Below are 72,089 nucleotides of genomic sequence, written 5' to 3'. Positions count from 1 at the left end.
TCCTTTTGTAGACCCCATTGAGTGATCATAACTCAACCAGACCTCACTACATTGTAGTCTATGACCTACAGGTAGTGGACAAAAAAAACAGAAAACTGCATAAATAAGTATGCCAGCAATTTCCTCATGAAAGAGGTGCATTCCTCCAACAGTATTCCAGACCCTTTTCAACCAGTATTCCAGACTATTCAACCGTGCATAATTTATAGACCCTGAAATTCTCCACTTATTTTAGTTTTAGTACCAAGAGGTAAATCATCCCCTACATTGCAATCTCCTTCCAGAAATCACAACGCCTGGATAAGGGTTTACATATTAGCTAACCACATATATCAACCTCATGCCTGACTGTGTACATTCACAGCGTTGCATGCAACCTTAGGTTGCTTCATGCAGCAGGACTGAAAAATAAAATCAGCCTGGAACGGGACCAGTATATTCACACGGTACTTGTCACAATCACCACATCTTGCTAATAACCACTGGTGATCCAGTTTGGGGGTAATCAATAGTCCAAACTGGTTAGATGTTGTCCATGGAGCTGAACCTCCATTTAACTACTAGAAAACACTTATGGGACGGTTTCGGAGACTCATTTATTTGTTTAATATTTATTTTACCTTTATTTAACTAGGCAAGTCAGTTAAGAACAAATTCTGATTTACAATGACAGCCTAGGAACAGTGGGTTAACTGCCTTGTTCAGGAGCAGAATGGCAGATCTTTACCTTGTCACCTCAGGAATTCGATCTAGCTCTAACCACTAGGCTACCTGCCGCCCCCTCATTAAGCCTAGTCCTGGACTAAAAAGCACTCACAATGGAAATTCTCCACGGAAATCACTTATTCCAGGACTAAGCTTTATCTGGGTCTGGAAAACCGGCAATATACACTGAATGTACAAAACATTAAGGGCACCTGCTCTTTCCATGACAGAGTGACCAGGTGAAAGCTATGATCCCTTATTTAATCCGCTTTAAAATCAGTGTAGATGGAGCAGAGAAGACTGGTTAAAGAAGGATGTTTAAGCCTTGAGACATGGATTGTATGTGAGGGTGAATGGGCATGAAAAAGGATTCAAGAGCTTTTTAAAAGGGTATGTGAGTTGGTGCCAGGTGCACCGTTATGTCAAAATGCTGTGTTTTTCACGCTCAACACTTTCCCATGTGTATCAACAACGGTCCACCAGCCAAAGGACATTCAGCCAACCTGACAACCGTGGGACGCATTGGAGTTGACATGGGCCAGCATCCCTGTGAAACGCTTGACACCTTGTAGAGTCCATTCACCGACAAAATTACAATGGAGACCTATTGGGGGGGGGGGACTATGTTAGGACAGTGTTCCTAATGTTTGGTATGTTCAGTGTATGTCCTCTTCTAAACCTAAAAGAAAAACAACCAATAGGCATATCAAATCTTTATTAAATCTTAAAAGTGAAACAATTTCATTTGAATCTGTTACTTATTCCATCTGTGCAATCCATTCCATTTGTGTGTCTTCCTTTACAAATCCATCCCGTCACGATTACGTAGCTCTGGAATAAATTTGTCAAAGTCAAAAAGTTAGATTAAATTACCTGAAATGATACTTCAATACAACTTACAGCCATTAACAATGTGACATCAAAACACTTGCTCCACGTCCTGACTGCCAGACTAAATGGATTTGTAGTCCTGCTGGACATACCAGTTAGCAATTTTTTCCCAAATGAACTGAGAATCCAGATTTTTATTGGTTTACCCCTAAAAGAATACAGCCACACAGACACGGATTAAAATCATATATGATGTACTACATCATTGTCAAGTCAAATGTATTGGAATTTTGTGTTGAGTATTTTGGATGGAGCCAATGCTTTTTCAATGGGAGTCATCTGTTCCCAAATGAATGACAATGGAGATGATTGTCTGGCCAAAAAATGAATAATTGAACACAACTTTCCAATGAACTCATCTGAAAACAGTTGATTTGAACAGTCATTTACAATTTCAGTGTTCATGTGTCTGTACCCTTACCCAACTCCAGTTTTTTTTATAAAAAGCGGACACATTGTGCTTTTCATTTGACAGACAATTATTTTCATTGTTTATTCATCCGGGAACGGATGACTTTCATTTAGGACTGACCCCATTTGGTCGATTGTTCGGTCGATCAAGAGTTCAGTTGAGCAGTGGAAAATATATATTTTACGCCACACAAGATACCTGCCTGATTCACACCTGTCTCAGTAGACTCCTCCATTGTGGCGGCCGCATGGATGACCGTATCACCAGCAGTACATTTACCATATAAATTCTAATCTAAAATGTCTGTTTGGTTAAGGTTATTTCTGTTAATGCATTCAAATCATATGACAATCTTACCATTGTCAATGTAGGAGTGGACATGTTTGCAGAGCGCACAAAATAGGCTACATTTGTGAGAAACAAGTTTTGGTTTATTTCATTCCATTTATGAGTTGTCAATTTATTAAATTGTCTTTTGTTTGGAGTGCTCCCATCAACCTTGACTAAGAACACACCTGATTACACATAGAACTAGGCCTAGGATTAGTTTTACTGGGGGTGGTCGTGTAATGTCATTATGTGCACAAGCACAAAACGTCAGTAATTTGTACATGGCAAGAGTAACAATTCCAGACCGAATAACCAACTCTAAGGTCCTCTGATAATAGTAGTCCCGTGCGAATCGACATCCCAGTGTTTTGAGAGAAATGTCTGTTTGACAGGTGTTGCTGACATTTCAGGCACGAAAACAAGAACTGATTAGATAAATTGAACGAAGTGCTGCGCATAGGCTATATATGAAGGGCCAACATGGATCAACTTCAACAGTGAATACATTTGTTCATATGTTTTGTGTAAATAAATTGAATATTGCCAAATGCATCAGTTAAATATTGCACCCTTGATTGATAGCAAAGCAGAATACAACTGACCTAAACATTTAGAAATGATAAAGTTCACTTTCGCATCTCAAGTGCACTGTTTAGCTCACATCTGAAGGCTGGGGGGAATTCAATTGCGGATCGCTACAATATCATAATGTTTATGATCACACTTCCCCAATTCAAATATTATAGCGACACTGTACCTAAGATGGTTTGGTATTGTTTAGAAACTTGGGAACCAAGCTCGTATTTTCAGTGTAGCCCTGTTTTCGGCTTTTCGCCTGGACTCAAAACCTCCAGGCTTCAGTCATAACTGCCAATTTATAAAAATATTTTTTTTTTTAAATGAATTACAGGAGGCAGTTTGGAAAAACTAATTCCGTCTGAATTTCATAACCAACGTTCAATAGTATTACTACTCCTGTGCAAATAGAGCTTAGTTTAATTGTCTAAGAATATTGACAAGAAACCCAACTTAATTAGGTCTATAAATCAATAACCTGACTTAAATGTATACAGCGCAATCAAAAGTATTCCGACCCCTTCCTTTTTTCCATATTATCTTACGTTACAGCCTTATTCTAAATTGGATTGATTAAAATAAAAATCCTCAATCTACACACAATACCCCATAATGACAAAGTGAAAACAGGTTTATTTTATTTGATAAAAAACAGAAATTAAGGACTGTAAAATCAGGTAGTCTGGGCCAGGTAAAATGGCGGACTGAAGAGGTGCGGATCGCTTCAAGATAAAAAAATAAAAAAAGTCTGACTAAATTTTAGCACTTCAACTCCATATACTCATGGGTAATAACCTTCAATAGGGATAATACCACAAAATAAAATTAGGCTAGAGACATAAACCAATATTACCAAAAACAAAACATCCAAACATGACGGAGTAAACAGAGAACCCAACCCCAAACGAAAACGTGTCTGACGGACACAGACGATTTATGATTTTCACCACCGGGAATGGCAAGGGTGGAAACCAATCTGTTAAAGTCGATAAATGATCATCTTGGCATACTTGAATGAGTCTGTAAAGATATAAAAAAGGAATTGAAGGCAAGCCTCGCGATGAGTGAAGTAAAAGCTGCGACAACTGAGAAACAAACAAGCTAAAACGTGAGTCAATAATATTGAAATGGAGGTTAACTTGAAAAGGAGAAAATGTTTCTGCGCGAAGCCTACTTGACATACAGACTAGATCTATCAGAGAATCTGGTACTTACTGGTAATCAAACAAAATGAGAGCGAAGATCCTGAAATTGTGGTGAAATCATTCTGACAGCGCTACAGATCCCAGGCGATGCTGTCGACAAAATCCAACTCGAACATGTACACCGTTTGGACAGAGGATGAGCGCCCAATTGTTGGCAAATTTGCATTCTTCAAAGATAAAATGGTTAAAAGCCTGGGTGAAAGACTCACTAGCACGAAAATAGGCACAAATGATCCGTACCAGAAGGAAATTGCAGAACAGCGCAAAGAGAATAGATTTTTTTTTTTAAACACAAAAAAAATTTGCAGCTCTCCTATAAACTGATTATTGATAACTAAATGTTCCGAGACACCAAGACTACTCCATAGCTATTCTAAATATGACTAAGTTCCCATAGAGAAGTCAAAAAATGGAACACCCAATAATATCCACGTTAGGGATTGTAATATCAAAATAAAATACAACAATTGAAAAATAAATAAACCACAAGATAGAGAATGCTGTAAAATAATTAGTATTCCACTTTCTATTTATAGTATTTTATAATTAGATAAGACAGCATCAGAAGGGTAACAAAATAATACATCCTAAAATATAAGGAACTGGAACACAAAAGTACTAATTGTAGGGATAAAAAAACACAGCAAACAGAGGACACAGTATGTGGGTATGTGCGGTTGAATTGTGATGAAGGTGGTGTGTGATTTTGTGTTTGGAAAAAATGTGGCTTTGAGTGAAAAAAAAAGTGGATGCAAATCCCAGAGCCCATGTTTGTCTGCGAGCAGGGGTTGTGAGGTCACTTAATTTTGTGCAGATATGGGATATACATTTAACCTCTTGAAACTCTAGGGGCGCTATATCATTTTTGGATAAAAAGATGTACCCGTTTTAAGCGCAATATTTTGTCACAAAAAGATGCTCGACTATGCATATAATTGGTAGCTTTGGAAAGAAAACACTGACGTTTCCAGAACTGCAAAGATATTTTCTGTGCGTGCCCTAGAACGTGAGCTTCAGGCAAAACCCAGATGAGACGGCATCCAGGAAATGAGCAGGATTTGAGGCTCTGTTTTCCATTGTCTCCTTATATGGCTGTGAATGCGAGAGGAGTAAGTCTGCCCTTTCTGTCGTTTCCCCAAGGTGTCTGCAGCATTGTGACGTATTTGTAGGCATATCATTGGAAGATTGACCATAAGAGACCACATTTACCAGGTGTCCGCCCGGTGTCCTGCGCCGAAATTGGTGCGCAAAAGTCAGCTGCAAGTATTTTTCCACGGAATTTAGAGAAGAATGCAGGCTTCCACGAACGATATATCAATGAAGAGATATGTGAAAAAACACCTTGAGGATTGATTCCAAACAACGTTTGCCATGTTTCGGTCGATATTATGGAGTTAATTCGGAAAAAGTTTGACGTTGTAGGTGACTGAATTTTCGGTTAATTTCGGTAGCCAAATGTGATGTACAAAACGGAGCGATTTCTCCTACACACAGACGCTTTCAGGAAAAACTGCGCATTTGGTATGTAACTGAGTCTCCTCATTGAAAACATCCGAAGCTCTTCAAAGGTAAATGATTTTATTTATTTGGTTATCTGGTTTTTGTGAAAATGTTGCGTGCTAAATGCTACTCAAAATGCTAAGCTAGCTTAGCATACTCTTACACAAATTAGTCAATTGCTATGGTTCAAAAGCATATTTTGAAAATCTGAGATGACAGTGTTGTTAAGAAAAGGCTAAGCTTGAGAGCAGGCGCATTATTTTCATTTTATTTGCGATTTTCAGAAATCGTTAACGTTGCGTAATGCTAATGGGCTTTAGTCACGATCCCGGATCCGGGATGGGGAGTTTCAACTACATTAATATAGTTTATTGATTTATTGTCCTATCATGACAAAACAGTCCAACCCTATACCCCCAACTGTTTTATGGGCCTACTGTAAAGATAAATGCGGTCAGAGACCCACTAAAGCATCACCAGCCCCTTGACTGCGCCCTTAAACAGCTTGGAAAATTCCAGAAAATTAAGTCATGGCTTTAGAAGCTTCTGATAGGCTAATTGACATCATTTGAGTCAATTGGAGGTGTACCTGTGGATGTTTTTCAAGGCCTACCTTCAAACTTAGTGCCTCTTTGCTTGACATCGTGGGAAAATCAAAATAAATCAGCCAAGAGCTTAGAAAGTCTGGTTCATCCTTGGGAGCAATTTCCAAAACGCCTGAAGGTACCACGTTCATCTGTACAAACAATAGTACACAAGTATAAACACCATCGGACATCGCAGCCGTCATACCGCTCAGGAAGGAGAGGCATTCTGTCTCCTAGAGATGAACGTACTTTGGTGTAAAAAGTGCAAATCAATCCCAGAACAGCAAAAGGAACTTGTGAAGATGCTGAGGAAACAGGTACAAAAGAATCTACAGCGGGGCAAAAAAGTATTTAGTCAGCCACCAAGTGTGCAAGTTCTCCCACTTAAAAAGATGAGGCCTGTAATTTATCATAGGCACACTTCAACTATGACAGACAAAATGAGAAAAAAAATCCAGAAAATCACATTGTAGGATTTTTTATGAATTTATTTGCAAATTATGGTGGAAAATAAGTATTTGGTCAATAACAAAAGTTTCTCAAAACTTTGTCATATACCCTTTGTTGGCAATGACAGAGGTCAAACGTTTTCTGTAAGTCTTCACAAGGTTTTCCCACACTGTTGCTGGTATTTTGGCACATTCCTCCATGCAGTGATGTTTTGGGGCTGTTGCTGGGCAACACAGACTTTCAACTCCCTCCAAAGATTTTCTATGGGGTAGGCCACTCCAGGACCTTGAAATGCTTCTTACAAAGCCACTCCTTTGCCCGGGCGGTGTGTTTGGGATCATTGTCATGCTGAAAGACCCAGCCACGTTTCATCTTCAATGTCCTTGCTGATGGAAGGAGGTTTCACTCAAAATCTCACGATATATGGGCCCATTCATTCTTTCCTTTACACAGATTAGTCGTCCTGGTCCCTTTGCAGAAAAACAGCCACAAAGCATGATGTTTCCACCCCCATGCTTCACAGTTTATTTATTTTTCTTGGGCCTCTATAACTATATGTATTGTTTTTTTTACGTGTGATTTGGATTAATCCCCTCTACCACACGGAACCCCACTAATCTACCGACGGAACGCACGAGGTGGCTCATAACAGACCTCCATCCTATGCTAGCTTGCTACCGATGGCCTGGCTAGCTGTCTAAATCGCCGTGACCCCAACCAACCTCTCTACTCACTGGACCCTTTTGATCACTCGACTAAGCATGCCTCTTCGTAATGTCAATATGCCTTGTCCATTGCTGTTCTGGTTAGTGTTTATTTCACAGAGCCTCTAGTCCTGCTCACTATACCTTATCCAACCTATTAGTTCCACCACCCACACATGCGATGACAACTCCTGGTTTCAATGATGTTTCTAGAGACAATATCTCTCTCTTCATCACTCAATACCTAGGTTTACCTCCACTGTATTCACATCCTACCATACCTTTGTCTGTACATTATACCTTGAAGCTATGTTATCAACCCCAGAAACCTCCTTTTACTCTCTGTTCCAGACGACCAATTCTTATTGCTTTTAGCCGTACCCTTATCCTACTCCTCCTCTGTTCCTCCGGCGATGTAGAGGTGAATCCAGGCCCTGCAGTGCCTAGCTCCACTCCTATTCCCCAGGCGCTCTCTTTTGATGACTTCTGTAACCGTAATAGCCTTGGTTTCATGCATGTTAGCATTAGAAGCATCCACCCTAAGTTTGTTCTATTCACTGCTTTAGCACACTCTGCCAACCCGGATGTTCTAGCGATGTCTGAATCCTGGCTTAGCAAGACCACCAAAAATTCTGAAATTTTAATCCCAAACTACAACATTTTCAGACAAGATAGAACTGCCAAAGGGGGCGGTGTTGCAATCTACTGCAAAGATAGCCTGCAGAGTTCTGTTCTACTATCCAGGTCTGTACCCAAACAATTTGAACTTCTACTTTTAAAAATCCACCTCTCTTAAAACAAGTCTCTCACCGTTTCCGCCTGCTATAGACCACCCTCTGCCCCCAGCTGTGCTCTGGACGCCATATGTGAACTGATTGCCCCCCATCTTTCTTCAGAGCTCGTGCTGCTAGGCAACCTAAACTGGAACATGCTTAACACCCCAGCCATCCTATAATCTTAGCTTGATGATGCCCTCAATCTCACACAAATCATCAATGAACCTACCAGGTTCCTCGCCAAAGCCTTAAACATGGGCACCCTCATAGATATCATCCTAACCAACTTGCCCTCTAAATACACCTCTGCTGTCTTCAACCAAGATCTCAGCGATCACTGCCTCATTGCCTGCATCCGTAATGGGTCAGCGGTCAAACGACCTCCACTCATCACTGTCAAACGCTCCCTGAAACACTTCAGCGAGCAGGCCTTTCTAATCGACCTGGCCGGGGTATCCTGGAAGGATATTGATCTCATCCCGTCAGTAGAGGATGCCTGGATATTTTTTTTAAATGCCTTCCTAACCATCTTAAATAAACATGCCCCATTCAAGAAATTTAGAACCAGGAACCCTTGGTTCTCCCCAGACCTGACTGCCCTTAACCAACACAAAAACATCCTATGGCGTTCTGCATTAGCATCGAACAGCCCCGTGATATGCAGCTGTTCAGGGAAGCTAGAAACCATTATACACAGGCAGTTTGAAAAGCCAAGGCAAGCTTTTTCAAGCAGAAATTTGCTTCTTGCAACACTAACTCAAAAAAGTTCTGGGACACTGTAAAGTCCATGGAGAATAAGAACACCTCCTCCCAGCTGCCCACTGCACTGAAGATAGGAAACACTGTCACCACTGATAAATCCACCATAATTGAGAATTTCAATAAGCATTTTTCTACGGCTGGCCATGCTTTCCACCTGGCTACTCCTACCCCGGTCAACAGCACTGCACCACCCACAGCAACTCGCCCAAGCCTTCCCCATTTCTCCTTCTCCCAAATCTGTTCAGCTGATGTTCTGAAAGAGCTGCAAAATCTGGACCCCTACAAATCAGCTGGGCAAGACAATCTGGACTCTTTCTTTCTAAAAAATTATCTGCTGAAATTGTTGCCACCCCTATTACTAGCCTGTTCAACCTCTTTCGTGTCGTCTGAGATTCCCAAAGATTGGAAAGCAGCTGCGGTCATCCCCCTCTTCAAAGGGGGGGACACTTGACCCAAACTGCTACAGACCTATATCTATCCTACCATGCCTTTCTAAGGTCTTCGAAAGCCACGTCAACAAACAGATTACCGACCATTTCAAATCTCACCATACCTTCTCTGCTATGCAATCTGGTGTCAGAGCTGGTCATGGGTGCACCTCAGCCACGCTCAAGGTCCTAAACGATATCTTAACCGCCATCGATAAGAAACATTACTGTGCAGCCGTATTCATTGATCTGGCCAAGGCTTTCGAATCTGTCAATCACCACATCCTCATCGGCAGACTCGACAGCCTTGGTTTCTCAAATGATTGCCTCGCCTGGTTCACCAACTACGTCTCTGATAGAGTTCAGTGTGTCAAATCGGAGGGTCTGCTGTCCGGACCTCTGGCAGTCTCTATGGGGGTGCCACAGGGTTCAATTCTTGGACCGACTCTCTTCTCTGTATCCATCAATGAGGTCGCTCTTGCTGCTGGTGAGTCTCTGATCCACCTCTACGCAGACGACACCATTCTGTATACTTCTGGTCCTTCTTTGGACACTGTGTTAACAACCCTGCAGGCAAGCTTCAATGCCATACAACTCTCCTTCCGTGGCCTCCAATTGCTCTTAAATACAAGTAAAACTAAATGCATGCTCTTCAACCGATCGCTACCTGCACCTGCCCGCCCATCCAACATCACTACTCTGGACAGCTCTGACTTAGAATACGTGGAAAACTACAAATACTTAGGTGTCTGGTTAGACTGTAAACTCTCCTTCCAGACCCATATCAAACATCTCCAATCCAAAGATAAATCTAGAATTGGCTTCCTATTTCGCAACAAATCATCCTTCACTCATGCTGCCAAACATACCCTTGTAAAACTGACCATCCTACCAATCCTCGACTTTGGCGATGTCATTTACAAAATAGCCTCCAATACCCTACTCAATAAATTGGATGCAGTCTATCACAGTGCAATCCGTTTTGTCTCCAAAGCCCCATATACTACCCACCATTGCGACCTGTACGCTCTCGTTGGCTGGCCCTCGCTTCATACTCGTCGCCAAACCCACTGGCTCCATGTCATCTACAAGACCCTGCTAGGTAAAGTCCCCCCTTATCTCAGCTCGCTGGTCACCATAGCATCTCCCACCTGTAGCACACACTCCAGCAGGTATATCTCTCTAGTCACCCCCAAAACCAATTCTTTCTTTGGCCGCCTCTCCTTCCAGTTCTCTGCTGCCAATGACTGGAACAAACTACAAAAATCTCTGAAACTGGAAACACTTATCTCCCTCACTAGCTTTAAGCACCAACTGTCAGAGCAGCTCACAGATTACTGTACCTGTACATAGCCCACCTATAATTTAGCCCAAACAACTACCTCTTTCCCTACAGTATTTAATTTATTTATTTATTTATTTTGCTCCTTTGCACCCCATTATTTTTATTTCTACTTTGCACATTCTTCCATTGCAAATCTCCCATTCCAGTGTTTTACTTGCTATATTGTATTTACTTTGCCACCATGGCCTTTTTTTTGCCTTTACCTCCCTTATCTCACCTCATTTGCTCACATCGTATATAGACTTGTTTATACTGTATTATTGACTGTATGTTTGTTTTACTCCATGTGTAACTCTGTGTCGTTGTATGTGTCGAACTGCTTTGCTTTATCTTGGCCAGGTCGCAATTGTAAAATAAACTTGTTCTCAACTTGCCTACCTGGTTAAATAAAGGTGAAATAAAAAAAATAAAAACAGTAGGTATGGTGTTCTTTGGATGCAACTCAGCATTCTTTGTCCTCCAAACACGATGGGTTGAGATTTTCCAAAAAGTTATATTTTTTCCCCAATCTTCTTCTGGATCATCCAAATGCTCTCTAGCAAACTTCAGACGGGCCTGGACATGTGTCCCCTTGCTTAAGCCAGTACGTCTGGCACTGCAGGATTTGAGTCCCTGGTGGCATAGTGTGTTACTGATGGTAGGCTTTGTTACTTTGGTCCCAGCTCTCTGCAGGTCATTCACTCGGTCCCCCCGTATGGTTCTGGGATTTTTGCTCACCGTTCTTGTGATCATTTTGACCCCACGGGGTGAGATCTTGTGTGGAGCCCCAGATCGAGGGAGATAATCAGTGGTCTTATGTCTTCCATTTCCTAATAATTGCTCACACAGTTGATTTCTTCAAACAAGTTGCTTACCTATTGCAGATTCAGTCTTCCCAGCCTGGTGCAGGTCTACAATTTTGTTTCTGGTGTCCTTTGACAGCTCTTTGGTCTTGGCCATAGTAGAGTTTGGAGTGTGACTGTTTGAGGTTGTGGACAGGTGTCTTTTATACTGATAACAAGTTCAAACAGGTGCCATTAATACAGGTAACGAGTGGAGGACAGAGGAGCCTCTTAAAGAAGAAGTTACAGGTCTGTGACAGCCAGAAATCTTGGTTGTTTGTAGGTGACCAAATACTTATTTTCCACCATAATTTTCAAATAAATCTATTAAAAATCTTAAAATGTGATTTTCTGGATTTTTTCCCCCTCATCTTGTCCTGTACCTATGATGAAAATTACAGGCCTCTAATTTTTTTAAGTGGGAGAACTTGCACAATTGGTGGCTGACTAAATACTTTTTTGCCCCACTGTATATACACAGTAAAATGAGCCCTTTGTCGACACAACCTGAAAGGCCACTTAGCAAGGAAGCAAGCAAGCCACTGCGCCAAAACCGCCATAAAAAAGCCAGACTACGGTTTGCAACTGCATATGGGGGCAAAGATGGTACTTTTTGGTCCTAACTGACCTAAGACAGGGAATTTTTACTAGGATGTCAAGAAATGTGAAAAACTGAGTTTAAATATATTTGGCTAAGGTGTATGTAAACTTCTGACTTCAACTGCATACAAAAAAAGATATGGACGATAACGGTGCTGGTGGAAAGCTATGGCTGGCAACAACACCTGACTCCGTACTTCAGGCCGCTGCCACAGATCAAGCAGTACCAGCACTTCTTTGGCCTGAATGCCAAGCTGGAGGTAACCTGGCACCACCACTATGGTGAAGCGTGGTGGTGGCAGCATCATGCAGTGGGGATGGTTTGCAGCAGCAGGGACTGGTAGACTTGTCCAGATCGAGGGAAAGATTAACGGAGCAAAGTACAGAGATCCTTGATGAAAACCTTCTCCAGAGTGCTCAGGACCTCAGACTGGGGAGAAGGTTCACCTTCCAACAAGACAATGATCCTAAGCACACAGCCAAGACAACACAGGAGTGGCTTCGGGACAAGTCTGAATGTCCTTGAGTGGTCCAGCCAGAGCCCAGACATGAACCCGAGCTAACATCTCTGGAGAGACCTGAAAATAGCTGCGCAGCAACGCTCCCCAGCCAACCTGACAGAACTTGAGGATTTGCAGAGAAGAATGGGAGAAACTCCAAATACAGTTGTGCTAAGCTTGTAGAGTCATACCGAAGAAGACTCAAGGCTGTAATCGCTGCCAAAGGTGCTCCAACAAGTATAGAGTAAAAGGGTCTGAATACTTATGTAGATGTGATATTTCATTTTGTATTTAATTTTTTTTTTTGCACAAAAAAAAATCTATAAACCCATTTTGCTTTATCATTATAGGGTACTGTGTATAAATTGATGAATGGAAAAAACAATTTACCCATTTTAGAATAAGGCTGGAACGTAACAAAAAGTCAAGGGGTCTGAACAATTTCTGAATGCACTAGAACAGAATGATCTATTTTGGATGCAATTTGAATGGAGTTGATGAATAGAAAGAAAGACTGCGAGAGAGTGTTTGCGAGTTCACTGATTTAAAACAACAATATTCGAGTGATGGGCTGTTTTAAAACTCTTACCGTGATGAGATACGTAGGTCTAAGTGCATTGTGAACTGCGCTCCATATTGAGATGGGCTGTCTGTCCCTACCTTGAGCGTCAATTCATCACGCAGAGGCCGTAGAGAAGCTATATTTAGACGTCGCATATAATTTAACAGTTCCATTTCACGCCATGCTGTTCATGTAAAGGTATAATTTACCAGTTTCTCGAAGATATTTATCCCGGGAAAAGGGAGTGGTTTTGGGCAGTAAATCTCAGTAAGCAGGGTTCCCGCAATTCAGCCGTAGGCTGTAACCCCCGCCACCATAGAAAAAAACATGACAAATGTTCAATTTGAATAATACCTGCTTGCACTCTCTCATTTTCTTGACGACACATCTCCAGTTCTTGCTGAAGTAGCACAGTTTGCACAACCTGCAAGAAAATCAATAGACAGATTGATCATTCTGTGACGACTTGGCCAGTGGTTACAAAGTGCATTGATGGCTTTTTGGGAATAAACATAGTCTTCCCATCTGTGGCGTAAGGCCGGTAGAGTGACCCTGAGGGACCAGTACCAACAACCAACGTGTTTCACATGGGCTCGGTCTCAAAAAAAGTGCATGGAAAGTGAATATGGAAGGTGCATCACAGTCGCTAAATGTAAACAACAACTGGTGACATGTTGACATGGCAGCATTGCTATTGTAAAGTAAAGCTAGAAGCAAGAGCAGCATCTCCTGCTTCTTCAGAGTGAGCGGTCGGTCTACCAGAAGATGGTTGATGACTGCAAGACCACCTGTCAAGACCTGCAGTTGTCTCTGGGGGACCCTACTGAACCAGCAAGCAAAGACATCAGGATGCATTACAGCTTTGATTTTGCTCAACAAGCAAGCAACATTTCCTCCTTTATACTGATTAAGGGCATAGATGGCTAGATATACAGTTGAAGTTGGAAGTTTACATACACTTAGGTTCGAGTCATTAAAACTCGTTTTTCAACCACTCCACAAAATTCTTGTTAACAAACTATAGTTTTGGCAAGTCGGTTAGGACATCTACTTTGTGCATGACAAGTCATTTTTCCAAAAATTGTTTACAGACAGATTATTTCACTTATAATTTACTGTATCACAATTCCAGTGGGTCAGAAGTTAACATACACTAAGTTGACTGCCTTTAAACAGCTTGGAAAATTCCAGAAAAATATGTCATGGCCTTAGAAGCTTCTGATAGGCTAATTTACATAATTTGAGTCAATTGGAGGTGTCCCTGTGGATGCAGTTCAAGGTCGACCTTCAAACTCAGTGCCTCTTTGCTTGACATCATTGGAAAATCAAAAGAAATCAGCCAAGACCTCAGAAAATAAATTGTAGACCTCCACAAGTCTGGTTCATCCTTGGGAGCAATTTCCAAACGCCTGAAGGTACCACATTAATCTGTACAAACAATAGTACGCAAGTATAAACACCATGGGACCACGCAGCCGCCATACCGCTCAGGAAGGAGACACAGTCGTTTTCCCAGAGATGAACGTACTTTGTGCGAAAAGTGCAAATCAATCCCAGAACAGCAGCAAAAGGACCATGTGAAGATGCTGGAAGAAACAGGTACAAAAGTATCTATACCCACAGTAAAACGAGTCCCATATCAACATAACCTGAAAGGCCGCTCAGCAAGGAAGAAGCCACTGCTCCAAAACTGCCATACAAAGGCCAGACTACTGTTTGCAAGTGCACATGGGGACAAAGATTGTACTTTTTGGAGAAATGTCCTCTGGTCTGATGAAACACAAATATAACTTTTTGGCCATAATGACCATCATCATGTTTGGAGGAAAAGGGGGAAGGCTTGCAAGCCAAAGAACACCATCTCAACCGTGAAGCATGGAGGTAGCAGCATCATGTTGTGGGGGTGTTTTGCTGCAGGAGGAACTGGTGCACTTCACAAAATATGTCATCATGAGAAGGAAAATGATGTGGATATATTGAAGCGACATCAAGACATCAAGTTCTCTCACGTCACCCCGCTCCTCCGCTCTCTCCACTGGCTTCCAGTTGAAGCTCGCATCCGCTACAAGACCATGGTGCTTGCCTACGGAGCTGTGAGGGGAACGGCACCGCAGTACCTCCAGGCTCTGATCAGGCCCTACACCCAAGCAAGGGCACTGCGTTCATCCACCTCTGGCCTGCTCGCCTCCCTACCACTGAGGAAGTACAGTTCCCGCTCAGCCCAGTCAAAACTGTTCGCTGCTCTGGCCCCCCAATGGTGGAACAAACTCCCTCACGACGCCAGGACAGCGGAGTCGATCACCACCTTCCGGAGACACCTGAAACCCCACCTCTTCAAGGAATACCTAGGATAGGATAAGTAATCCTTCTCACCCCCCCCCCCCTCCCCCTTAATGATTTAGATGCACTATTGTAAAGTGGCTGTTCCACTGGATGTCAGAAGGTGAATTCACCAATTTGTAAGTCGCTCTGGATAAGAGCGTCTGCTAAATTACTTAAATGTAAATGTAAATGTAAGACATCAGTCAGGAAGTGAAAGCTTGGTTGCAAATGGGTCTTCCAAATGGACAATGGCCCCAAGCAAACTTCCAAAGTTGTGGCAAAATGGCTTAAGGACAACAAAGTCAAGGTATTGGAGTGGCCATCACAAAGCCTGACAATCTTATAGAACATTTGTGGGCAGAACTGAAAAAGCATGTGCGAGCAAGGAGGCCTACAGACCTGACTGTTACACCAGTTCTGTCAGGAAGAATGGGCGAAAATTCACCCAATTTATTGTGGGAAGCTTGTGGACGGCTACCCAAGTTTGACCCAAGTTAAACAATATAAAAGGCAATGCTACCAAATACAAATTGAGTGCATTTAAACTTCTGACCCACTGGGAATGTGATGAAGAAATAAAATCATTCTCTACTATTATTCTGACATTTGACATTCTTAAAATAAAGTGGCGATCCTAACTGACCCAAGACAGGGAATGTTTACTAGGATTAAATGTCAAGAATTGTGAAAAACTGAGTTTAAATGTATTTGGCTAAGCTGTATGTAAACTTCTGACTTCAACTGTATATAAATAAAGATCTGGATGATATGGTGTTGGTGGAAAGCTATGGCTGGCAATGACACCTGACTCCGTACTTCAGGCCGCTGCCACAGATCAAGCAGTACAAGCACTTCTTTGGCCTGAATGCCAAGCGTCAAACTGGCACCACCACTACGGTGAAGCGTGGTGGTGGCAGCATCATGCAGTGGGGATGGTTTTCAGCAGCAGGGACTGGTAGACAAGTCCGGATCGAGGGAAAAATGAACTGTGCAAAGTACAGAGATCCTTGATGAAAACCTTCTCCCGAGTGCTCAGGACCTCAGACTGAGGAGAAGGTTCACCTTCTAACAAGACAACGACCCTAAGCACACAGCCAAGACAACACAGGAGTGGCTTCGGGACAAGTCTGAATGTCCTTGAGTGGTTCAGCCAGAGCCTGGACTTGAACCCAATCTAACATGTCTGGAGAGACCTGAAAATAGCTGTGCAGCGACGCTCCCCAGCCAACCTGACAGAGCTTGAGAGGATCTGCAGAGAACAATTGGAGAAACTCCCCAAATACAGGTGTGCCAAGCTTGTAGTGTCATACCGAAGACTCAAATCAAAGTTCGTCACGTGCACCGATTACAACAGTGAAATGCTTACTTACAGGCTCTAACCAATTGTGCAAAAAAAAAAGGTATTAGGTGAACAATAAGTAAGTAAAGAAATAAAAACAGTAAAAAGATAACAGCAGCGAGGCTACATACAGACACCGGTTAGTCGGGCTGATTGAGGTATTATGTAGATGTAGATATGGTTACAGTGACTATGCATATATGATGAACAGAGAGTAGCAGAAGCGTAAAAGTGGGGTTTGAGGGGGGGGGTGGACACCAAAGAACTTGAAGCTATCAACCTGCTCGAGGCTGAAATCGCTACCAAAGGTGCTTCAACAAAGTAAAGTAAAAGGCTTGATGGATAGAGAGAAAGACTGCGAGAGAGAGACTGCGAGAGAAAGACTGTGAGAGAGAGAGAGAAAGACTGCGAGAGAGTGTTTGCGAGTTCACTGATTTAAAGCAACAATATTTGAGTGATGGGCTGTTTTAAAACGCTTACCATGATGAGATACGTAGGTCTAAGTGCATTGTGAACTGCGCTCCATATTGAGATGGGCTGTCTGTCCCCACCTTGAGCGTCAATTCATCATGCAGAGGCCGTAGAGAAGCCATATTTAGACGTTGCATATAATTTAGCAGTTCCATTTCACGCCATGCTGTTCATGTAAAGGTATTATAATTGACCAGTTTCTCACAGCTTTTTATCCCGGGAAAAGGGAATTGTTTTGGACGGTAAATCTCAGTAAGCAGGGCTCCCTCCATTCAACTGTAGGCTGTAACCCCCCAAAGAAAAATGATAGAATAGAAATGTTCCATTTGAATAATACCTGCTTGCAGTCTCTCATTTTCTTGACGACACGTCTCCAGTTCTTGCTGAAGTAGCACATAGTTTGCACACCCTGCAAGAAAATCAATAGACAGATTGATCATTCTGTGACTACTTGGCCAGTGGTTACAAAGTGCATTGATGGCTTTTTGGGAATAAACTTAGTCTTCCCATCTGTGGCGTAAGGCCGGTAGAGTTACCCTGAGGGACCAGTACCAACAACCGTGTTTCACATGGGTTCCGTCTCAAAAAAAGTGCATGGAAGGTGAATATGGAAGGTGCGTCACAATTACTAAATGTAAACAACTGGAGACGCCGTGTCATTTTTGGAGACGTGTTATTGACATGGCAGCATTGCTATTGTACAAGAATGCTAAAATATTTGTATCTGGAATTTTTCTTTCAGCATCAGTAGGACACACCTGACTCTCCGCCACCAGTCATATAAAAGAGAACTGTCTAATGCCTCCCATCAAAAAGAGCTGGCCCAATCCAGCACAGGTTACACCTGAAGCATGAGGACTTGCAGCGAGTGGTGAACTTCAACTACGCAGAGGATAATGCAATAGTATTGCCAGGACGCCATCCAGGTGGAATGGGAATTAGAATGTTTGTGCTGTTCTAATAACCAATTTCTGTGTTCATGCAAGTGGCTGACTGTACAAATCAACTATCAGTAGATGCAATTTGGCAGTACGCCCAGACCGTGTTGAAAACAAATGAAGTTGTTTTGAGAACTTAAGATTTCTCAGTTAAGGTCTCAGTTTAGAGAGAAGCCTCGTGAGGTGTTGGTCTGTCACATGTTATGAAACAGTATTGGTTGGTCACATGAAACAAAATGGTAATGATTAATTATGCTAAATCATGCAAATATAACTTGTCTTTATATATGGCTACACACAGACAACTGTTGGGACTGCCGCAGGAGAGCTCCCGATTGAGATGCGTACAATAAAACTGTGAAGGACCTCGGCGTTACTCTGGACCCCGATCTCTCTTTTGACGAACATATCAAGACTGTTTCAAGGACAGCTTTTTCCCCATCTACGTAACATTGCAAAAATCAGAAACTTTGTCCAAAAATGCAGAAAAATTAATCCATGCTTGTGTTACTTCTAGGTTAGACTACTGCAATGCTCTACTCTCCGGCTTCCCGGATAAAGTACTAAATAAACTTCAGTTAGTGCTAAATACGGCTACTAGAATCCTGACGAGAACCAAACAATTTGATCATATTACTCCAGTGCTAGCCTCCCTACACTGGCTTCCTGTTAAGGCAAGGGCTGAATTCAAGGTTTAACTGCTAACCTACAAAGCATTACATGGGCTTGCTCCTACCTCTCTCTGATTTGGTCCTGCCGCACATACCTACACGTACGCTACGGTCACAAGACCCAGGCCTCCTAATTCTCCCTAGAATTTCTAAGCAAACAGCTGGATGCAGGGCTTTCTCCTACAGAGCTCCATTTTTATGGAATGGTCTGCCTACCCATGTGAGAGACGCAAACTCGGTCTCAACCTTTAAGTCTTTACTGAAGACTCATCTCTTCAGTGGGTCATATGATTGAGTGTAGTCTGGCCCAGGAGTTTGAAGGTGAACGGGAAAGGCTCTGGAGCAACGAACCGCCCTTGCCGTCTCTGCCTGGCCGGTTCCCCTCTTTCCACTGGGATTCTCTGACTCTAACCCTATTACAGGGGCTGAGTCACTGGCTTACTGGTGCTCTTTCATGCCGTCCCTAGGAGGGGTGCGTCACTTGAATGGGTTGAGTCACGGAGGTGATCTTCCTGTCTGGGTTGGCGCACCCCCCCTTGGGTTGTGCCGTGGTGGAGATCTTCGTGGGATATACTCGGCCTCGTCTCAGGATGATAAGTTGGTGGTTGAAGATATCCCTCTAGTGGTGGTGGGGGGGGGCTGTGCTTTGGCAAAGTGGGTGGGGTTATGTCCTTCCTGTTTGGCCCTGTCCGGGGGTATCATCGGATGGGGCCACAGTGTCTCCTGACCCCTCCTGTCTCAGCCTCCAGTATTTATGCTGCAGTAGTTTGTGTGTCGGGGGGCTAGGGTCAGTTTGTTATATCTGGAGTACTTGTGTCTTATCCGGTGTCCTGTGTGCATTTAAGTATGCTCCCTCTAATTCTCTCCTTCTCTCTCGGAGGACCTGAGCCCTTGGACCATGCCTCAGGACTACATGGCATGATGACTCCTTGCTGTCCCCAGTCCACCTGGCTGTGCTGCTGCTCAAGTTTCAACTGTTCTGCCTGCGGCTATGGAATCCTGACCTGTTCACTGGACATGCTACCTGTCCCAGATCTATTATTTGACCATGCTGGTCATTTATGAACATTTGAACATCTTGGCCATGTTCTGTTATAATCTCCACCTGGCACAGCCAGTAGAGGACTGACCACCTCTCATAGCCTGGTTCCTCTCTAGGTTTCTTCCTAGGTTTTGGCCTTTCTAGGGAGTTTTTCCTAGCCAACGTGCTTCAACACCTGCATTGCTTGCTGTTTGGGGTTTTAGGCTGGGTTTCTGTACAGCACTTTGAGATATCAGCTGATGTACGAAGGGCTATATAAATACATTTGATTTGTAATATGGTGCATTGAGTTGTTTGGAACCCATCCAGCTCGCTGACGAACAGTGACTCATTTAAGATGGACACTCAGTCTGTGTAAGAACTTTTCCACAACACAGGACAAACACTTTGGTGGCAAGCTGCTGCCATCCCATGTGACAAAAGCAGCAGTGTGGAGTCTCTACAAGGAATCGATGACAACACTTGGTATGTAAACCATTTTAGCTGTTTCACTAACTGTGGGGCAAAACAATTAACTTATTTAACCTCTCTTGGGTAGGGGGCAGTATTTTGAAGTTTGGATGACAAATATGCCCAAAGTAAACTGCCTGTTACTCAGGCCCAGAAGCTAGGATATGTAAATGCATGGTAGTATTTGATAGAACAGTTTCCAAAACTGTTAAAATAATGTCTGCGTATAACAGAACTAAAATGGCAGGTGAAAACATGAGGAAAATCCATCCCGGAAGTGGGATATTTTTGATGTGGGTACTTTTCTATTGAATGCCTATACAGTATGTATTTGGATAGGACCCAAATTGCAGTTCCTATGGCTTCTACTAGATGTCAACAGTCTGTAGACATTGTTTCAGGCTTGTATACTGAAAAACAAGGAAGAATGAGAACATTCTTCCACTGAACTCTAAATCAACCAGAGCTGTTTTGAGCGCGTGACCGATTGCACGCCGTTCATTTTACATGTAGATATAGTTAAAGTGACTATGCATATATGATGAACAGAGAGTAGCAGAAGCGTAAGAGGGGTTGGCGGGTGGTGGGTTGCGGGACACAATGCAGATGGCCCTGTTAGCCAAAGTGCGGGAGCACTGGTTGGTCGGGCCAATTGAGGTAGTATGTACATTAATGTATAATTAAAGTGACTATGCATATATGATAAACAGAGAGTAGCAGCAGCGTAAAAGTGGGGTGGGGGGGGAGTGCCAAGTCATGCGATAGTAGAGTGAACAGTCTATGACTGGGGTGACTGGAGTCTTTGACCATTTTTAGGGCCTTCCTCTGAAACCGCCTGGTGTAGAGGTCTGCATGGCAGGCAGCTTAGCCCCAGTGATGTGCTGGGCCGTGCGCACTACCCTCTGTAGTGTCTTGCGGTCGGAGGCCGAGCTATTGCTGTACCAGGCAGTGATGCAACCAGGCAGTGTTGCAGCTGTAGAACCTTGAGGATCTCAAGACAAATGCCAAATCCTTTTAGTTTCCTGAGGGGGAATAGGCTTTGTCGTGCCCTCTTCACGACTGTCTTGGTGTGTTTGGACCATTCTAGTTTGTTGGTGATGTGGATACCAAAGAACTTGAAGCTATCAACCTGCTCGAGGCTGAAATCGCTACCAAAGGTGCTTCAACAAAGTAGAGTAAAAGGGTTGATGGATAGAGAGAAAGACTGCGAGAGAAAGACTGCGAGAGAGAGAGAGAAAGACTGCGAGTTCACTGATTTAAAGCAACCATATTTGAGTGATGGGCTGTTTTAAAACGCTTACCATGATGAGATAGACAGATTGATCATTCTGTGACTACTTGGCCAGTGGTTACAAAGTGCATTGATGGCTTTTTGGGAATAAACTTAGTCTTCCCATCTGTGGCGTAAGGCCGGTAGAGTGACCCTGAGGGACCAGTACCAACAACCGTGTTTCACATGGGTTCCGTCTCAAAAAAAAGTGCATGGAAAGTGAATATGGAAGGTGCGTCACAATTACTAAATGTTAACAACTGGAGACACCGTGTCATTTTTGGAGACATGTTATTGACATGGCAGCATTGCTATTGTACAAGAATGGATGGATGATATGGTGCTGGTGGAAAGCTATGGCTGGCAATAACACCTGACTCCGTACTTCAGGCCGCTGCCACAGATCAAGCAGTACCAGCACTTCTTTGGCCTGAATGCCAAGCGTCTGCAGTGGGGATGGTTTTCAGCAGCAGGGACTGGTAGACAAGTCCGGATCGAGGAAAAAATGAACGGTGCAAAGTACAGAGATCCTTGATGAAAACCTTCTCCCGAGTGCTCAGGACCTCAGACTGAGGAGAAGGTTCACCTTCCAACAAGACAACGACCCTAAGCACACAGCCAAGACAACACAGGAGTGGCTTCGGGACAAGTCTGAATGTCCTTGAGTGGTTCAGCCAGAGCCTGGACTTGAACCCAATCTAACATGTCTGGAGAGACCTGAAAATAGCTGTGCAGCGACGCTCCCCAGCCAACCTGACAGAGCTTGAGAGGATCTGCAGAGAACAATTGGAGAAACTCCCCAAATACAGGTGTGCCAAGCTTGTAGTGTCATACCGAAGACTCAAATCAAAGTTCGTCACGTGCACCGATTACAACAGTGAAATGCTTACTTACAGGCTCTAACCAATTGTGCAAAAAAAAAAAGGTATTAGGTGAACAATAAGTAAGTAAAGAAATAAAAACAGTAAAAAGATAACAGCAGCGAGGCTACATACAGACACCGGTTAGTCGGGCTGATTGAGGTATTATGTAGATGTAGATATGGTTACAGTGACTATGCATATATGATGAACAGAGAGTAGCAGAAGCGTAAAAGTGGGGTTTGAGGGGGGGGGTGGACACCAAAGAACTTGAAGCTATCAACCTGCTCGAGGCTGAAATCGCTACCAAAGGTGCTTCAACAAAGTAAAGTAAAAGGCTTGATGGATAGAGAGAAAGACTGCGAGAGAGAGACTGCGAGAGAAAGACTGTGAGAGAGAGAGAGAAAGACTGCGAGAGAGTGTTTGCGAGTTCACTGATTTAAAGCAACAATATTTGAGTGATGGGCTGTTTTAAAACGCTTACCATGATGAGATACGTAGGTCTAAGTGCATTGTGAACTGCGCTCCATATTGAGATGGGCTGTCTGTCCCCACCTTGAGCGTCAATTCATCATGCAGAGGCCGTAGAGAAGCCATATTTAGACGTTGCATATAATTTAGCAGTTCCATTTCACGCCATGCTGTTCATGTAAAGGTATTATAATTGACCAGTTTCTCACAGCTTTTTATCCCGGGAAAAGGGAATTGTTTTGGACGGTAAATCTCAGTAAGCAGGGCTCCCTCCATTCAACTGTAGGCTGTAACCCCCCAAAGAAAAATGATAGAATAGAAATGTTCCATTTGAATAATACCTGCTTGCAGTCTCTCATTTTCTTGACGACACGTCTCCAGTTCTTGCTGAAGTAGCACATAGTTTGCACACCCTGCAAGAAAATCAATAGACAGATTGATCATTCTGTGACTACTTGGCCAGTGGTTACAAAGTGCATTGATGGCTTTTTGGGAATAAACTTAGTCTTCCCATCTGTGGCGTAAGGCCGGTAGAGTTACCCTGAGGGACCAGTACCAACAACCGTGTTTCACATGGGTTCCGTCTCAAAAAAAAGTGCATGGAAGGTGAATATGGAAGGTGCGTCACAATTACTAAATGTAAACAACTGGAGACGCCGTGTCATTTTTGGAGACGTGTTATTGACATGGCAGCATTGCTATTGTACAAGAATGCTAAAATATTTGTATCTGGAATTTTTCTTTCAGCATCAGTAGGACACACCTGACTCTCCGCCACCAGTCATATAAAAGAGAACTGTCTAATGCCTCCCATCAAAAAGAGCTGGCCCAATCCAGCACAGGTTACACCTGAAGCATGAGGACTTGCAGCGAGTGGTGAACTTCAACTACGCAGAGGATAATGCAATAGTATTGCCAGGACGCCATCCAGGTGGAATGGGAATTAGAATGTTTGTGCTGTTCTAATAACCAATTTCTGTGTTCATGCAAGTGGCTGACTGTACAAATCAACTATCAGTAGATGCAATTTGGCAGTACGCCCAGACCGTGTTGAAAACAAATGAAGTTGTTTTGAGAACTTAAGATTTCTCAGTTAAGGTCTCAGTTTAGAGAGAAGCCTCGTGAGGTGTTGGTCTGTCACATGTTATGAAACAGTATTGGTTGGTCACATGAAACAAAATGGTAATGATTAATTATGCTAAATCATGCAAATATAACTTGTCTTTATATATGGCTACACACAGACAACTGTTGGGACTGCCGCAGGAGAGCTCCCGATTGAGATGCGTACAATAAAACTGTGAAGGACCTCGGCGTTACTCTGGACCCCGATCTCTCTTTTGACGAACATATCAAGACTGTTTCAAGGACAGCTTTTTTCCCCATCTACGTAACATTGCAAAAATCAGAAACTTTGTCCAAAAATGCAGAAAAATTAATCCATGCTTGTGTTACTTCTAGGTTAGACTACTGCAATGCTCTACTCTCCGGCTTCCCGGATAAAGTACTAAATAAACTTCAGTTAGTGCTAAATACGGCTACTAGAATCCTGACGAGAACCAAACAATTTGATCATATTACTCCAGTGCTAGCCTCCCTACACTGGCTTCCTGTTAAGGCAAGGGCTGAATTCAAGGTTTAACTGCTAACCTACAAAGCATTACATGGGCTTGCTCCTACCTCTCTCTCTGATTTGGTCCTGCCGCACATACCTACACGTACGCTACGGTCACAAGACCCAGGCCTCCTAATTCTCCCTAGAATTTCTAAGCAAACAGCTGGATGCAGGGCTTTCTCCTACAGAGCTCCATTTTTATGGAATGGTCTGCCTACCCATGTGAGAGACGCAAACTCGGTCTCAACCTTTAAGTCTTTACTGAAGACTCATCTCTTCAGTGGGTCATATGATTGAGTGTAGTCTGGCCCAGGAGTTTGAAGGTGAACGGGAAAGGCTCTGGAGCAACGAACCGCCCTTGCCGTCTCTGCCTGGCCGGTTCCCCTCTTTCCACTGGGATTCTCTGACTCTAACCCTATTACAGGGGCTGAGTCACTGGCTTACTGGTGCTCTTTCATGCCGTCCCTAGGAGGGGTGCGTCACTTGAATGGGTTGAGTCACGGAGGTGATCTTCCTGTCTGGGTTGGCGCACCCCCCTTGGGTTGTGCCGTGGTGGAGATCTTCGTGGGATATACTCGGCCTCGTCTCAGGATGATAAGTTGGTGGTTGAAGATATCCCTCTAGTGGTGGTGGGGGGGGCTGTGCTTTGGCAAAGTGGGTGGGGTTATGTCCTTCCTGTTTGGCCCTGTCCGGGGGTATCATCGGATGGGGCCACAGTGTCTCCTGACCCCTCCTGTCTCAGCCTCCAGTATTTATGCTGCAGTAGTTTGTGTGTCGGGGGGCTAGGGTCAGTTTGTTATATCTGGAGTACTTGTGTCTTATCCGGTGTCCTGTGTGCATTTAAGTATGCTCCCTCTAATTCTCTCCTTCTCTCTCGGAGGACCTGAGCCCTTGGACCATGCCTCAGGACTACATGGCATGATGACTCCTTGCTGTCCCCAGTCCACCTGGCTGTGCTGCTGCTCAAGTTTCAACTGTTCTGCCTGCGGCTATGGAATCCTGACCTGTTCACTGGACATGCTACCTGTCCCAGATCTATTATTTGACCATGCTGGTCATTTATGAACATTTGAACATCTTGGCCATGTTCTGTTATAATCTCCACCTGGCACAGCCAGTAGAGGACTGACCACCTCTCATAGCCTGGTTCCTCTCTAGGTTTCTTCCTAGGTTTTGGCCTTTCTAGGGAGTTTTTCCTAGCCAACGTGCTTCAACACCTGCATTGCTTGCTGTTTGGGGTTTTAGGCTGGGTTTCTGTACAGCACTTTGAGATATCAGCTGATGTACGAAGGGCTATATAAATACATTTGATTTGTAATATGGTGCATTGAGTTGTTTGGAACCCATCCAGCTCGCTGACGAACAGTGACTCATTTAAGATGGACACTCAGTCTGTGTAAGAACTTTTCCACAACACAGGACAAACACTTTGGTGGCAAGCTGCTGCCATCCCATGTGACAAAAGCAGCAGTGTGGAGTCTCTACAAGGAATCGATGACAACACTTGGTATGTAAACCATTTTAGCTGTTTCACTAACTGTGGGGCAAAACAATTAACTTATTTAACCTCTCTTGGGTAGGGGGCAGTATTTTGAAGTTTGGATGACAAATATGCCCAAAGTAAACTGCCTGTTACTCAGGCCCAGAAGCTAGGATATGTAAATGCATGGTAGTATTTGATAGAACAGTTTCCAAAACTGTTAAAATAATGTCTGCGTATAACAGAACTAAAATGGCAGGTGAAAACATGAGGAAAATCCATCCCGGAAGTGGGATATTTTTGATGTGGGTACTTTTCTATTGAATGCCTATACAGTATGTATTTGGATAGGACCCAAATTGCAGTTCCTATGGCTTCTACTAGATGTCAACAGTCTGTAGACATTGTTTCAGGCTTGTATACTGAAAAACAAGGAAGAATGAGAACATTCTTCCACTGAACTCTAAATCAACCAGAGCTGTTTTGAGCGCGTGACCGATTGCACGCCGTTCATTTTACATGTAGATATAGTTAAAGTGACTATGCATATATGATGAACAGAGAGTAGCAGAAGCGTAAGAGGGGTTGGCGGGTGGTGGGTTGCGGGACACAATGCAGATGGCCCTGTTAGCCAAAGTGCGGGAGCACTGGTTGGTCGGGCCAATTGAGGTAGTATGTACATTAATGTATAATTAAAGTGACTATGCATATATGATAAACAGAGAGTAGCAGCAGCGTAAAAGTGGGGTGGGGGGGGAGTGCCAAGTCATGCGATAGTAGAGTGAACAGTCTATGACTGGGGTGACTGGAGTCTTTGACCATTTTTAGGGCCTTCCTCTGAAACCGCCTGGTGTAGAGGTCTGCATGGCAGGCAGCTTAGCCCCAGTGATGTGCTGGGCCGTGCGCACTACCCTCTGTAGTGTCTTGCGGTCGGAGGCCGAGCTATTGCTGTACCAGGCAGTGATGCAACCAGGCAGTGTTGCAGCTGTAGAACCTTGAGGATCTCAAGACAAATGCCAAATCCTTTTAGTTTCCTGAGGGGGAATAGGCTTTGTCGTGCCCTCTTCACGACTGTCTTGGTGTGTTTGGACCATTCTAGTTTGTTGGTGATGTGGATACCAAAGAACTTGAAGCTATCAACCTGCTCGAGGCTGAAATCGCTACCAAAGGTGCTTCAACAAAGTAGAGTAAAAGGGTTGATGGATAGAGAGAAAGACTGCGAGAGAAAGACTGCGAGAGAGAGAGAGAAAGACTGCGAGTTCACTGATTTAAAGCAACCATATTTGAGTGATGGGCTGTTTTAAAACGCTTACCATGATGAGATAGACAGATTGATCATTCTGTGACTACTTGGCCAGTGGTTACAAAGTGCATTGATGGCTTTTTGGGAATAAACTTAGTCTTCCCATCTGTGGCGTAAGGCCGGTAGAGTGACCCTGAGGGACCAGTACCAACAACCGTGTTTCACATGGGTTCCGTCTCAAAAAAAGTGCATGGAAAGTGAATATGGAAGGTGCGTCACAATTACTAAATGTTAACAACTGGAGACACCGTGTCATTTTTGGAGACATGTTATTGACATGGCAGCATTGCTATTGTACAAGAATGGATGGATGATATGGTGCTGGTGGAAAGCTATGGCTGGCAATAACACCTGACTCCGTACTTCAGGCCGCTGCCACAGATCAAGCAGTACCAGCACTTCTTTGGCCTGAATGCCAAGCGTCTGCAGTGGGGATGGTTTTCAGCAGCAGGGACTGGTAGACAAGTCCGGATCGAGGAAAAAATGAACGGTGCAAAGTACAGAGATCCTTGATGAAAACCTTCTCCCGAGTGCTCAGGACCTCAGACTGAGGAGAAGGTTCACCTTCCAACAAGACAACGACCCTAAGCACACAGCCAAGACAACACAGGAGTGGCTTCGGGACAAGTCTGAATGTCCTTGAGTGGTTCAGCCAGAGCCTGGACTTGAACCCAATCTAACATGTCTGGAGAGACCTGAAAATAGCTGTGCAGCGACGCTCCCCAGCCAACCTGACAGAGCTTGAGAGGATCTGCAGAGAACAATTGGAGAAACTCCCCAAATACAGGTGTGCCAAGCTTGTAGTGTCATACCGAAGACTCAAATCAAAGTTCGTCACGTGCACCGATTACAACAGTGAAATGCTTACTTACAGGCTCTAACCAATTGTGCAAAAAAAAAAAAAGGTATTAGGTGAACAATAAGTAAGTAAAGAAATAAAAACAGTAAAAAGATAACAGCAGCGAGGCTACATACAGACACCGGTTAGTCGGGCTGATTGAGGTATTATGTAGATGTAGATATGGTTACAGTGACTATGCATATATGATGAACAGAGAGTAGCAGAAGCGTAAAAGTGGGGTTTGAGGGGGGGGGTGGACACCAAAGAACTTGAAGCTATCAACCTGCTCGAGGCTGAAATCGCTACCAAAGGTGCTTCAACAAAGTAAAGTAAAAGGCTTGATGGATAGAGAGAAAGACTGCGAGAGAGAGACTGCGAGAGAAAGACTGTGAGAGAGAGAGAGAAAGACTGCGAGAGAGTGTTTGCGAGTTCACTGATTTAAAGCAACAATATTTGAGTGATGGGCTGTTTTAAAACGCTTACCATGATGAGATACGTAGGTCTAAGTGCATTGTGAACTGCGCTCCATATTGAGATGGGCTGTCTGTCCCCACCTTGAGCGTCAATTCATCATGCAGAGGCCGTAGAGAAGCCATATTTAGACGTTGCATATAATTTAGCAGTTCCATTTCACGCCATGCTGTTCATGTAAAGGTATTATAATTGACCAGTTTCTCACAGCTTTTTATCCCGGGAAAAGGGAATTGTTTTGGACGGTAAATCTCAGTAAGCAGGGCTCCCTCCATTCAACTGTAGGCTGTAACCCCCCCAAAGAAAAAATGATAGAATAGAAATGTTCCATTTGAATAATACCTGCTTGCAGTCTCTCATTTTCTTGACGACACGTCTCCAGTTCTTGCTGAAGTAGCACATAGTTTGCACACCCTGCAAGAAAATCAATAGACAGATTGATCATTCTGTGACTACTTGGCCAGTGGTTACAAAGTGCATTGATGGCTTTTTGGGAATAAACTTAGTCTTCCCATCTGTGGCGTAAGGCCGGTAGAGTTACCCTGAGGGACCAGTACCAACAACCGTGTTTCACATGGGTTCCGTCTCAAAAAAAAGTGCATGGAAGGTGAATATGGAAGGTGCGTCACAATTACTAAATGTAAACAACTGGAGACGCCGTGTCATTTTTGGAGACGTGTTATTGACATGGCAGCATTGCTATTGTACAAGAATGCTAAAATATTTGTATCTGGAATTTTTCTTTCAGCATCAGTAGGACACACCTGACTCTCCGCCACCAGTCATATAAAAGAGAACTGTCTAATGCCTCCCATCAAAAAGAGCTGGCCCAATCCAGCACAGGTTACACCTGAAGCATGAGGACTTGCAGCGAGTGGTGAACTTCAACTACGCAGAGGATAATGCAATAGTATTGCCAGGACGCCATCCAGGTGGAATGGGAATTAGAATGTTTGTGCTGTTCTAATAACCAATTTCTGTGTTCATGCAAGTGGCTGACTGTACAAATCAACTATCAGTAGATGCAATTTGGCAGTACGCCCAGACCGTGTTGAAAACAAATGAAGTTGTTTTGAGAACTTAAGATTTCTCAGTTAAGGTCTCAGTTTAGAGAGAAGCCTCGTGAGGTGTTGGTCTGTCACATGTTATGAAACAGTATTGGTTGGTCACATGAAACAAAATGGTAATGATTAATTATGCTAAATCATGCAAATATAACTTGTCTTTATATATGGCTACACACAGACAACTGTTGGGACTGCCGCAGGAGAGCTCCCGATTGAGATGCGTACAATAAAACTGTGAAGGACCTCGGCGTTACTCTGGACCCCGATCTCTCTTTTGACGAACATATCAAGACTGTTTCAAGGACAGCTTTTTCCCCATCTACGTAACATTGCAAAAATCAGAAACTTTGTCCAAAAATGCAGAAAAATTAATCCATGCTTGTGTTACTTCTAGGTTAGACTACTGCAATGCTCTACTCTCCGGCTTCCCGGATAAAGTACTAAATAAACTTCAGTTAGTGCTAAATACGGCTACTAGAATCCTGACGAGAACCAAACAATTTGATCATATTACTCCAGTGCTAGCCTCCCTACACTGGCTTCCTGTTAAGGCAAGGGCTGAATTCAAGGTTTAACTGCTAACCTACAAAGCATTACATGGGCTTGCTCCTACCTCTCTCTCTGATTTGGTCCTGCCGCACATACCTACACGTACGCTACGGTCACAAGACCCAGGCCTCCTAATTCTCCCTAGAATTTCTAAGCAAACAGCTGGATGCAGGGCTTTCTCCTACAGAGCTCCATTTTTATGGAATGGTCTGCCTACCCATGTGAGAGACGCAAACTCGGTCTCAACCTTTAAGTCTTTACTGAAGACTCATCTCTTCAGTGGGTCATATGATTGAGTGTAGTCTGGCCCAGGAGTTTGAAGGTGAACGGGAAAGGCTCTGGAGCAACGAACCGCCCTTGCCGTCTCTGCCTGGCCGGTTCCCCTCTTTCCACTGGGATTCTCTGACTCTAACCCTATTACAGGGGCTGAGTCACTGGCTTACTGGTGCTCTTTCATGCCGTCCCTAGGAGGGGTGCGTCACTTGAATGGGTTGAGTCACGGAGGTGATCTTCCTGTCTGGGTTGGCGCACCCCCCTTGGGTTGTGCCGTGGTGGAGATCTTCGTGGGATATACTCGGCCTCGTCTCAGGATGATAAGTTGGTGGTTGAAGATATCCCTCTAGTGGTGGTGGGGGGGGGCTGTGCTTTGGCAAAGTGGGTGGGGTTATGTCCTTCCTGTTTGGCCCTGTCCGGGGTATCATCGGATGGGGCCACAGTGTCTCCTGACCCCTCCTGTCTCAGCCTCCAGTATTTATGCTGCAGTAGTTTGTGTGTCGGGGGGCTAGGGTCAGTTTGTTATATCTGGAGTACTTGTGTCTTATCCGGTGTCCTGTGTGCATTTAAGTATGCTCCCTCTAATTCTCTCCTTCTCTCTCGGAGGACCTGAGCCCTTGGACCATGCCTCAGGACTACATGGCATGATGACTCCTTGCTGTCCCCAGTCCACCTGGCTGTGCTGCTGCTCAAGTTTCAACTGTTCTGCCTGCGGCTATGGAATCCTGACCTGTTCACTGGACATGCTACCTGTCCCAGATCTATTATTTGACCATGCTGGTCATTTATGAACATTTGAACATCTTGGCCATGTTCTGTTATAATCTCCACCTGGCACAGCCAGTAGAGGACTGACCACCTCTCATAGCCTGGTTCCTCTCTAGGTTTCTTCCTAGGTTTTGGCCTTTCTAGGGAGTTTTTCCTAGCCAACGTGCTTCAACACCTGCATTGCTTGCTGTTTGGGGTTTTAGGCTGGGTTTCTGTACAGCACTTTGAGATATCAGCTGATGTACGAAGGGCTATATAAATACATTTGATTTGTAATATGGTGCATTGAGTTGTTTGGAACCCATCCAGCTCGCTGACGAACAGTGACTCATTTAAGATGGACACTCAGTCTGTGTAAGAACTTTTCCACAACACAGGACAAACACTTTGGTGGCAAGCTGCTGCCATCCCATGTGACAAAAGCAGCAGTGTGGAGTCTCTACAAGGAATCGATGACAACACTTGGTATGTAAACCATTTTAGCTGTTTCACTAACTGTGGGGCAAAACAATTAACTTATTTAACCTCTCTTGGGTAGGGGGCAGTATTTTGAAGTTTGGATGACAAATATGCCCAAAGTAAACTGCCTGTTACTCAGGCCCAGAAGCTAGGATATGTAAATGCATGGTAGTATTTGATAGAACAGTTTCCAAAACTGTTAAAATAATGTCTGCGTATAACAGAACTAAAATGGCAGGTGAAAACATGAGGAAAATCCATCCCGGAAGTGGGATATTTTTGATGTGGGTACTTTTCTATTGAATGCCTATACAGTATGTATTTGGATAGGACCCAAATTGCAGTTCCTATGGCTTCTACTAGATGTCAACAGTCTGTAGACATTGTTTCAGGCTTGTATACTGAAAAACAAGGAAGAATGAGAACATTCTTCCACTGAACTCTAAATCAACCAGAGCTGTTTTGAGCGCGTGACCGATTGCACGCCGTTCATTTTACATGTAGATATAGTTAAAGTGACTATGCATATATGATGAACAGAGAGTAGCAGAAGCGTAAGAGGGGTTGGCGGGTGGTGGGTTGCGGGACACAATGCAGATGGCCCTGTTAGCCAAAGTGCGGGAGCACTGGTTGGTCGGGCCAATTGAGGTAGTATGTACATTAATGTATAATTAAAGTGACTATGCATATATGATAAACAGAGAGTAGCAGCAGCGTAAAAGTGGGGTGGGGGGGGAGTGCCAAGTCATGCGATAGTAGAGTGAACAGTCTATGACTGGGGTGACTGGAGTCTTTGACCATTTTTAGGGCCTTCCTCTGAAACCGCCTGGTGTAGAGGTCTGCATGGCAGGCAGCTTAGCCCCAGTGATGTGCTGGGCCGTGCGCACTACCCTCTGTAGTGTCTTGCGGTCGGAGGCCGAGCTATTGCTGTACCAGGCAGTGATGCAACCAGGCAGTGTTGCAGCTGTAGAACCTTGAGGATCTCAAGACAAATGCCAAATCCTTTTAGTTTCCTGAGGGGGAATAGGCTTTGTCATGCCCTCTTCACGACTGTCTTGGTGTGTTTGGACCATTCTAGTTTGTTGGTGATGTGGATACCAAAGAACTTGAAGCTATCAACCTGCTCGAGGCTGAAATCGCTACCAAAGGTGCTTCAACAAAGTAGAGTAAAAGGGTTGATGGATAGAGAGAAAGACTGCGAGAGAAAGACTGCGAGAGAGAGAGAGAAAGACTGCGAGTTCACTGATTTAAAGCAACCATATTTGAGTGATGGGCTGTTTTAAAACGCTTACCATGATGAGATAGACAGATTGATCATTCTGTGACTACTTGGCCAGTGGTTACAAAGTGCATTGATGGCTTTTTGGGAATAAACTTAGTCTTCCCATCTGTGGCGTAAGGCCGGTAGAGTGACCCTGAGGGACCAGTACCAACAACCGTGTTTCACATGGGTTCCGTCTCAAAAAAAGTGCATGGAAAGTGAATATGGAAGGTGCGTCACAATTACTAAATGTTAACAACTGGAGACACCGTGTCATTTTTGGAGACATGTTATTGACATGGCAGCATTGCAATTGTACAAGAATGGATGGATGATATGGTGCTGGTGGAAAGCTATGGCTGGCAATAACACCTGACTCCGTACTTCAGGCCGCTGCCACAGATCAAGCAGTACCAGCACTTCTTTGGCCTGAATGCCAAGCGTCTGCAGTGGGGATGGTTTTCAGCAGCAGGGACTGGTAGACAAGTCCGGATCGAGGAAAAAATGAACGGTGCAAAGTACAGAGATCCTTGATGAAAACCTTCTCCCGAGTGCTCAGGACCTCAGACTGAGGAGAAGGTTCACCTTCCAACAAGACAACGACCCTAAGCACACAGCCAAGACAACACAGGAGTGGCTTCGGGACAAGTCTGAATGTCCTTGAGTGGTTCAGCCAGAGCCTGGACTTGAACCCAATCTAACATGTCTGGAGAGACCTGAAAATAGCTGTGCAGCGACGCTCCCCAGCCAACCTGACAGAGCTTGAGAGGATCTGCAGAGAACAATTGGAGAAACTCCCCAAATACAGGTGTGCCAAGCTTGTAGTGTCATACCGAAGACTCAAATCAAAGTTCGTCACGTGCACCGATTACAACAGTGAAATGCTTACTTACAGGCTCTAACCAATTGTGCAAAAAAAAAAAGGTATTAGGTGAACAATAAGTAAGTAAAGAAATAAAAACAGTAAAAAGATAACAGCAGCAAGGCTACATACAGACACTGGTTAGTTGGGCTGATTGAGATATTATGTAGATGTAGATATGGTTACAGTGACTATGCATATATGATGAACAGAGAGTAGCAGAAGCGTAAAAGTGGGGTTTGAGGGGGGGGGGTGGACACCAAAGAACTTGAAGCTATCAACCTGCTCGAGGCTGAAATCGCTACCAAAGGTGCTTCAACAAAGTAAAGTAAAAGGCTTGATGGATAGAGAAAGACTGCGAGAGAGAGAGACTGCGAGAGAAAGACAGAGAGAGAGAGAGAAAGACTGCGAGAGAGTGTTTGCGAGTTCACCGATTTAAAGCAACAATATTTGAGTGATGGGCTGTTTTAAAACGCTTACCATGATGAGATACGTAGGTCTAAGTGCATTGTGAACTGCGCTCCATATTGAGATGGGCTGTCTGTCCCCACCTTGAGCGTCAATTCATCATGCAGAGGCCGTAGAGAAGCCATATTTAGACGTTGCATATAATTTAGCAGTTCCATTTCACGCCATGCTGTTCATGTAAAGGTATTATAATTGACCAGTTTCTCACAGCTTTTTATCCCGGGAAAAGGGAATTGTTTTGGACGGTAAATCTCAGTAAGCAGGGCTCCTCCATTCAACTGTAGGCTGTAACCCCCCCAAAGAAAAAATGATAGAATAGAAATGTTCCATTTGAATAATACCTGCTTGCAGTCTCTCATTTTCTTGACGACACGTCTCCAGTTCTTGCTGAAGTAGCACATAGTTTGCACACCCTGCAAGAAAATCAATAGACAGATTGATCATTCTGTGACTACTTGGCCAGTGGTTACAAAGTGCATTGATGGCTTTTTGGGAATAAACTTAGTCTTCCCATCTGTGGCGTAAGGCCGGTAGAGTTACCCTGAGGGACCAGTACCAACAACCGTGTTTCACATGGGTTCCGTCTCAAAAAAAAAAGTGCATGGAAGGTGAATATGGAAGGTGCGTCACAATTACTAAATGTAAACAACTGGAGACGCCGTGTCATTTTTGGAGACGTGTTATTGACATGGCAGCATTGCTATTGTACAAGAATGCTAAAATATTTGTATCTGGAATTTTTCTTTCAGCATCAGTAGGACACACCTGACTCTCCGCCACCAGTCATATAAAAGAGAACTGTCTAATGCCTCCCATCAAAAAGAGCTGGCCCAATCCAGCACAGGTTACACCTGAAGCATGAGGACTTGCAGCGAGTGGTGAACTTCAACTACGCAGAGGATAATGCAATAGTATTGCCAGGACGCCATCCAGGTGGAATGGGAATTAGAATGCTTGTGCTGTTCTAATAACCAATTTCTGTGTTCATGCAAGTGGCTGACTGTACAAATCAACTATCAGTAGATGCAATTTGGCAGTACGCCCAGACCGTGTTGAAAACAAATGAAGTTGTTTTGAGAACTTAAGATTTCTCAGTTAAGGTCTCAGTTTAGAGAGAAGCCTCGTGAGGTGTTGGTCTGTCACATGTTATGAAACAGTATTGGTTGGTCACATGAAACAAAACGGTAATGATTAATTATGCTAAATCATGCAAATATAACTTGTCTTTATATATGGCTACACACAGACAACTGTTGGGACTGCCGCAGGAGAGCTCCCGATTGAGATGTGTACAATAAAAACTGTGAAGGACCTCGGCGTTACTCTGGACCCCGATCTCTCTTTTGACGAACATATCAAGACTGTTTCAAGGACAGCTTTTTTCCCCATCTACGTAACATTGCAAAAATCAGAAACTTTGTCCAAAAATGCAGAAAAATTAATCCATGCTTGTGTTACTTCTAGGTTAGACTACTGCAATGCTCTACTCTCCGGCTTCCCGGATAAAGTACTAAATAAACTTCAGTTAGTGCTAAATACGGCTACTAGAATCCTGACGAGAACCAAACAATTTGATCATATTACTCCAGTGCTAGCCTCCCTACACTGGCTTCCTGTTAAGGCAAGGGCTGAGTTCAAGGTTTTACTGCTAACCTACAAAGCATTACATGGGCTTGCTCCTACCTCTCTCTCTGATTTGGTCCTGCCGCACATACCTACACGTACGCTACGGTCACAAGACCCAGGCCTCCTAATTCTCCCTAGAATTTCTAAGCAAACAGCTGGATGCAGGGCTTTCTCCTACAGAGCTCCATTTTTATGGAATGGTCTGCCTACCCATGTGAGAGACGCAAACTCGGTCTCAACCTTTAAGTCTTTACTGAAGACTCATCTCTTCAGTGGGTCATATGATTGAGTGCAGTCTGGCCCAGGTGTTTGAAGGTGAACGGGAAAGGCTCTGGAGCAACGAACCGCCCTTGCCGTCTCTGCCTGGCCGGTTCCCCTCTTTCCACTGGGATTCTCTGACTCTAACCCTATTACAGGGGCTGAGTCACTGGCTTACTAGTGCTCTTTCATGCCGTCCCTAGGAGGGGTGCGTCACTTGAATGGGTTGAGTCACGGAGGTGATCATCCTGTCTGGGTTGGCGCACCCCCCTTGGGTTGTGCCGTGGTGGAGATCTTCGTGGGCTATACTCGGCCTCGTCTCAGGATGATAAGTTGGTGGTTGAAGATATCCCTCTAGTGGTGGTGGGGGGGGGGGGGGGGGGCTGTGCTTTGGCAAAGTGGGTGGGGTTATGTCCTTCCTGTTTGGCCCTGTCCGGGGGTATCATCGGATGGGGCCACAGTGTCTCCTGACCCCTCCTGTCTCAGCCTCCAGTATTTATGCTGCAGTAGTTTGTGTGTCGGGGGGCTAGGGTCAGTTTGTTATATCTGGAGTACTTGTGTCTTATCCGGTGTCCTGTGTGAATTTAAGTATGCTCCCTCTAATTCTCTCCTTCTCTCTCGGAGGACCTGGGCCCTTGGACCATGCCTCAGGACTACCTGGCATGATGACTCCTTGCTGTCCCCAGTCCACCTGGCTGTGCTGCTGCTCAAGTTTCAACTGTTCTGCCTGCGGCTATGGAATCCTGACCTGTTCACCGGACATGCTACCTGTCCCAGATCTATTATTTGACCATGCTGGTCATTTATGAACATTTGAACATCTTGGCCATGTTCTGTTATAATCTCTACCTGGCACAGCCAGTAGAGGACTGACCACCTCTCATAGCCTGGTTCCTCTCTAGGTTTCTTCCTAGGTTTTGGCCTTTCTAGGGAGTTTTTCCTAGCCAACGTGCTTCAACACCTGCATTGCTTGCTGTTTGGGGTTTTAGGCTGGGTTTCTGTACAGCACTTTGAGATATCAGCTGATGTACGAAGGGCTATATAAATACATTTGATTTGTAATATGGTGCATTGAGTTGGTTGGAACCCATCCAGCTCGCTGACGAACAGTGACTCATTTAAGATGGACACTCAGTCTGTGTAAGAACTTTTCCACAACACAGGACAAACACTTTGGTGGCAAGCTGCTGCCATCCCATGTGACAAAAGAAGCAGTGTGGAGTCTCTACAAGGAATCGATGACAACACTTGGTATGTAAACCATTTTAGCTGTTTCACTAACTGTGGGGCAAAACAATTAACTTATTTAACCTCTCTTGGGTAGGGGGCAGTATTTTGAAGTTTGGGTGACAAATATGCCCAAAGTAAACTGCCTGTTACTCAGGCCCAGAAGCTAGAATAGAACTTGATAGAACAGTTTCCAAAACTGTTAAAATAATGTCTGCGTATAACAGAACTGATATGGCAGGTGAAAACATGAGGAAAATCCATCCCGGAAGTGGGATATTTTTGATGTGGGTACTTTTCTATTGAATGCCTATACAGTATGTATTTGGATAGGACCCAAATTGCAGTTCCTATGGCTTCCACTAGATGTCAAGTCTTTAGACATGGTTTCAGGCTTGTATTCTGAAAAACAACGACGCTAAATCAACCAGAGCGGTTTTGAGCGCGTGACCGATTGCACGCCGTTCGTTTTTATTTTCTATTGACAATGTTTTGAGAACCCTGAGGCAAGGTGTCTCCAGAAACGTTTACTTTTTGGTGTTCTATGATATATCCAATTTACAAGTATATATTATTATTAAAAAAAAATTTCAAGTCTACCCTCTCCTCGTTTTATTCCCTTCATCTGCACTGGATAAAAACAATATGGTGAAGGATCATAATTAGGCTGGTTTTCAACTGGTCAGTTCTGTCAGATCAGTACTGATGAAGAGGTGAAGAGACAACTGACAAAGAGCCTTACATGAAAAGGTCACACACACACCAAAAAAGGTTTTGATGGCTTTTAAATATAACAATCAAAAAGTATTTTTTTTCTCCACTTATTTGCTCTGCTGTTTTGTTGTTCAGTCGTTTTATTCTCAACCAGGATTTCTATGGACCGCCACTTGGGTCTTTGCATGTCAAAAAAGTTAAGTCAAATAACACTATTTGACGTGTCAAAATAAGCTTGTTGACCAATCAGGACCTGAATATGACTGCATGTCACAGTTTAATGCATTTTTCATGTAGTTATTACACAATCACTCGTATTTTATGTCACAACGACTCATGATGCTGGTAAAGTTGGCTCGCGTACCTACAGTGCTGGTCAAAAAAAAGCTAGCTTGCTCATGAATGCAAAAAATGTTCTTGCCCAAAAACAATCTGTTTCAGTAGCTAGCTAGCTAACTATATGGCTAGGTGTCATCTAAAATAACCCTAATTTGTAAGACAGTTCTTATTTGATTAATGGTGGTCGGACCCATCTATGTGACGCTAGCCACAATAAGAATTAGCCAGCCACAGTAGTGGAACTTTGAGGTTAACCTTCAAAATAAAAAAATATGTCATTGACAGTGATGCAAATTAATACAAATAGTAGAATTATGCCATAACTTAGATCATGCTAAACAAGACTGGAATGTTATGTAAAAGACAAAAGACAATTTGATATGTCTGTTAATCACACAGAATGTATTAGACTTAGAATTGCACACTTATTTCACTGTACAGACTTACCTATCAATGCCATGGAGTATCAGTTTACTCAGTGACACCCAGAGAACAGTAGCTCTTATTGCTGGACTTTGAAACAAACTTAATTGAGAAACATTTGTTGGCAACCTATGTGTATTGAACACTATTCCTGAGAAAAAAAACAATACTGCGTGAATGTTTGAGTCTGATAACTGAGGACATTGGGGAAAAAAAAATATATTGGGTATTGAGTAGACTTACTCAATTTCATTGATCCCCAGTCCGTATGTAAAGCTGTACAGTGCAATATGAATGTCTATACACACACACAATAGGCTGACAGGGGAGGTGAATTCACACAGTCACAATCCCGTGATAAGAGCTACAAATGCCAAAAATGTGCGTAAATTCTTCACAGTTGTGTTGTGAGTGTCACAGTAGACTGATACCCCATTTCATTGCGTCACATTCCAACCTTGTTAAACATTATCTAGTTTAAATATGGAATGATTCCATCAATTCTAACCTTATGCATCACTTTGAAAGAGGCACTTTAATTTTGAAGGCAAACCGCAAATCCTATTGTGCCTAATCCTTATTCTGGCTAGCTTCACAACACACAGCCTGGTCAGGTCTAGCCTCAGCCAGATGAAGCTAGCTGGCTGCTTATAACTTTATAACTTAAACTTGTAACTTTTAACTCTATAACTTATAACTTTAAGGGCAACAGGGTTAAGTAGCTGGCTAGCTATTTATTTTCATGAACTGAAGTTCAATTTCAATAGGCGAACAACAATACTTACTCACAAGGATTCCTAAATCAGTGCTAAGAAAAGTGAAAATGACTGCAGTTTTTACTGGTCATTGTTTTCAGGCTGATTGTATTGGTGCTCCCAAGCTAAAGCTAGCTAGCTAGCCCAGAAGTTACAGTCTAGCAAATAATGCTTTATTACCAAAGTGCTATCGTAAACACATCGTTCGTGGCCGGTGTTTGCATACTGTTTTTGTACAGCTTTGACAGTGCTTCTGATAGTGGTGGCGCTTGGCTTGCATGTGCAAATTCAGAAAACACAACTTTCTATTATAGAACTGTGTTATTTGACGTGCATCTTTTTTGACACGCAAAGACCTAAACGGCGTTCCATAGTATGTTGTAAATAGTAGTAGTAGTAGTAGTAGCTAATAGTAGTGACGCAATTACTATGCAACTCCGGTAGGGCAACATCTGAACAATAGCGCACATGGTAAGGTTAGTGTGTACTGGTGCCCGATCAATCGCGAAAACCATCATCACCCAATACGGAGAACGGTTGATTGTCATGGGAAATGAATTCCATTACCTTGGCTTTAATGGATTTTGCCTGAGTTGTCTCGCGGAAATTCTTACTCTTTCAAATGACTGCTCGATCCACACAGCAGACATTGTGGGCTAAGTTAGGAATGGTGTGTTGCACGTGTTGCGCAAAATTTTTAAGTGGCGTCATTAGGGCATGTACCTACGTTATATAGGTATGCATGTTAACCCCCGACATCGGGCCAATACCGATGTTGGCATTTTTAGCGAATAACCGTCAGATTCCGATATATCGTGCATCCCTACTCCAAAAACCCAGAAAAGGCTACTCCTTGATGTTATCCTCACAAATAATCCTGACAGGTTCTGCTGTTTTCTGTAATGACCAATGTTTTACAGCCGGTGATCGTAATCGCTGCTCAGTGAAACGACCTGTCCTGACTTGTCATAGACGCTTGCTAAAAAAACTAATAAACAAGCCTTCCTTCATGACCTCTGGCCTCTAAATTTGTATAGAATCAGCTTGATCCCCTCAGTCGAAGACACCTTTTTTGTATTTTCTGTGGTATTGTTAAACACGCCCCCATAAAAGAAAATTAGAATTTTAAAAAAACAGGTTCAACCATGATCTGGCAGTTACTCTACATCAAGAATTCCATTTGCCGTAAGGCTCGGCAAACACATACTCAGACTGACTGGCTCTCGTTCAGGCAGTCTCCATACAGTGCATTCTGAAAGAATTCACCCCATTTCAAGATTGTTATGTTAAAAGCCTTATTCTAAAATTGAGTAAAACATATTTTTGTAATCAATCTTCACACAATACCCAAAAATGACAAAGTGAAAACAGGTTTTGAAATTGGCACATTTATTACAAATAATAAAAACGTATTTACGTAAGTATTCAGACCCTTTGCCATGAGACTAGAAATTGAGCTCAGGTGAATCCTGCTTCCATTCATCAACCTTGATGTTTCTACAACTTGATTGGAGATCTGGGAAAGGGAACCAAAAAACTTCTGCAGCAATGAAGGTCCCCAAGAACAGTGGCACATGACAGCCTGCTTGGAGTTTTCCAAAATGCACCTAAAAGGACTCAGACAATGAGAAACAGGATTCTCTGGTCTGTTGAAACCACTATTGAACGCTTTGTCTTGAATGCCAAGCGTCCCATCTGGAGGAAATATGGTGCATAGTGGTGGAAGCATCATGCTGAGGGAATGTTTTTCAGCTGCAGGGATTGGGAGATTAGTTAGGATCGAGGGAAGATGAAACGTTCAAAGTACAGAGAGAACCTGCACCAAAATGCTCAGGACCTCAGACTGGGGCGAAGGTTCCCCTTCCAACAAGACAATGACAATAATCACACAGCACAGCCAATACAGGTGTGCCAAGCTTGTAGCGTCATTCCCAAGAAAACTCGAGGATGTAAACTCTGCTAAAAAAACAAGTGCTTCAACAAAATACTGAGTAAAGGGTCTGAATACTTATGTAAGTGTGATGTACATTAGGAACAATCTCTAAAAAACTGTTTTTGCTTTGTCATTATGGGAGTAATGTGTGTGTGTAGATTGAGGAAAAAAACAAATGAATCAATTTTAGAGTAAGGCTGAGTCATGACGTTGCCCTCTGAGTGCAGCGAGCACCATCCCCACTCTCTGCTTCTACAACCAGACTGCTGTGGTCAGAGGTCGTGAATTCCTGAGAAGACCTCATGGACACAGTTATAGAGAGTAGTTTTTCATGGAGACAAAGGAAATCCTTCCACCTCACAGAACTTAGGAATACCTATGTGAGAATGCTGTTCATCGACTACAGCTCGGCATTTAACACCATAGTACCCTCCAAGCTCGTCATCAAGCTCGAGACCCTGGGTCTCGACCCCGCCCTGTGCAACTGGTACTGGACTTCCTGACGGGCCGCCCCCAGGTGGTGAGGGTAGGCAACAACATCTCCACCCCGCTGATCTTCAACACTGGGGCCCCACAAGGGTGCGTTCTGAGCCCTCTCCTGTACTCCCTGTTCACCCACGACTGCGCGGCAACGGACGCCTCCAACTCAATCATCAAGTTTGCGGACGACAAAACAGTGGTAGGCTTGATTACCAACAACGACGAGACGGACTACAGGGAGGAGGTGAGGGCCCTCGGAGTGTGGTGTCAGGACAATAACCTCCCACTCAACGTCAACAAAACTAAGGAGATGATTGTGGACTTCAGGAAACTGTAGAGGGAACACCACCCTATCCACATCGATGGAACAGTAGTGGAGAGGGTAGTAAGTTTTAAGTTCCTCAGCATACACGTCACAGACAAACTAAATTGGTCCACTCACACAGACAGCATCGTGAAGGCGCAGCAGCGCCTCTTCAACCTCAGGAGGCTGAAGAAATTCGGCTTGTCACCAAAAACACTCAAACTTCTACAGATGCACAATCGAGAGCATCCTGGCGGGATGTATCACCGCCTGGTACGGCAACTGTTCCGCCCACAACCGTAAGGCTCTCCAGAGGGTAGTGAGGTCTGCACAACGTATCACTGGGGGCAAACTACCTGTCCTCCAGGACACCTACACCACCCAATGTTACAGGAAGGCCATAAAGATCATCAAGGACAACACCCACCCGAGCCACTGCCTGTTCACCCCGCTATCATCCAGAAGGCGAGGTCAGTACAGGTGCATCAAAGCTGGGACCGAGAGACAGACTGTTAAACAGCAACCACTAACATTGAGTGGCTGCTGCCAAAACACTGACTCAACTCCAGCCACTTCAATAATGGGAATTGATGGGAAAGGATGTAAAATATATCACTAGCCACTTTAAACATTATATTAGGTAGCATTGTTTACATACCCTACATTCTTCATCTCATATGTATACGTATATACTGTACTCTATCATCTACTGCATCCTTATGTAATACATGTATCACTAGCCACTTTAACTATGCCACTTTGTTTACATACTCATATGTATATACTGTACTCGATACCATCTACTGTATCTTGCCTATGCTGCTCTGCACCATCACTCATTCATATCTTTATGTACATATTCTTTATCCCCTTACTCTGTATAAGATATTAGTTTTGGAATTGTTAGTTAGATTACTTGTTGGTTATTACTGCATTGTCGGAACTGGAAGCACAAGCATTTCGCTACACTCGCATTAACATCTGCTAACCATGTGTATGTGACAAATAAAATTTGATTTGAGGTACGAACAAATTTCATGTTCCAGAGAAAGTGTAAAAGATCAGTGAAGAATCCTGCTACGAACTGGTCCGTTTGGCACAACTTGGGAAGCTCAAGAGAGACGGTGTGGCCACATTACCATAACGCTCGACCCCACTCTGTGCAAATGGATCCTGGACTTCCTGACGGGTCACCTCCAGGTGGTGAGGTCAGGTAACATCTCCACCCCGCTGATCCTCAACACTGGGGCCACACAAGGGTGCGTTCTCAGCCCTCTCCTGTTCACCCATGACTGCGTGGCCATGCACACCTCCAACTCAATCAAGTTTGCAGACGACACTACAGTGGTACGCTTGATTACCAACAACGACGAGATGGCCTACAGGGAGGAGGTGAGGGCCCACTGAGTGTGGTTATTTTCCTGACACCATACCTCATGTCAAAAAAACAAAGGAGATGATCGTGGACTTCAGGAAACAGCAGAGGAGGCAGCCCCCTATCCACATCGACGGGACAGTAGTGGAGAAGGTGGAAAGTTAAGTTCCTCGACGTACACGTCACAGACAAGCTGAAATGGTCCACCCACAAAAGGTGTCATGACGTTGGCCTGGGGGATAGGTTTAAGAGTCATAAATACCTCTTCCCCCCTTTTTCCTATAACCTACTGAGGTTACATTTTTAAAAAACCTTGGTTAACATAGAGATTCTGGGAACATCAGTAGATGGGGAGAAATTAACTATATTCTGGTAATCCGAACAATTGAACATTAGCGGTGGTACTTAATGAATATGATGATCATTGATTCTCATCAATGATGAGATGACAAACTCTACAGTGGAAAGTTACACCGAGTTATTGGATTCACATGGAATTGTTGTTCAATTTAAAAGTTTGAATATGAAATTATTTGTGATGGGATGAAATGTGATTTTAGCTTATAAAATGAGATGTGGTTTTCATAAGATAAGGCTGAGATAATCAGTGGCATGGGCTATAAAACATTTCAAACATGCCCTCTTCTCCCTTCCTATATAAAGCCTTGACGACAACATAACTTCCTGTTCCAAAGACGTGGGGACGACGGTCCTATGTCAGAATGGTTCAGATAACTACAGAACAAAGCCAACCTCAGCGTGAGCTTTGGTGGCAAATGGTATGAATTTTGAACTCTTATTCACTACAGAAGTGATACCACCTAGCCGCTGAGTTAGCAACAGCAGAGGGTTAGGAAGGAATAGATAGAGTATCCCGTCTATCACCCAAAGACATTACTACGTATCCAATTGACAACCAGAGACATTCTTCAAAGGACAAAGGACTCGGTTTGGCAACACTGCCTTCCATCTACCACCAACGTACTGAAGCGCAGCTCTGAGTAAATATTTATTGCATTTTCCTTTTCCAAATGGGCGATAATTAAAAATGCATAAGATACTGTATTTACGATAGCACAGATTTTTCCCTTTCCATTTGTTCCTCAGTCTCCCGCTCTTTCACTCAACCCAGTCCCTTTTCCTTTGTGTCATCTGTTCCGCCCTCTAGGGATGTTTTTCTTTATGACGTAATTTGTAATCAAGTTATGATTAATTGTGTGTATGTGAATTCTGTGTGATTAGTTAGGTATTTAGCAAATAAATAAACCCAATTTTGTATTGCTGATTCAACTTGTTAGCCAGGGTTCTTGCAGAATTTACAACTTTCAGATTATGAGACTGAAGTAAGATGATTGATATTGACTGCTATTGATGTAAAATATTACTAGGTCTTTAGGAACACATTCTTATTTTCAATGACGGCCTAGTTTGTATCTGCTTTTTTGGTCCTCCAATAAAATCAGTATCGGCGTTAAAAAAAAATCATTGGTCGACTTCTACTATAGGCTCTCATCATTGTCGGTGATCAGGCCCACTTGTGTAGTCAGCAAACTTAACGGTGTTGGAGTTGTGCTTGGTCACGCAGTTGTGGGTGAACAGGAAGTACAGGAAGGGAATAAGCATGCACCCCTGAGAGGTCCCAGTGTTGAGGATCAGCGTGGCAGATGTGTTGCCTACCCTTACCACCAGGGGCAGCCTGTCAGGAAGTCCAGGATGCAGTTGCAGAGGAAGATGTTTAGTCCCAGGGTCCTTAGCTTAGTGGGTACTATGGTGTTGAATACTGAGCTCTAGTCAATGAACAGCATTCTCACATAGGTGTTCCTTTTGTCCAGGTGGGGAAGGGCAGTGTGTCGTGTGATTGAGATTGCATCATCTGCAGATCTGTTGGGGTGGTATGTGAATTGTAGTGGGTCTAGGGTTTCCGGCATGATGGTGTTGGTGAGAGCCAAAGCTAGCCTTTCAAAGTACTTCATGGCTACCGATGTGAGTTCTACAGGGCAGTAATCATTTTGGCAGTTTACCTTTGCATTCTTGGGCACAAGGGACTATGGTGGTCTGCTTGAAACATGTTGGTATTACAGACTCGGTCAGGGAGTGGTTGAAAATGTAAGTGAAGAAACTTGCCAATTGGTCCACGCATGTTTGGAATACACGTCCTGGTATTCGTCTGGCCTGCGGCTTTGTGAATGTTGACCTGTTAAAAAAGGTCTTATTCACATCAGCTACGGAGAGCGTGATCAGTCTTCCCGAACAGCTGGTGCTCTCATGCATGCTTCAGTGTTGCTTGCCTCGAAGAGAACATAAAAAAAAGGCATTTAGCTCGTCTGGTAGGCTCACATCACTTGGCAGCTCGTGGCTGGGTTTCCTTTTGTAGTCCGCAATAGTTTAAGCCCTGCCACATCCGGCGAGCAGTCAGATTCAATCTTGGTCCTGTATTGACTCGATGCCTGTTTGATGGTTCGTCTGAAGGCATAGCGGGATATCTTATAAGCGTCTGGATTAGTTACCCGCTCATTGAAACCAGTAGCTTTAGTCTTTAGCTTGGTGCAGATATTGCCTGTGATCCATGGCTTCTGGTTGGGATATCTATGTACGATTACTGTGGGGACAACGTCGATGCACTTATTGATGAAGACGGTGACTGAGGTGGTGTAAACCTCAATGCCATAGGAAGAATCCCGGAACATATTCCAGTGTGTGCTAGGAAAACAGTCCTGTAGCGTAGCATCCATATCATCTGATCACTTCCGTATTGAGTGAGTCACTGGTGCTTCCTGCTTTAGTTTTTGCTTATAAGGAAGAATCAGGATGAAATTATGGTCCGATTTGCCAAATGGAGGTCGAGGGAGTGCTTTGAATGAGTGTGTGGAGTAAAGGTGGTCTAGAGTCTCTCTCCATCTGGTTACACGTGGCTTGCTGGTAGAAATTAGGTAAAACAATTTTAACGTTACCTGCATTAAAGTCACCGGCCACTAGGAGGACCTCTTCTGGATGAGCATTTTCTTGATTGCTTATGGCCTTATACAGCTCGTTGAGTGCGTTCTTAGTGCCAGCATCAGTTTGGTGGTAAATAGGCGGATACAAATAATACAAACGGGAAACCTCTTGATAAATAGGGTGGTCTACAGCTTATCATGAGGTATTCTTCCTCAGAAAAGCAATACCTCAAGACTTCTTTAATATAAGACATCGCACACAAGCAGTTATTGACAAATACACCCACCTTCACCTATTTTTTTCCTCTTTGCTACAGGAAAAGCATCACTGCTGGTTGGCAAGTGCTTCTGGACTTGGTTGGGTGCTTGTAGACTCCTTCCATTTAAACCTGTGATGAAATGGAAAATAATGACCAAAAACAAAGGATTTAAGTCTTCTATTTTCAAATGTTTGACAAAAACATTCTTGTCAGGGATTTGTCTGATAAGGAAACATGGACAACAAATAACTGGGTTAACACTTACAGGTGGAATACTCATAAGTAATTAATGTACTTTTTAGGTTATACAACTCAGACATGCATGACAAAAAAACACAGTACCATTACATTAAAGATCATATGGCAACTTACAGCACATTTGTAAAGTATTCAGACCCCTTGACTTTTTCCACAGCCTTATTCTAAAATGTATGAAATATCCCCCCCCCCTCAAACTACACACAATACCCCATAATGACAAAGCAAAAACAGGTTGACATTTTTACAAATGTATAAAAAACAGAATTAACACATTTACATAAGTATTCAGACCCATTACTCACTACTTTGTTGAACTACTCCAATTTGCAAACCGGCCCAACGGATCCACAAATGAAATATATTGCACACCACACTGCCTTTACCCACCTTCACAAAATTAAAGTCAAAATGCTGTTCATTGACTACAGCTCAGCATTCAACAACATGGTGCCCTCAAAGCTCATCACCAAGCTCAGGACCCTGGCACTGAACACCTTCCACTGTAACTGGATCCTGGATTTCCTGACAGGCCACCCCCCCAGTTGGTGAGGGTAGGCAACATCCGCCACGCTGACAAACACAGGGCCCTTCAGGGGTGTGTTCTTAGTCCCCTCCTATACTGTACAACATACAAAACTGAAATATCAGAAGTATTCAGACCCTTACTCTTTACTCTGTTGAAACACCTTTGGCAGTGATCACAGCCTCGAGTCTTCTTGGATATGATGCTACAAGCTTGGCACACCTGTATTTGGGGGGGGATGAGGAGCTTCGCTGCACAGCTATTTTCAGGTCTCTCCAGAGATGTTAGATCGGGTTCAAGTCCAGGCTCTGGCTGGGCCACTCAAGGACATTGAGACTTGTCCCGAAACCACTCCTGCATTGTCTTGACTGTGTGCTTATGGTCATTGTCCTGTTGGAAGGTGAATCGTCCCCCCAGTCGCAGGTCCTGAGCAGGTTTTCATTCAGGATCTCTGCCCTCTTCATCTTTCCCCCCAGTCCCTGCAGCTGAAAAACATCCAAAGCATTATGCTGCCATCACCATGCTTCACCGTCGGGATGGTGTCAGCTTTCCTCCAGACGTGACGCTTTGCATTCAGGGCAAAGAGTTCAATCTTGTTTCTCATGGAGTGCTGTTAGGTGCCTTTTGGAAAACTCCAAGCGGCCGGTCATGTACCTTTTAATAAAGAGTGGCTTCTGTCTGGCCACTACCATATAGGCCTGATTGGTGGAGTGCTGCAGGGTCAACTGTGGGAAGCTCTATAGACAGGTGTTGCTTTACAAATCATGTCCAATCAATTGAATTTACCACAGGTTGACTCCAATCAAGTTGTAGAAACTTGAAGGATGACCAATGGAAACAGGATGCACCTGAGCTCAATTTGGAGTCATAGCAAAGGGTCTGAATACTTGTAAATAAGGTATGTTTATTCATTATAAATTTTGAAAAATTGATAAACTTGTTTTCGCGTTGTCATTATCTAGTGTTGTGTATAGATTGAGGGAAAAAAATATTTAATTTTAGAACGCAACAAAATCAGGAAAAAGTCGAGGGGTCTGAATATTTTCCAAATGCACTGTACATGAAGCTGTGGGATCAAGCTTGTAAAATTCACATAATGGGCAGTTAGGTTTAATCCCACCACTCTCATACAATGCTGTTCATACCTGAAGAGAGGCTGGGGTTTTCAGTGGAGCGGGTTGCCATAGCTCTTACTGCAGGATGCCTGAGGCTAGCTATGGATCTCTGAATGCCATAGGATTGAGGTTTCCTCAGGCCAGTGCTCATCAGCTTGGATTCTATAAATTCAACAATAAATTAGAGGTGATGACTGAGGGAATCAAAACAAAAAAGTGTCACATGCTTCGTAAACATAGGTGTAGACTGACAGTGAATTGCTTTATTACTGGCCCTTCCTAATAATGCAGAGAAAGAATATAGAATAGAAAAGTAAAACAAGTAATACATACAATGAGTAACAATAACTTGGCAATGCTTTCATAAAGTAGTCAGAACCCTTCCCTTATTTCACATTTTGTTACGTTACAGCCTCATAAAAAAAAACAGAAATACCTCAACAGGTGGACTCCAAGTTATAGAAACATCTCAAAGATGAGTGTCATAACAAGGGTGGCCGGAGAACGCTTACGTTTTACGTGTCCCCAACCGATTGTTTTGAAAAATGTTGTTTTACTTATTTTGTATTGAATATTGCCGCTGCCATCTCTTATGACTGAAAATAACTTCAGGACATCAGGACTGCGATTACTCACCATGGAGTGACAGAATCCTTTTTTTCCTTTAACGAGTCCAAAGCAAATGATATACTGCTTTCTCGGGAACAGGCCCAGATTCCCGTGATTTGCGTGAAGAGGCGGAAGCGAAAATGGGCCAGAGAGGCAGGCTGCTTTCCGAGAATTCGTATGCAATCGAATAAACCCCCACTTCCTTCCATTCTGCTAGTTAAAGTGCAATCTTCGGAGAATAAAATCTATGACCTACACAGAAGATTAAACTACCAACAGGGACATTCAAAACTGTAATATCTTATGCTTCATGGAGTCATGGCTGAACGACGACACATTCAAAATACAGCTGGTGGTTTATACGCTGTACAAGCAGAACAGTGGCATCTGGTAAGACAAGGGGCGGCAGCCTATGTACATTTTTGTAAATAACAGCTGGTGCACGATATCTAAGGAAGACTCGAGCTATTGCTCACCTGAGGTAGAGTATCTCATGATAAACAGTAGACCACACTATCTACCTAGATAATTCATCTGTATTTTCAGAGCTGTCTACATACCACCACAGACTGAGGCTGGCACTAAAACAGCATTGAAGCTGTATTCCGCCATAAGAAAACACTAACCCAGAGGTGGAGCTCCAAGTAGCCGGGGACTTTAAGTTAATGCAGGGAAACTTAAATCTGTTTTACCAAATTTCTATCAGCATGTTAAATTTGCAACCAGAGGGAAAAAACAAAAAACAAACTCTAGACCACCTATACACCACACAGAGACGCATACAAAGCTCTCACTTTGCCCTCCATTTGTCAAATCTGACCATAACTCTATCCTCCTGATTCCTGCTTACAAGCAAAAAGTAAAGCAGGAAGCACCAGTGACCCGGTCAATAAAAAAGTAGTTAGATGAAGCAGATGCTAGATGCTTCTTCCTATGGCATTGAGGAGTACAACATGTCAGTCATTGGCTACATCAATAAGTGCATCGATGACGTCATCCCCACAGTGACTGTACATACATACCCCAACCGGAAGAAATTAATTACATGCAACATCCGCACTGAGCTAAAGGCTAGAGCTGCCGCTTTTAATGAGCGGGACTCACCCGGAAGCTTATAAGAAACACGCTACGCTCTCTGATGGACCATAAAACAGGCAAAGCGTCAATACAGGACTAAGGTCGAATCATACTACACCGGTTTCGAGCTTACCAGACGAGCTAAACTACCGCTAAGCTTGTGTCGAGGAAAATAACACCGAAACATGCATGAGATCACTAGCTGTTCCGGGAAGACTGATCACGTTCTCCGCAGCCGATGTGAATAAGACCTTTACACATGTCAATATTCACAATGCTGCGGGGCCAGACGGCATGCGCTGACCAACTATAGCAAGTGTCTTCACTGACATTTTCAAACTCTCCCTGTCGGAGTCTAATATCAACATGTTTCAAGCAGACCACCATAGTGCCTGTGCCCAAGAACCCCAAGGCAACCTGCCTAAATGACTACCGACCTGTAGCACTGACATCTGTAGACATGAAGTGCTTTGAAAGGTTGGTCATGGCTCACATCAACCCCATTATCCAGGAAACCCTAGACCCACTCCAATTTGCATGCCGTCCCAAAAGATCCACAGACAATGCCGTCTCTATTGCACTCCACACTGCCCTTTCCCACCTGGGCAAAAGCAACACCTATGTGAGAATACTATTAATTGACTACAGCTCAGCATTCAACACCATAGTGCCCTCAAAAGCTCATCAATAAGCTAAGGACCCTGGGATTAAACACCTCTCTCTGCAACTGGACTTCCTGACGGGCCTCCCCCAGGTGGTAAGGGTAGGTAACAACATCCGTCACGCTGATCCTCAACACAGGGGTCCCTCAGGGGTGCGTGTCCAGTCCCCTCCTGTACACTTATGACTGCATGGCCAGGCACGACTCCGACACAATCATTAAGTTTGCCGATGACAAGTGGTAGGCCTGATTACCGACAACGATGAGACTGCCTACAGGGAGAAGGTCGGAGACCTGGCTGTGTGGTGCCAGGACAACAACCTCTCCCTCAATGTGATCAAGACAAAGGAGAGGATTGTGGACTACAGGAAAAGGCTGTAGTGGAGCAGGTTGAGAGCTTCAAGTTCCTTGTTGTCCACATCAACAAACTAACATGGTCAAAGCACACCAAGATGTGAAGAGGGCACAATAAAAACCTCTTCCCCCTCAGGAGACTGACAAGATTTGGCCTGGGTCCTCAGATACTCAAAATGTTCTACAGCATCCAGACTGGTTGCAGCACTGCCTGGTATGACAGCTGCTCAGCCTCCGACCGTAAGGCACTACAGAGGGTAGTGCGAACGGCCCAGTACATAAGTGGAGCCAAAATCCAGGACCTCTATACCAGGCGGTGTCAGAGGAAGGCCCTAAAAAATGTCAAAGATTCCAGCCACCCTTGTCATGGACTGTTCTCTCTGCTTACCAGAGCACCAAGTCTAGGTCCAAGAGGCTTCTAAACAGCTTTTACCCCCAAGCCATAAGACTCAAACATCTAATCCAATGGATACCCAGACTATTTGCATTGCATTTTTGTTTTGCAATAAATGTGCAAAAATGTCTAAACCCTTTTTTCACTTTGTCATTATGAGATAGATGACATTTTAGAATAAGGCTGTAACAAAATGTGGAAAAACGTCCAGGGGTCTGAATACTTTCCGAACGTACTGAGTGTGTGTGAAGACGTAAATCTTAAATTGTATCTCTTGATTTTTCGCCGCTGCCTCCTCCCCTAGAACCTTTTTATCAAATGCGAAAGAGGATGTAAGGAATAAGGGAAGAATGATTGAGAGTCCCTTTAGTCTGTCTCAGTACTCTAAAATGGCTTCTTCTCCTCATATCCTTTCCTTCATGAACAGAGGTAAAAGGAAAAGATAAGTTTCCACTATATTGCTTTCACCTGCCATGTTCTGCCAAATTAATAATCAGCAGAGGATAGTATACGAGGAAAGGTTTAAAACTTTGAGACAGAGCCATACATACCCAACAGATTAAAAGGAACAGCTGCTCACCTGCAATTGTGCTACGCCTACTACTGGAAGTATCATCTGTCGAGGCCTAGGAGAGAAATGGAGGGAAAGAACTGTAGAATCTGTTGATTCAATATTACTAAATACAGTGGATTGGTTGGTAGAGAATAATATCAAACTCATAAATATATCCTTCATATTAAAAATGTTTAGATTTTATTTTTAATATATCCTTTTGAGATGTAACCACACTTAGCATTCCCCATAGCCTACCTGCTGAGAAACAGTGACCGCAGCATGTCCCGAGGCATCTGCTCGTGTTTTGCATCTTCTGCTGGGTATGGCAGAGGATGGCTCCGAAGGGGCTGAAGCCACGGGGGCTGTCTTGGTCTTTGGTGGGTGAGTCCATGATGGAAGCTGGGACACAGATCTCAGTGGGGGTAGCAGTGATTTGGGATTGGAGGTGACACCTTGGGGCTGAAGGAATGTCTTCCTATAAGTGGCGAGTTTAGAGACAGCAGGTGGTTTAGCTGGTTTTGGCAGGGTGCACGAAGATAACTTTTTCCGCACATCTGAGGGTCTCTCTGGTTTCCTTAAAGCCGTAGATGTAACCATGGGAGTGGATGTGAGCAGAAAGTTGGGACCCAACTCCAGAGTATCATCCAAGGTGAAGGAATCACCATCTCTCCCGGACGGGCCTGGTTGGGACTGTACCATATGTTCACGGACATCAACTTCAGCACTTTTTGTTGGTTCGTGGTCAGTTTGAAAAGGGGGGCGTGCATTGCCAACAATGGTCACTGGCTCAGTGGTTGCATTTACATGGGGGTTAGTTTGAAAAGTATTATTTAGAGGTTGTTTGGTACCATCATAAGTCTCTTGCTCAGTGGTTGCATTGAACTTCATAGGACGGCAAGCTTCAAAAGTGTCTTTCATTGGCCTACTAATCTCCACAGCCTCCAGCGCAGTAGTCGTGACATTGGGCTCGTTGGTCCCAGTTTTGGGCTCCAGTGTTGGTTCAACCAGAAGTTCAAAGGTGACGTTGTTCACCCTCTTGTCATCACACAAGGAACCAGATGTTGACGAGGACAATGGCACCGTATAGGATGCAGACATCTCACTATGAGGGCAAATTATCTGTGTGACATTAGCATTTGAGAGACAGGAAGAGGCAACACTTGATTTTTGCACCACAACAGACACAGCAACCTCGGTCGTCAGGTTCTGTACCTTATGTTCTAAGGAATGCAGACTTTCTTTGCTGCCCTCGAATGCAGATATGTCATGTGTGCCCTCCAGGGAAGCTCTGGAACAGCTACTGGTTGATATAGTCTCCCTGAGAGCTGTTGGACTTCCCGGCAAACTGAGACTAAAATTAGAGCCCTTTTGCAAATCTTTATTTGCATCCTCTGGTTTAGTGAAACTCTCTTTCATAGAAATGCAAGTCTCTGGAGGTGTGTGTGACAAAGCCATTGTAGAGCTGCCAACAGTGGGCTCCACCATAGGCAAAAAGCAGGGGTCTATAGTGTCCTCAAATAAACTTTCTCCGGTGCAGTTCGGTAAAGTTTCATCTTGAATCCTGAAGATCTTTGAGGCACGTATGGGACTCAAAATTGGGGAGCAGGACTCCTGCCCGTTGAATCCCAGATGGCTGGGTTTTAAAATATGGGTGAGCATGGTTATTGGGTTAGAGGACCACCGCTTGGCTCTGGGCTCCCCACTGATACCACTGTGCTGTGATGGTGTAGATGAATGACCGATGTCTGAAAGAGGTGAAGTTTCTCCACTTATAACACTAAAGTCTGGCAGAGTCTCCATATGGAGTGACATACAGGGTACGTCTGTATTTGGCCCGGGTCAGTCAAGGTTGTTAAGTTAGACAATTCAGTTGCGCTGTCTGACTGGTTATCTCTGGGCTGCTTTCAGACTGAATGGGATCTTCCTTGCAAATTGGTTGCTAAACTTAGAATCAATATGCCTGACATTGGTGGAATGGGACTAATTGACACTGCTGGTGTCTCTTGGGTACTTCTTTGCTCCACAGAGCCAGGTGGCAGATTCCGTGCTTTATGCTTCAAAGCAGAAACATGTTTGTGACCCCAGATATCATTGGCAGTGAGGTTCAGATTGCCCTTGTCAGTGGCCTGTAGGGTAGAAATAGAAATTCCCATAATCAAATCAATGTACAAACAAAAGTCGCCCAACAAGCAATGGCTGCAGCTATGACTAGGTTAAATAACTGAATATTTTATGAGTTTAACCATAATAGGATAGACCCAATATGGAACAAATGGGAGGAACAGGGGCTAAATGTAGAGTTAATATGGATAACCTTCAAGTTAATATTTTCCAATCTTCATAGATTAAACATATTTTCAATCTAAATAATAATCACATTACAGATCAAGCTGTAAAGCTTTACAATACACCAATGTTTGCATTGTAGCATCTACAGATGGTGTTTTAAAGGGGACTGGAAACACTAAGTAATCCTAACTAAAGATATTTATTCAATCCACGAATGTTAAACATGTGCATTTAACATAGAAACATCTCTATTTTTCAGATTCTGATCTTGAACAATGTTTATTAACAATATGGGTAGGGTAATCTTGGCAGGATTTATCAAATGTTTTGTTTTGGCAGGGAGACAAAGTGCTGCCACAGGGAGGCACTTCGCCTCCACCAGACCTGAAAGGTTTCTCACAACTTTGACAGCTCTGCCATTGAGAAAATATTAAAAGGTAAAAAACTGTATACAATTCATTTTTATAATGATAAGACAATGAACAAAAATAAAACATGTAAAGTGTTGGTCCTATGTCAGAAATAATCTCAAATTTTGTGGTGCACAAACTCTTTTTACGGCGCTGATAGTGAGCATTTCTCATTTTCCAAGAATCCAGCCACCTGACAGGTGTGGCACATCAAGAAGCTGATTAAAAAGCATGATCATTGTCTCCGTGCACCAGATGTCTCAAGTTGAGGGAGTGTGCAATTGGCATGTTGAGTGTAATAATGTCCGCCAGAAAATGTTATGTTAATTTCTCCACCATAAACCACCACCAAATTTGTTTTCAAGAATTTGGCAGTACATCCAACCTGCCTCACCAACCGCAGACCATGTGTACTCACACCAGCCCAGGGCATCCGCATCCAGCTTCTTCATCTGTGGGATGGCCTGAGAACAACGACCCGGACAGCTGGTGAAACTATACACAATTCCTGGAATCTGAAAATGTCCCAGTTCTTTCATGGCCTGCATACTCACTAGACATGTCACCCATTGAGCATGTTTCGGATGCTCTGGATCGACATGTTCGACAGCGTGTGCCAGTTCCTGCAAATATCAAGCTACTTCCCACAGCAATTGAAATGTGGGATAGCATACCACAGGCCACAATCAACAGCATGCTTAAGTCTATGCAAAGATAGTGTCAAGCTGAATGAGGCAAATGGTGGTCACACCAGATACGGACTGGTTTTCTGATCCCAAGTCCTACATTTTTTTGTTTAAGTATCTGTGACTAATAAATGCTTATCTGCATTCCTAATCATGTGAAATCTATATATGAGCTTCTACTTTTAAAAATCCAACTTTCAGAAACAAGTCTCTCAACGTTGCCGCTTGCTATAGACCACCTTGAGGCCACAGCTGTGCCCTGGACTCCATATGTGAATTGATTGCCCCCCCATCTATCTTCAGAGCTCGTGCTGTTAGGTGACCTAAACTGAGACATGCTTAAAACATGAGTCTTCAATATTCCCAGGTAAGAAATTTTAGGTTGTAGTTATAGGAATTATAGGACTATTTCCCTCTATACCATGTGCCTTTCTAAGGTCTTCGACTATTGGATGATGTTACAGGCACTTTAGTATTGCCAGTGTAACAGTATAGCTTTTTAGCGCGCGCTAACTAGCTAGCCATTTTACTTCGGTTATACCAGCCTCATTTCGGGAGTTGATAGGCTTGAAGTCATAAAACAGCGCAATGCTTGACGCACAATGAAGAGCTGCTGGCAAAACGCACAAAAGGTGGTGAGGGTCTCACCACCCCCAGGTGGTGAGGGTAGGCAACAACATCTCCACCCCGCTGATCCTCAACACTGGGGCCCCACAAGGGTGCGTTCTGAGCCCTCTCCTGTACTCCCTGTTCACCCACGACTGCGCGGCAACGCACGCCTCCAACTCAATCATCAAGTTTGCGGACGACACAACAGTGGTAGGCTTGATTACCAACAACGACGAGACGGCCTACAGGGAGGAGGTGAGGGCCCTCGGAGTGTGGTGTCAGGACAATAACTTCACACTCAACGTCAACAAAACTAAGGAGATGATTGTGGACTTCAGGAAACACCCCCCATCCACATCGATGGAACAGTAGTGGAGAGGGTAGTAAGTTTTAAGTTCCTCGGCATACACATCACAGACAAACTAAATTGGTCCACTCACGCAGACAGCATCGTGAAGAAGGCGCAGCAGCGCCTCTTCAACCTCAGGAGGCTGAAGAAATTTGGCTTGTCACCAAAAACACTCACAAACTTCTACAGATGCACAATCGAGAACATCCTGGCGGGCTGTATCACTGCCTGGTACGGCAACTGCTCCGCCCACAACCGTAAGGCTCTCCAGAGGGTAGTGAGGTCTGCACAACGTATCACTGGGGGCAAACTACCTGCCCTCCAGGACACCTACACCACCCGATGTTACAGGAAGGCCATAAAGATCATCAAGGACAACACCCACCCGAGCCACTGCCTGTTCACCCCGCTATCATCCAGAAGGCGAGGTCAGTACAGGTGCATCAAAGCTGGGACCGAGAGACTGAAAAACAGCTTCTATCTCAAGGCCATCAGACTTAAACAGCAACCACTAACAATGAGTGGCTGCTGCCAAAACACTGACTCAACTCCAGCCACTTCAATAATGGGAATTGATGGGAAAGGATGTAAAATATATCACTAGCCACTTTAAACAATGCTACCTAATATAATGTTTACATACCCTACATTATTCATCTCATATGTATACGTATATACTGTACTCTATCATCTACTGCATCCTTATGTAATACATGCATCACTAGCCACTTTAACTATGCCACTTTGTTTACATACTCATCTCATATGTATATACTGTACTCGATACCATCTACTGTATCTTGCCTATGCTGCTCTGCACCATCACTCATTCATATCTTTATGTACATATTCTTTATCCCCTTACAATGTGTATAAGATATTAGTTTTGGAATTGTTAGTTAGATTACTTGTTGGTTATTACTGCATTGTCGGAACTGGAAGCACAAGCATTTCGCTACACTCGCATTAACATCTGCTAACCATGTGTATGTGACAAATAAAATTTGATTTGATTTTGATTTGATTGAATGTGTACGCGCCTGCTTCTGCCTACCACCGCTCAGTCAGATACTTGTATGCTCAGTCAGATTATATGCGACGCAGGACACGCTAGATAATATCTAGTAATATCAACAACTATGTGCAATTTCCGGCCGATTTCTCAGCCAAACGTGAAGAACAAACGGAGCCATTTTGCCTACAAAAATAATCTTTTGGGAAAAAAATTAACTTTGGCTATTTACCTGGGAGTGAAAACATCCGAAGTTCAAAGGTAAACGATTTAATTTGATTGCTTTTCGTGACAAGGTTGCCTGCTGCTAGCAAGGCATAATGCTATGCTAGGCTATCGATAAACTTACACAAATGCTTGTCTAGCTTTAGCTGTAAAACATATTTTGAAAATGTGAGATGACAGGGTGATTAACAAAAGGCTAAGCTGTGTTCCAATATATTTCACTTGTGATTTTCATGATTAGGAAGATTTTCTAGAAAGATTTATATCCATTGCGTTATGCTAATTAGTGTCAGTTGATGACAACGGTCCCGTTCACGGGATGGGGTGTCACTAGAGGTTAACTGACTTGCCGAGTTAAAGATATAGATATATATTTTTTATATCGGCGCCCAAAAATACAGATTTCCGATTGTTATGAAAACTTGAAATCGGCCCTAATTAAATCGGGCATTCTGATTAATCGGTCGACCTCTAATGTGGACAACTACCGAGTTGTCTGGTTAGACTGTAAACTCTCCTTCCATACTCACATTAAGTATATCCAATATAGAAGAATCTGCTTCTTATTTCACAACAAAGCACCCTTCACTCATGCTGCCAAATATACCCCCGTAAAACTGACTATCCTACTGATCCCTGAATTCGGCGTTTTCATTTACAAAATGGCCTCCAACACACGACTTTGCAAATTGTATACTGTCTATCACAGTGCCATCCTTTTTGTCACCAAAGCCCCCTATACTACCCACCACTGCGACCTGTATGCTCTCATTGGCTGGTCCTCGCTTCATACTCGTCGCCAAACCCACTGGCTCCAGGTCATCTATAAGTCTTTGCTAGGTAAAGCCCTGCCTTATCACTGGTCACCATAGCAGCACCAACCCGAAGCACATGCTCCAGCAGTCACCCCCAAAGCCAATTCCCCCATTGGCCGCCTTTCCTTCCAGTTCTTTGCTGCCTATGACTGGAACGGGTCGCAGTTGTAAATGCTAACTTGTTCTCAACTAGCCTACCTGGTTAAATAAAATAAATAACTAAAATAAATTAGGGCCCAATGAATTTGTCAATTGACTGATTTCCTTAAATGAACTGTAACATCTTTGAAATTGTTGCATGTTCCGTTTATATTTTTGTTCAGTGTATTACATTTGAGTATTTTCTCTCTCCAATTGAGGAGCCTGAAATTATCACAAGTTAACAAGCCGAGTAGACAATCTGCCAAAATGAGGCAAGGTCGCTAGCTAGCTAAACTAACATTTTCTACTTGACTTAGCTCTTCTGTCATCTTGTCTTTATGTTTAATGTTTTTTTGTTAACTGTACAAAATAAAATGCTTATATTGACAATTCTAAGAGCATTCGTCATTAGGTAGGCCATTATTAGCAAGAGCTAAAACGAACTGGCTAATGAGTCGATAAGTAGCTAGCTCGCTAGAAGAGGGCTGCTGCAGGGTTGATAACATTTTACCAGTAAAATGTAGCTTTTAGAATGTACCTTTTAATGTGACACAACAAGTCATGTTGTTTTCATCGGATTACTTCAAAAAGCTCCTACTGTAAGTCACCCATGCACATTCATCCACTAAAATAATTCCAGCATTCAAATAGCACACTGTGCACCCACCACACGAATGGATAGAGACATATGGTTCCAAAACGTGTAATGATATTTGGCATTTGTCTTGTAGCCTGAATTGATGTGTCCATTGCTGTCTGTGCGCGACTCGGCCATACATATGTGGCTTGGCGAAATCTTGGTGTTCTCATCAAACCACACTTTCAAGTTCATTTGCTCTTTTCTTGTTTCTTACATGCAGTGATGGTGTAATTGCCTACAGCTTTCTTGGCATTTAGTTTTAATTAGTGACGTGACAAAGGACACCTATACCGATAACCGACATTTACAATTTTGGCGGCCTTTTAAGCATTCCTCGTACAGTTAAATAGTTGCAGACGCAGCAGTCACTACAGTACTGTCCCTGGTTCGAATCCAGGCTGTATTACAGCCAGCCATTTTTGGGAGTCCCATAGGGTGGCACAGCTTCATCTGGGTTTGGCCATCATTGTAAATAAGAATTTATTCTTAACTGACTTGCCTAGTTAAATAAAAGGTTATATACACACACACACACATTAACAGTAAAACCTAATCAAAACCTATTTCTTTCACTTACTTGCTGTGCTATTTCGTTCCTTTGTTTAGTCATTTCATTCACAACCAGGATCTCTTTGGAATGCCGTTTGGGTCTTTGCTTCAAAATATACAATTTAACGTGTCAATTAAGTTTGTTGACCAATCAGGACCTGAATATGACTGCACGTCACATACTTTAACACGTTCATACATTTTTTTACGTAGTTATTACACAATCACTCGTATTTCATATGTCACAACGATTCATCAATACATATTTTTTACTGCTCTAATTAGTTTGGTAGCCAGTTTATACTTGCAATAAGGCGTCTGTGGGCTTTGTGATACTTGGCCAATATACCAAGGCTAAGGGCTGCATCCAGGCAATCCGCGGTGTGTCGTGATAAGAACAGCCTTTGGCGGTGGAATATTGGCAAAATACCACACCCCTCATGCCTTATAGCTTAAGTAAAATATTTGGCTAACGTTAGCAGCAGTATAGCGAACATCAAAATTAAACATTTTAACCAATTTACCATCGTCTTAGCTAGTGCAAGTTTTGCCAACGAAAGTACCCAGGGTTTTTTGATTAAGTAGACGGGGGGGAATAACTTGTAAATTAGCTAGTAAACAAACAAACTCACCCGTAGCAGACTTGTAATGTTGCCAAACCGTTGAGAATCAAAAATATCACTTATGTTCTCATTGGACAGGACACATTCCAACCTATCGGGAAAGTGGAACTGACGATTGGTTGCGTAACAGCTGGCAGCATGTAGACTTCCTGTTTTCGATTCCGCCTTCAAAATAAAAGCTCGCTGTAAAAACAAAATGCTATATGATCTCAGTGATAGGAAATCATCAATATATTTTAGCTGTTTCGATATTTATGGTAGTTTTGCTAACACCAGCCTCACTACGTCCTTAACTTCAGTGTCAGGAACGGCTGCTTTGTGTTAAACGAAGTCAGAGAGGTCCAACTCGGCGGAAAATCGTCTCACTCCAGCAGGTGACGTTTTTTCATTGTTTCGCCCACCAACGTAACGAGTTTTTTTTGTATGGTCAATAAGCGTGTCGAATTTGGTGAACAAAAAAAAATGAACGGCTTATTTGCTACGCGATTTTTACTTGATCAAATATAAGTAATGCTTAAGTAATATAAGTAAAGTTGCTACGATTGTACTGATATAAGTAGGACACTTGACAACTTCTATTTTTTTTTAAACACTAACGGAGATGGCTATGCACATTCATGTCATGAGGCTTGTGACATAGCATCTCTCTCTGTTTAATACCGCGGTTGTTGACAACAACCCTCAACGAATACTTAAAGTATTACAATAATGAGATGAATCCAAAGAAAGGATTGGCTGAATCTAAAAAGCCACCCTGTCGATTTGTGAAAAACGACATTGTTAGGGTGGAGAGACGTGTACTTCTCAGTATATCCATATTCTTTGAGGAAGCTTCGATAATGAAGGGACTTTGCCCTCAGACTTCAAGCCGGCACCCTACGCTGGTTGGATATGCCCGTTTCGAATGGAACGAATCATGAACTATTGTTTTACATAGGACCGCCCCAGCCTTTCTGGTCCCAGCCAGCACTTCCGGGACAATCCTGAATTTCCACGATACGGATTGAATTTGCTGTCCAGCAAATGAGAAGTAAAGTTAACTTGTGACTGAGAAAAATAGAAAGTTATCATTTAACATTACCTAGTAGATAGTTTCCTTCTGCATATGTTCCCAGGTACAGTTTTGAGAGCAAATATATGCACTGTCAATCGAAAAAGTAAAGCTAAATCTTTGCAATCTAAAAAAAATCTAATATCAACCCTCACAGCACTTGATGGGCGAATCCGGATTGAAAGTTAATTGAATTGAGTATGGAAAGCCAAAAGGTTCAAATCGTTGCCGACCCCCACCAGCAGTCACCAGGGGGGCACCACTACATCCAGCCAGCTCCCTGCCCCAGGGATATGGGGAGAGGGCCAGAAAGAGCTAAGGCCGACCCAGGGCGGGGGGCCAATCCCCACCCATGGCCAACAGGGGGTGCCACTACATCCACCCAGCTCCCCTGCACCAGGAAAAGGGGGGAGAGGGGGGAACGACCCCGGACAGGGTGCCTGACGACCCCGGACAGGGTGCCTGACGACCCCGGACAGGGTGCCTGACGACCCCGGACAGGGTGCCTGATCTCTGCCGGCTGCCAAGGCTGCAAGGGGGCACCACTCCATCCAGCCAGCTCCCTGCACTAGTGATATCAGGGGAGAGGGGCAGAAAGGGATGGGGACTACCCAGGGAGAGGGGGCCAACACTCGAATGGGGGGGGGCGACCTCCGCCCGCGGCACTTCATTCAAGGAGATGGGGGAGAGGAACCAGTCAGGCGGGGCCAAACTCCAGCCCACGACCACCAGGGGGTGCCACTACATTCAACCAGTTCCTTGCACGGGCTGGGGCAACCCAGAGAGTGGGGTTATTTGTTCGACAGCCTATGGGGTAATGAATGGCATTTTTGGGTTATCGCCGAAAATTACTTATTTGGTATGTATAGTGTGTATGTTATCGTGTGTGTCTGTGTGTGTGTCTGTGCCAATGTTTGTGTTGCTTCACATTCCCCGCTGTACCATAAGGTGTTTTTTTAATCTGTTTTTTAAATGTAATTGTACTGCTTGCGTCAGTTACTTGATGTGGAATAGAGTTCCATGTAGTCATAGCTATATGTAGTACTGTGTGCCTCCCATAGTCTGTTCTGGACTTGGACTGTGGAGAGACCTTTTCAAATCCAATTGTATTTGTCACATACACATGGTTAGCAGATGTTAATGCGAGTGTAGCGAAATGCTTGTGCTTCTAGTTCCAACAATGCAGTAATAACCAACGAGTAATCTAACCGAACAATTCCACAACAACTACCTTATACACACAAGTGTAGAGGGATGAAGAATATGTACATAAAGATATATGAATGAGTGACGGTACAGAACGGCATAGGCAAGATGCAGTAGATGGTATAGAGTACAGTATATACATATGAGATGAATAATGTAGGGTATGTAAACATATAAAAGTGGCATTGATTAAAGTGGCTAGTGATACATTTTTTACATCAATTTTCCATTATTAAAGTGGCAGCTGTTTAGCAGTCTGATGCCCTTGAGATAGAAGCTGTTTTTCAGTCTCTCGGTCCCTGCTTTGATGCACCTGTACTAAACCTCGCCTTCTGGATGATAGCGGGGTGAACAGGCAGTTGCTCGGGTGGTTGTTGTCCTTGATGATCTTTATGGCCTTCCTGTGACATTCGGTGGTGTAGGTGTCCTGGAGGGCAGGTAGCTTGCCCCCGGTGATGCGTTGTGCAGACCTCACTACCATCTGGAGAGCCTTACAGTTGTGGGTGGAGCAGTTGCCGTACAGGCGGTGATACAGCCCGAAAGGATGCTCTCGATTGTGCATCTGTAAAAGTTTGCTTTTGGTGACAAGCCAAATTTTTTCAGCCTCCTGAGGTTGAAGAGATGCTGCTGCGCCTTCTTCACCACGCTGTGGGTGGAACATTTCAGTTTGTCCGTGATGTGTACGCCGAGGAACTTAAAACTTACTACCCTCTACCCTCTCCACTGCTTGATGACGAGTTTGGAGGGTAATATGGTGTTAAATGCTGAGCTGTAGTCGATGAATACCATTCTCACATAAGTATTCCTCTTGTCCAGATGGGTTAGGGCAGTTTGCAGTGTGGTGGCGATTGCGTCGTCTGTGGACCTATTGGGGCGGTAAGCAAATTGGAATAAAACCTAAGATTACCTGGGGTACCAATGTAAAAAAAACTAAATACTGCATAGTTTCCTAGGAACACGAAGCGCGGCGGCCATCTCTGTCGGCGCCGGAAGTTACATGGCATGTCTTGTGGGGTATGCATGGGTGTCCGAGCTGTGTGCCAGTAGTTTAGATAGACAGCTCGGTGCATTCAACATGTCAATACCTCTCATAAATAAAAGTACTGATGAAGTCAATCTCTCTTCCACTTTCAGCCAGGAGAGATTGACATGCATATATTAATATGAGCTCTCTGTGTACATCCAAGGGCCAGCCCTGCTGCCCTGTTCTGAGTCAATTGCTTTTTTAGGGCCTGTAGGACCTGCCCTGTTGATAGTGTTGTTAACAAGGCATAGCATCGCTTTATTATAGACTGACTTCTCCCCATCTTAGCTACGACTGCATCAATATGTTTAGACCATGACAGTTTTCAATTAGTGTTGCTCCAAGCAGTTTAGTCTTCTCAACTTGTTCAATTTCCACGTTATTTATTGCAATGTTTAGTTGAGCTTTAGGGTTTAGTGAGTGTTTTGTTCCAAATGCAATGCTTTTAGTTTTAGAAATATTTAGGCCTAACCTATTTCTTGCGACCCACTCTGAAACTAACTGCAGCTCTTTATTGAGTGTTGCAGTCATTTCAGTGGCTGTAGAAGCTGACGTGTATAGTGTTGAGTCATTCACATACATAGAAACTCTGGCTTTATTCAAAGTCAGTAGCATGTCGTTAGTCAAAATTGAAAAAAGCAATGGGTCTAAACAGCTGCCCTGGGGAATTTCTGATTCTAACTGGATTATATTTGATAGGCTTCCATTAAAGAACACCCTCTGTGTTCTGTTAGACAAGTAAGTCTTTATCCACAATATAGCAGGGGGTGTAAAGCCATAACACATGCTTTTCCAGCAGCAGACGATGATCAATATTGTCAAAAGCTGCCCTGAAGTCAGGCCCCACAATCATTTTATCATCAATTTCTCTCAGCCAATCATCAGTCATTTGTGTAAGTGCTGTGGTTGTTGAGTGTTTTTTCCTATAAGTATGCTGAAATTCTGTTGTCAATTTGTTTACTGTAAAATAGCGTTGTATCTTGTCAAACACAATTTTTTTCCAGAAGTTTACTAAGGGTTGATAACAGGCTGATTGGTTGGCTATTTGAGACAGTAAAGGGTGCTTTACTATTCTTGGGTAGCGGAATGACTTTAGCTTCCCTCCAGGCCTGAGGGCACATGCTCTCTAGTAGGCTTAAATTGAAGATGAGGCAAATAGGAGTGGCAATATCGTCTGCTATTATCCTCAGTCATTTTCCATCGAGATTGTCAGACCCTGGTGGCTGGTCATTGTTGACAGATAACAATTATTTTTTCGACTCTTCCACACGGACTTTCCGGAATTCAAAAGTACAATTCTTGTCCTTCATAATTTGGTCCAAGATATGTCGTGCCAGCATTTGTTGCTGGCATGTCATCCATAAGTTTGCTTATCTTGCCAATGAAAAAGTCATTAAAGTAGTTTGCGATATCAGTGGGCTTTGTGATGAATGAGCCATCTGATTCAATGAATGTAGGAGCCGAGTTGGCTATTTTTCCCAAAATTTAATTTAAGGTGCCCCAAAGCTTTTTCCTATCTTTTTTTGTAAAATTTATCTTTGTTTCATAGTGTTTTTACTTTTTAATTCAGTTTAGTCACATGATTTCTTAATTTGTAGTATGTTTGACAATCAGTTGGGCTGGCAGACTTAATTGCCATACCTTTTGCCTCATCCCTCTCAATCATACAATTTTTCAATTCCTCATCAATCCAAGGGGATTTAACAGTTTTTACCGTAATTTTCTTAATGGGTGCGTGCTTATTAGTAATTGGAATAAGTAGTTTCATACATGCGTCTGGTAACAACCACAGACCAGCAAATATTCTTTACATCAACATATGAATCACTACAAAACTTATTGTATGACCTCTTATACACTATATTAGGCCCAGCCTTTGGAACTTTGGTTTTCCTAGATATGGCTATTATATTGTGATCACTACATCCTATGGATTTGGATACAGCTTTAAAGCAAATATCTGCAATGTTAGTAAAAATGTGATCAATACATGTTGATGATTTAATTCCTGTGCTGTTTGTAACTACCCTGGTAGGTGGACTGACAACCTGATCCAGGTTGCAGGCACTGGTTACAGTTTGAATTTTTTTCCTGAGTGGGAAGCTTGATGATAGCCAGTCAATATTGATATCACCCAGAAAATATACTTCTCTCTTGATATCACATACATTATCAAGCCTTTCACACATATTACCCAGATACTGACTGTTAGACCAGACAGGAGAGAATTACAGTAACCAAGCCTGCTTGTAATAAAAGCATGGACGGGTCTCTCTGTATCAGCCTGAGATAGAAACGGACAGACCTTGGCAATGTTCCGCGGGTGGTAAAAAGCTATTTTGGTCACATTCGTAAAGTGTGATTCGACATTGAGTTCAGAATCTAAAATGACACCCACAGTTGAAGTCGGAAGTTTACATACACTTAAGTTGGAGTCATTAAAACTTTTCAGCCACTCCACAAATTTCTTCTAAACAAACTATAGTTTTGGTATGTCGGTTAGGACATCTACTTTGTGCATGACACAAAGTAATTGTTCCAACAATTGTTTACAGACAGATTATTTCACTTATTTACTGTATCACAATTCCAGGGGGTCAGAAGTTGACTGTGTTTTTAAACAGCATGGAAAATTCCTGAAAATGATGTCATGGCTTTAGAAGCTTCTGATAGGCTAATTGACATAATTTGAGTCAATTGGAGTTGTGCCTGTGGATGTATTTCAAGGCCTACCTTCAAACTCTGTGCCTCTTTGCTTGACATAATTGGAAAATCAAAAGAAATCAGCCAAGGCCTCAGAAAAAAATTTGGAGACCTCCACAAGTCTGGTTCATCCTTGAGAGCAATTTCCAAACGCCTGAAGGTACCACGTTCATCTGTACAAACAATAATACGCAAGTATAAACACCATGGGACCACGCAGCCGCCATACCGCTCAGAACAGAGACGCACGCGTTCTGTCTCCTGGAGATGAACAGACTTTGATGAAAAAAGTGCAAATCAATCCCAGAACAACAGCAAGGGACCTTGTGAAGATGCTGGAGGAAACAGGTACAAAGGTATCTATATCCACAGTAAAACAAGTCCTATATCGACATAACCTGAAAGGCCGCTTAGCAAGAAGCCACTGCTCCAAAACCGCCATAAAAAGCCAGACTATGGTGTGCAACTGCCCATGGGGACACAGATTGTTATTTTTGGAGAAATGGTCTGATGAAACAAAAACAGAACTGTTTGGCCATAATGACCATTGTTATGTTTGGAGGAAAAAGGGGGAGGCTTGCAAGCCAAAGAACACCATCCCAAACGTGAAGCACGGGGGTGGCAGCATCATGTTGTGGGGGTGCTTTGCTGCAGGAGGGACTGGTGCACTTCACAAAATATATGGCATCATGAGGGGGGGAAATTATGTGGATATATTGAAGCAACATCTCAAGACATCAGTCATGAAGTTAAAACTTGGTCGCAAACGGGTCTTCCAAATGGACAATGACCCCAAGCATACTTCCAAAGTTGTGGAAAATGACTTGATGACAACAAAGTCTAGGTATTGGAGTGGCCATCACAAAGCCCTGACCTCGATCCTATAGAAGATGTGTGGGCAGAACTGAAAAAACGTGTGCGAGCAAGGAGGCCTACAAACCTGACTCAGTTACACCAGCTCTGTCATGAGTAATGGGACAAAATTCACCCAACTTATTGTGGGAAGCTTGTGGAAGGCTACCCAAAATGTTTGACTCAAGTTAAACAACTTAAAGGCAATGCTGCCAAATACTAATGTAGTGTATGTAAACTTCTGACTCACTGGGAATGTGATGAAGAAATAAAAGCTGAAATAAATCATTCTCGCTACTATTATTCTGACATTTCACATTCTTAAAATAAAGTTGGGATCCTAACTGACCTAAAACAGGGAATATTTACTGGGATTAAATGTCAGGAATTGTGGAAAAACTGAGTTTAAATGTACTTGGCTAAGGTGGATGTAAACTTCCGACTTATGTTAGCACAGCTGAAAACTGTCGCTCTGATTAAAGAAGCAATAACACTGGCCTTCTTTAGACTAGTTGTGTATCTGGAGCATCAGCATTTGTGGGTTCGATTACATGCTTAAAATGGCCAGAAACAAAGGACTTTCTTCTGAAACTCATCAGTCTATTCTTGTTCTGAGAAATCAAGCCTATCCCGTGCGAGAAATTTCCAAGAAACTGAAGATCTCGTACAACGCTGTGCACTACTCCCTTCACAGAACAGAGCAAATGGGCTCTAACCAGAATAGGAAGAGGAGTGGGAGGGCCCCGTGCACAACTGAGCAAGAAAACAAGTACATTAGAGTGTCTAGTTTGAGAAACAGATGCCTCACAAGTCCTCAACTGGCAGCTTCATTAAATAGTACCCACAAAACATAGTAGTACCCGCAAAAGTCTCAATGAAGAGGTGACTCCCAGATGCTGGCCTTCTAGGCAAAGAAAAAGCCATATCTCAGACTGGCCAATAAAAAATATATATTAAGATTGGCAAAAGAACACATACACTGGACAGAGGAAGATTGAAAAAAAGGTGTTATGGACAGACGAATCTAAGTTTGAGGTGCTCGGATCACAAAGAAGAACATCCATGAGACGCAGAAAAAAAGGGGATCTTGAAGTAGGAAGGCTATCACTCCATTTTGCAACACCATACCCTGTGGACGGTGCTTAATTGAAGCCAATTTCCTCATACAACAGGACAATGACCCAAAGAACTATTTAGAGAACAAGCAGTCAGCTGGTATTCTGTTTTCTCACGTGACCGTATGGTATGGGAAAAATCCTACTCTTCTTTCGAACAACTTCAGCAGGTTATCTGAGTGTATATCAAGTTGAGAAAGACATTTGGACATGAGTGGGGTTGTGGTGATTCTCTTAAACTCAGCATTGATCTGAAAATAGTAATGAACCAAAATAGATTAAAAACGGCAGAAAGGAAAATAGACTGGAGGTGATCAACCAAGCAGCAAACTAGAGGGTTCTCTATAGGGAGAGAAATAACTAGGCAGTCAGCACAAATGGTGATAACTCTAAATAAGGCTCACTTGTGTGTCAAGCTGAGGGAAAATAATATTCTACTTTCACCAACAAATCCCAAATAACATACCCAATAGATCAACAATAAGACAAGCATGGCTAATTTATCTCAATGACTTCAAAGAGTGCAGGCCATCTTGCCATGAAGTCCTCTACCATGGGTGCGTCACGGACAACTTCATGTCTCCTGTATGCAAACACCTTCTCCATTTTGAACTTTACTGTCGCTCTGTCGTTCCTTTTCTTCACATCAGACAGTAGAGCTTTCCACATGTCCTCGAGGCTCTTCTGTTTCTCCTGAGGGATATGTGGGGCAAAAGTTCACTTTTGTATGTACTGTATATGGGTAACGGACAGTATGGCCGTAATATGGGTGCTTTAACTTGTAATTATTCAAAAATTGGGACCTAATTGACACCAATTCTGAACACTCCTTACATTTCCACAACATTGAAAAAAGGAGAACAGAAATACTATAAGACCTAAAGACTGACATTCAGAGCTATTTTTTGGGGGGTATTAAAACAACGTCTAACAATACTCACCAACACTATACAGCCTTTGAATGGGTAGACAAAGCAGCACAAATGTAGTAGACAAACATCATGGACCTGTAAATATACATTTTGTTCATTACATTATTTTTTTCATTTGATTCAATTATGTATAGATTTATGCATCCACTCATGTACATATGTTGAATGATTTTTATTTTTGTCAAATAATTTTAAACGTATTGATAAATGTACACCCATAATATAAAGTAACACTGTTCAAGTGCTAAAATGAACTCCACATCCCATTTCAATAAATCTATGTCACCTTTGCACCACGTTTTACAACATGGAGGCAGCCATGGGCAAACTGTTAAACTGCATGAAAGCACCACTCATAGGTGTATAATCATTAGATCTAAACATGTAATGAAAATAAATATCTGTTTTGATGCAAATACATTAACTTTTACATTTTTTTAAAAACTTTTACCTCGCAATAAAAAAAAATGCCGCACTAAATGCTGCTGCAAAGTGATTGCAGACGATGTCGTGCACAAGCACCAAAGCATTAGTTAGCTAGCAAGTTGGCTAGCATGGTTGCTAGCTCAAGCGGTGTTCACTCCTCAGCAAACCCTCGTAAATTCAAAGTTTTTGAGCAATAGGTAAATATCATGGTGTTTCACCAACTAACTTTACCTCCTTGCAAAATTTCATCTTGACCTAGTCCTGTTTTACTGTTCATAGAGGCTAGCAACATCGTCTTTTACCTTTTAGCTGCTGTGCCAATATGTTTCAGACTCGAGCACAAGATGAGGATATGGAGCCATCACTAATAACGTTACTGCTTACAATTCTGACTACAACCACACAGACAAACGTTGAATAAAATCAGTCACCATCATCACTTCTCCGCGCCAGCGTTCTTTCTGGAAGATTCTTCTCTTGCGCTGTTTGAATTGTTCCGCATTATTCTTCATAATTTAGCTTTATTGGTTCACACTCCCCCTAAATGAGGTTGCATTGATTGTGATTTGTGATTTGTGTTGCATTGATTGCAAGCAATTAAATCGTGTTGAGAGGAGAAACAAAACATGTTTGTGTAAATCTGACAGCCCACCTTGTCCCGTTTTTTTCAGTGTACTCTGTCAAGGGTTCTTCTTTATTTTGACTTTTTTATACATTGTAAAATAATAGCGAAGACATCAAAACTATGAAATAACACATATGGAATCATGTAGTAACCAAGAAAGTGTTAAACTTATCCTCTATAGTAGAGAACTCTAGGTCTTCCATTCCTGTGGCGATCCTCATGTGAGCCAGTTTCATCATAGTGCTTGATGGTTTTTGCGACTGCACTTGAAGAAACCTTAAAAGTTCTTCACATTTTCCAGACTAACCTTCATGTCTTAAAGTAATGATGGACTGTCGTTTCTCTTTGCTTATTTTAGCTGTTCTTGCCATAATATGGACTTGATCTTTTACCAAATAGGGCTATCTTCTGTATACCACCCCTACCTTATCACAACACAACTGATTGGCTCAAGCGCATTAAGAAGGAAAGACAATCCACAAATAAACTTTTAAGAATGCACCCATGTTAATTGAAATGCATTCCAGGTGACTACCTAATTTATTTATTTTATTTAACCTTTATTTAACTAGAAAAGTCAGTTAAGAACAAATTCTTATTTATGATGATGGCCTACCAAAATGCAAAAGGCCTCATGAAGCCGGTTGAGAAAATGCCAAGTGTGCAAAGCTGTCATCAAGGCTTTGCTATTTGAAGAATCTCAAATATTAAATATATTTTGATTTGTTTGAAACTTCTTTGGTTACTACATAATTCCATGTGTTATTTCATAGTTTTGATGTCTTCGCTATTATTTTACAATGTATAAAATAGTCCAAATAAAAATAAATCCTTGATTGAATAGTTGTTCTAAAACATTTGACCAGTAGTGTACTGCATATGTAACCGATGTGAAATGGCTAGCTAGTTAGCAGTGGTGCGAGCTAATAGCATTTCAATCCGTAACGCCACTCACTCTGAGACCTTGGAAGTAGTTGTTCCCCTTGCTCTGCAAGGGAGGTGGCTTTTGTGGAGCAATTGGTAACGGTGCTTCGTGGGTGACTGTTGTTGATGTGTGCAGAGGGTCCCTGGTTCGAGCCCAGGTAGGGATGAGGAGAGGGACGGAAGCTGTACTGTTACATATGTTCAAAAGTTTGCGGTCAAATGTTTGGGAATTTTCCTTGTTTTTGAAAGAAAAGACGACTATTATTTTTTGTCCATTAAAATAACATCAAATTGATCA

General features: G+C 43.2%; 1 protein-coding gene across 3 annotated transcripts; it reads right to left on the bottom strand.

Annotated features, from left to right (window-relative positions):
- Positions 1–28,413: 28,413 nt before the first annotated feature.
- si:ch211-126c2.4 (uncharacterized) lies at positions 28,414–61,124 on the bottom strand. 3 transcript variants are annotated; one of them, XM_064951163.1, is made up of 9 exons: positions 60,943–61,124; positions 60,339–60,416; positions 52,841–54,711; positions 52,610–52,655; positions 48,965–49,096; positions 47,063–47,164; positions 34,747–34,818; positions 29,041–29,112; positions 28,417–28,781 (listed from the first exon to the last, which is right to left on the bottom strand). In XM_064951163.1, exons 3-9 carry the CDS (start codon positions 54,395–54,397, stop codon positions 28,666–28,668), a joined length of 2,097 nt encoding a protein of 698 aa, XP_064807235.1. In that variant the 5' UTR covers positions 54,398–54,711; positions 60,339–60,416; positions 60,943–61,124; the 3' UTR covers positions 28,417–28,665. The 3 variants fall into 3 exon arrangements, with proteins under 3 accessions (XP_064807236.1, XP_064807235.1, XP_064807234.1); XM_064951164.1 differs by lacking the exon at positions 60,339–60,416 and having other exon boundaries at positions 28,414–28,781; positions 47,069–47,164; XM_064951162.1 differs by lacking the exon at positions 60,339–60,416.
- Positions 61,125–72,089: the final 10,965 nt, after the last annotated feature.

Source organism: Oncorhynchus masou, chromosome 31 (genome assembly GCF_036934945.1).
Source record: "Oncorhynchus masou masou isolate Uvic2021 chromosome 31, UVic_Omas_1.1, whole genome shotgun sequence".
In the NCBI taxonomy this organism is placed as follows: Eukaryota; Metazoa; Chordata; class Actinopteri; order Salmoniformes; family Salmonidae; genus Oncorhynchus; species Oncorhynchus masou.
The sequence above is the reverse complement of the archived record's forward strand: the minus strand, read 5'-3'. Positions and strand labels throughout refer to the sequence as shown.

Bases quoted from the DNA above. Each gene is read 5' to 3' on its own strand.
- si:ch211-126c2.4 (XM_064951163.1), bottom strand. From the start codon at position 54,397: ATGTCACTCCATATGGAGACTCTGCCAGACTTTAGTGTTATAAGTGGA. The intron at 52,656-52,840 runs GTAGGCTATGGG...TTTCTCTCCTAG, and splicing joins CGGTCACTGTTTCTCAGCAG to GCCTCGACAGATGATACTTC. The intron at 28,782-29,040 runs GTATTATTCAAA...TTGACGCTCAAG, and splicing joins AAATGAGAGACTGCAAGCAG to GTGGGGACAGACAGCCCATC.